Source organism: Thamnophis elegans, chromosome 1, assembly GCF_009769535.1.
Source record: "Thamnophis elegans isolate rThaEle1 chromosome 1, rThaEle1.pri, whole genome shotgun sequence".
NCBI lineage: Eukaryota > Metazoa > Chordata > Lepidosauria > Squamata > Colubridae > Thamnophis > Thamnophis elegans.
In genome coordinates, this window is record NC_045541.1 from 67,839,004 (window position 1) to 67,911,092 (window position 72,089).

Genomic DNA, 72,089 nt, shown 5'->3' on the forward strand with positions numbered 1-72,089 from the left:
TGAACCTATGGCACGTTTGCCACAGGTGGCATGAGGAACCATTTCTTAGGACACACGAGGCATTGACCTGTCAGCGCAAGCACGCATGCACGCACTGGCCAGCTGATTTTGGCCTTCATTGTTGGCCAGAAAATGGGCCATTTCCAGCCTCCAGAGGGCCTGCAGAGGGGCGGGGGAGGCCATTTTCATCCTTCCCAGGCTCCTAGAAAGCTTCTGGAGCCTGGGGTGGGTGAAAAATGGGTCCACCGTGCCATCGTGTACCAAAAGCAGGTGACGTGCGCATCACTGGGGTTTCGCACGCATGTGTGGGGAAGGGCACGCATGCACATGACTCCTCCATGCTCCCCCTTTTGGCACGCAATGGCAAAACAGTTAGCCATCACTGCTCTATAAGTTAGAACAGAGTAAGAAACAAATACCATGTAGACCTAAAGCTACTTTTCTGTTAAAGCAGCAATAGTAACAGAACCTTGCCTGTCTGGATATGCTTCCCTTCCTCCCTCTTTTATCTTCATGTGAATGGGAGTGACCTCATTTATCTGATCGTTGCCTTGGTAGGAGATTTTCCCTCTGTCCTTCATCCTCACTAAATGCAAGAACTAAGAGCACAAGGCAACCTCTAAATAGACAACTCCTATTTGGAGTTATATTAACATAAATACAGGCCGGATCATGGGAAGCCATGATCTAACTTGAATGGACCCCACTGAGAATATTTTGTGGCTTTACAGTCTAAAAAGGCCTTCAACAGCTGGAGCAAGTTCAGATAGCAAGAGAACTGATAACCAACTTCTGGTAGGAGTAAATAAGAGAGTTGGGTATGTTTAGCCTGCATAAGAGACCACTGAGGGGGAGAAATGAGAATAACCCAACCTTCAGACTTTGATTAGATTGTTTTATGGAAAAGGGAGTGAACTTGTTCCCGGTCATGCAGTGAGTTGAAACTGTGGGTAACTAGAGTAGCTATCAGGAGGAATGTACTGAAGGTCTTCCACCCAGTAGAATATATCTATCTACATCCACATTTTTTGTTGCTCATACATGCAATTCTACATTTGCTCATTAAATGGTATGTTCTTCTTTAATGGAGATCTTCAGCGGCTTATAACCATGTGTTGAAAATGTAGTGAATCTATACTAAACTGAGTAATTTTCACATTTTTGCTATGAGGCTGAAGTTACAAATCCCAATTTCTTATTCATATGAATGTGTGAATTGCTCAGTTAGTAAAGAGAAAGAGAGAGACTTGAATATACTTCAATAAAAATATTGGCCTAAATATATCATGAATAATATAGACACTGCCCACTTCAAGATCCAATAATGGTATCAACCATTTTTTTCATAATTAATTTGAATTATTACAGTTTTAACTGAAAAAATGCAGGGAGTAGGAAAATTAACCATAAATCAACATTTGTCACATAAAACATACATCCTCACTAGAATATCCTTTGCTAGAAAATCCAAAATTGTAAGTAGTCTAATAGTTCATTTTGCTCAATATATAGCTGCAAGAATGGCCAGTCTATGTAGTTGTGCATTCTGTTTCCATTCTGATTTTAGTTCCCTGTTATTATCTTGAATTTTCAGGAAAGAAAATTTTATCAATGTAAACTATAGTATATTGTCACCTGGAGCATCTTCATCTTAAATTCGATATTACCCACCTTTTACTAATATGTAGTGATCACATGGCCATTACTTTTGAGTAAATATGTTTTTTCTTGTCTTGCTGCCTTCCAGATGCAGTAGACTGTGAACCTCTTGAGGATTGTGGAAATTGAAATCCAGGACAATTGAAGTTCATCAGGTAGAGGAAGAGTGTGATAGACAGCTGTGATTCAGCCCAGTCTCCTGCAGACTGTGGATTTTTCAACTGTATGGGTCCATTATTGTGTCCATTACTTTACTTGAACTGAGATATGAAACGGAGTCAACAGATCCAATGTATTGTATTACTTGTATCACTCTATATTGTGCATGTATGTATACACCACCTGGAAAAGTGCTTCACTATCATATTTTAAGGTTGAAGATCCAGCTTTCCTAAGAAAGTATAACTTTAGCATCCCTTGTTTTCTCTAGTGAAAGTGGAATTAATGTCGTGCAGCACATTTTCCCAGGAAACCCTTAAGCCCTAACCCTTATCAATTCAGTTTTACAACATTTATTTTATTTATCTTGCAACCATGATAGCTCTGGAAAGAAATCTGCCTTGATCTTGCAATTCAGGGTTTGAAACATTTGTGTTACATTTAGAAGACACTATTACAACACGGTTCAGCTGCTTTGATCTTTTTTGCCAATTGCACTGTTTACAAAACTCCAAGAAGAAATTAACATTTTGCAACATGTGATGTGAAAACTAAACAGAACAAAGATAGAGAGATTGAATTTCAGAGCAGTGGGGAAGTAAATCAGCTATCAGGGTTGGTGGGGGGGGGGGGGTGTTAGTTTGTAATCTTACCAAACTGAAGAGTCAGCTCTTCTTGTGCATCTCAGAAAAGCTTGGCTGCAATTTGTACTTATTAAGATTTCAGAAGACAACAAAGATATGCCACCTTTTTCAGTGCAACTGGAGGCGGTGTACCTAAGACCAAATTGTTTTTTTATTTATGAACCTGGGGAAGTACAGCTGAACCAGTGGTGGGTTGCAGGAGGTACGCTCTGGTATGGGCATGCCGGAGCCTGCCCGGAGCACCGGATACCATTCCGGTATGTTGCTCCGGAGGTTCCACCTGCTTCTGTGCACGTGCACGGCGCATACAGTGCCTGCGCTCCGCTCCGCTGAGCAGCTGGCGCATCGGAGGCACTAAGATGCATGCATGTACCGGTTGGAACAGGATCAGGAAACCACCACTGAGCTGAACCATTAATCTAAGTAACACCAAGTGTAATTAAACTCAATAAAACCTGTGACTTATTCTCATCCCAACACTGATTTTAAACCTCAGACTGTAACACCTGATCTAATTTTGGGACTCTTTTTTTTTCACCACCTGCTTTTTATATCATCTTCCCAATATAGTGTTTGTGCTACTTGATTTGCCTTAATAAAACGCCATTGTCTTGTTACAGATGTTGAATTCTTTGTCATGTTCTCATACTATCTTTTAAGGTTATCCAAAAGGGATTCCACTGTATGTATAAAGTAAAGATAAAGGTTCCCCTCACACATATGTGCTAGTCGTTCCGGACTCTAGGGGGTGGTGCTCGTCTCCGTTTCAAAGCCGAAGAGCCAGCTCTGTCTGAAGATGTCTCCATGATCATGTGGCCAGTATGACTCAATGCCAAAGGTGCATGGAACACTGTTACCTTCCTATCCCTATTTTTCTACTTGCATTTTTACATGCTTTCAAACTGCTAGATTGGCAGAAGCTGGGACAGGTAACGGGAGCTCATTCCGTTACGCTACGTTAGGGATTCGAACTGCTGAACTGCCAACCTTTCTGATCAACAAGCTTAGCCACTGAGCCACCGCGTCCCTCACTGTATGTATACCAATGGATAATATTTCTCCAGCACCCTTGGCAACATTTAGCTTTTGTAAGCTTTGGTAAATAAGGATTTCCTCAAATCTCTCTTCAGCCAATATTTATGTATTCCAAACAACTGATAGCTTGCCTTCTGGGTCTTATTCAAATGTCCATCTTAGCATAGTTAAAACTAAATTGATTAGGAAATACACATTACAAGAACATATGAGACATGGCAATACATATTTAAAATAAGGAACACATCCAGGGAAAAGCTACTGGAGTGCCTCAAGATCTATTAGCCACAATAAATTCTGTCTTTCTACTTCCTTAAAAAATGTGCAATAGCCATCAAATTGTTGCCTGGTCCTCTTTAGATTGTCAGCATAACTCTTGTGACCTGAAGGAATTGTTTGTTATTTTCATTTATTCAATATCATGGTCAGATTACGATCAAGTTGAAAGAAGCCAGTGAAAGTTATCAGATCAATATCAGATTTCAGATATCTCAGAGATTCTTACCGATAGATCCTACTGAAGGAAATAGCTTCTGATAGGACTTTTCCCAAGGAAGAAACTAACCCCGCCACCACAAAAAAAATACTTCAGAGGGTTGATTTTGAGGTTGGGAAGCTTCTTTGATGTGATTTTCACTGATCCTATCCCGTGAAAGAAAGGAATAAACTTGCAAAGGAGATGAAATTAGTTTTCTTTTCTCAGCTCTACCTCCAGATTTCCCACAACCACAGTTGGCTTAACACAATCCCACCACTTAAATGAACCAGGAGGTTGGCACCTGGTTCACCATTTGTCCCTCTTAATTTTCAAAATTGTCACAGTGGGGAGACTAGAGAGAAAAGCTCATTAGGAACCTCCCAGAAAATAAAGGGACAAGACATGGTACATTTGGGTGAAACATTTATTTACTAAAAACAAAGCCTTTGGAAATCTAATAATGCAGGAATATATTTAAAGGCCAAAATCACCTAATGATTCAGACCAGTGGTGGATTGCCAATTTTTTTAATACCAGTTCAGGCACTCTCCCGCGCATGCTCACACATTCAGGTGGGTGGGCGGAACCTTCCATTGCCTCTACTACTGGTTTGCCCAATCCGGGCTGAACCAAGAGCAGCCCACCTCTGATTGAGACTATCTAAGCCTAACTTGATCCCACATTTTCTGGCAACTACCATACCTGCATAGCAGTGGTGGGATTAAAAAATGTTTACTACCAGTTCTGTGGGCATGGCTTGCTGGGGGTGGCTTGCCTTGCTGGGGGTGGCATGGTGACCATGGCGTGGTGGGCATGGCAGGGGAAAGATACTATACTGATCAGCTGAGACTCGGGAGGCAGAGAATAGATGGGGGCAGGGCCAGTCAGAGATGGTATTTACTGATTCTCCTAACTACTCAAAATTTCTGCTACTGGTTCTCCAGAACTAGTCAGAATCTGCTGAATACCACCTCTGCTGCATAGGTAGATTTTCCTGAGTTGCTCCTTTCCTGGTCTTATAACTCTGAGTTAACTTCCAAGAAGGTCTTTACTTTCACCACAAGTCCCACCCTCAATCATCTTAAAGATACCTCCTGGTCTCTGAATTTACTTTTCCTCCATGCTTCCGCAGTTATGACCAACCTCAATCCATTTCATTGCCTCCACAATACTAACCCCACCATAATCCAATGCTGCCATAAATTTGGGGTCAAACCCAACCAGATTATTTTGAAAATGAGATTAATGTGTTTGAGAAGCAAAAAAAAAATTTGAGAGTATGCTTCTATATTGCCCAGCTACAACCTTCAATGTACATGCTTTAATTGCAGCAAGAAAAGCAACCTTAAGAAAAATAAAGAGAAATGATTGGAAACAAAATAAACTTTCATAACCTCTAGACTTTATTCCTACTCAGTGTTGAGATGTGCTATCAAACCCTGTGGCCTGAATCTTTCCCAGTCTGGCTACACCTGCCTCCCGTACTGTAAATCTGGCTAAGCAGGCAGGAGACCATGCAGAGTTAGATGAATTTGTTTGTGAAAACACTAACAGAGTAGAGCAGGAATAGCTAACTTTGGACCTTTTACAATCTGTGGACTTCAACTCCCAGAATTCCTGACCCAGTATGGCTATTTCAGGTATTCTGGGAGTTGAAGTTCACAGGTCATGAAGGGGCCATAATTGCCCACCTCTGGAGTAGAGGATGTTTGCAGTCAACTTCACACACCTATCTATGTGTAATGGATGAATAGCAGGACACACATTGATAACCCTCCTCTTAGAAAAATGATAAACCTACCCCATTGCCAAACCAAAAAAATTCAACAATATTACACCAGTGTGCTTATTCTTATGGTTGTAAGCATTAGTGTCTCTTTGGGGGAAAAAATTCAAATCCATTTCTTCAAGAAAGAAAGAAATCTTCTGGAGTATTACAAAAAGGAGTTTGCATTATGACATAGTACAATATTTGTCATTTCATCTTTGACATTATAAAATTTCCTCTGTGCTTAATGATTCTTTTGGCTTCCCCATTTCCTAATCCATTCAGCCCATATGTATATATCTTTTCTGGGTATTTTCCTTATCTCATTATCCTTGATAAGATGCACAATTCAAATTTTCAGTATTAGCATATTTTCAGGATAGTTCACCTATAAAAAAATACCACTAAACATATTTTGTGCATTCACTGTATACAATTCCAATCAATCACAGAGGTTTCTTTTTTCACCTACCAAGGAATATTTATTTCAGCTAAGGACAAACATAGTTCTAACAGCTGGATTTTATATTTTTCAAATGGGGGAAGATAAACATCATTGTTTATTAGCTTCTTCTCAGCCACCCATGGAAGAATTTCAGGTACAACCTGAAAGCTGAACAGCAATGTATCTAATTTGAACATCTGCAATGTATCTCCCCTGTTTTAGCTCAGAAATAATCATGTGTACCTCTGCCTTGAACCTTAACTACATTTTTCTTCTTCATCCTCTTTATTTCCCTTTTTTCATTTTGATAAAACATTTTGGGAAATTCCAAAGCTTGCATGTTGGTTTCTAACTTTGGGGCACTAATGTGGAATCAGAATGGTTCCCTGAGTTATGTTCATGACAGGTCAATGGGCATCATAAATAGACAGGGCCTTATGAACCTGGGACATTTCTGGTATTATAACCAGTGTTGTAGAAGTGCTGACAACCCCCTCCATCTCCTTCTTCCCCTCCCAAGACTATTTCATACATGCATAATAATGTATGTCAGTTTTTCTTCTGCCTCACAGAATAGACAGGAAAGGAAGGAAAACATTCAAACCGTAATATTTTCAATAAAAACTCTTGAGGTACACGTTCATTGAGGTTTTATTTAATTCTCCAGTTAAACGCTCCATATTTCTTTTGTCCATCTTCAGATGTTAGGTGAGAGATTGTAGCTCAGTAGCAGAAGATACGTTTTGCATACAAGAGGTCCCAGTTTGAGCCTACAACATCTCCAACTAGGGCTGAAAAGAGTCACAGCTGTAATCTTTCACGGTTGCCACCACTCAAAAAGTGCAATATTGTCCTAGATGGATCCACATTCTGAATCAGTATCAGTCAATTTCCTGGGATTCACCCCAGCTGTTCTGCTCCCATCACAATTGAAAATGAAGCCCATGTATATTAATCAAAAGAATAAAAACACTACCCAGCTTTTTGTTTTGCATCATCCATATTCATACCTGTACATAAAAGAGGAGTTCAAAGACAATTATCTGACAACTCACCTCCTTCAGTGAGGACACTATACTCTCTGTTCCTACTCTGGTACTTTTAGGCCCTGTCAATAGCCATTCAGCATACTGTATAAGGAATCTCAAAATCTATCATTTTATATTATGCTGAAAGCTAAAAAAATACGGTAAGATAACCCACCCAAGGTCATTCTATATATTCAACAGAATCAAGAAGGGATTTGGGGGTTTTTTTTTGGTTGGGCTATATCACTTCTGGTTGTAGTTGCTTGCATTTAAAATCTACTATATGCCTACAAAGCTAACATGACAGGGAAAATATTTTTCTGAAATGTGATTTTCTAAATTTGGACAGGCAGTGTTTACTCTCAAGGGTATATTTAAAATTTAAACTTTCTATTTTTACCCTAAAATGGAACAGTCCAGGGCAAACTTATCTCTTCATTCTTTTACATGTATGTGTCACAGTGATGAGTAATAACATGCCCAGCCATGTTTAAGTGATAAGAATGTTTTGTTTTATCCTTTATAAAGAAAACTGGTAAATACATTATAAACATTTTAAATGTATAATTCTATCCCAGCAATTCAGATTCAGAATAAACTGTAGAATCTTTAAAAAAAACTATATATGGAATAATAATAGGATAATATGAACACTTGAATATCTTAATTGCTTATTTTTTAATTCAGAAAGAATATTTTAATGTTCAAAACCACTTTTCAATTTGAAGCACTTCCTTGCAAATTTAATTGCAACAAAACATTTTACAGTAAAAAAGATTTGATTTTTTTAAAAAAAATCATTGTTTATATAAATGTACAACTTCTTGTCCAGTTTTACATTGCCCCTTAGTTATTAATAATAAAGGATGCACCTTTAAAAGCTTTATATAAAAATTCTTAATCAGCAGATCAATTCAATGAAATCTTTAAGAGACTCAAAGCATTTTTCTGCATGACTTAAAACTTTATTCAGTACTTTTATGGCATAGAATTCAAAACTTAGAAAGAAAATGTTTTTATCAATGCAAGCATGATACTATTTCCCAATCTCTGTTAAGATTGTGTATTAAGCAGCAAGAATTTTACATTTTATTCTGGGAGAAGGGAGGGAGGGAGGGAGGGAGGGAGGGAGGGAGGGAGGGAGGGAGGGAGGGAGGAAAGAAAGACAGAAGGAAGGAAGGAAGGAAGGAAGGAAAGAAAGAATGAAAGAAAAAAGAAAGAAAGAAAAAAGAAAGAAAGAGAGAGAGAGAGAGAGAAAGAAAGAAAGAAAGAAAGAAAGAAAGAAAGAAAGAAAGAAAGAAAGAAAGAAAGAAAAGGGAGGGAGATTTTGCTGATGAACCATTCATGTATTTAAAAAAAAATAGTTTTCAATTGAGAGCCTTTACTTGACAGGACAGGCATGGAGCAAAGAACAAACTACAATTGCTATCTGTTTGAAGAAGCTGCCTTCATACATAGAAAGAAATAGGTTTGCAGACTGAAGTTTTCTGTCCATGGTGCCAGTTCTCTGTTGTGGTGAATATTAAAACTCGAAATTTCAGGGGCTGCAATAATTTCTTCCAATAGAAGAAGGGAAATCAAGGAATTAGAAGTTGCCAAGAAACCATGCTTCAAAGTGGCATGATAAGGAAAAGTAAGAAAATCTGGGGTGTAGGGTCGAAGCATAACAGGAGCTGGCTTGAAACATCAAAGCATGAATATAGACAGACTGGATATGCAGCAACCTCCCAAGTGCATTCCCTTAAAAATGAACCCCCTGATTTCATGCAACTTGTGCACAGTTCTATTGTTTCATTGAACATTTCAAAAACCTATTGCGAGTTTTCAGAACATTTCAAAGCTCAGGTCTGCAGATAACCAGCCCAAGCCTCTATGAGTCCATTTAAAAGTCCATGTAAATTTCATTAAAAGAACCACCAGCTGTGTATGCAGGATTGTGTTTTAGAACAGAAGGAAATGCCTTTTTTCCCCTTTCCTAGCATCATCCCTGTATAACATAGAAATTGCTACAGCGGATAACCAAGCAGAACACAGAAGGAAGGGATGAATATTATGTCAGTTAAAACAGACTTACCAATTTAAAAAAATTAAAAATGCAACTTTAAGAATAGAAACAGAATCCCATGGTAGAATGATGCAAGGGAAAAGAATTGAAAGGAGAAGGGGTGAGGAGAGACTCATTGTATGCAAAGTTTCTCAGGGCTTCTGGGTATTATTCCATTTTTACTCATGAAGCAAAGTCTCTTGACTGTCAGGACAGTGTTTCTCCTGCCCTGTTTCCATGTTCTTCCCTAGATGGTTCTGGCTATGACCAGACGAATAGCTGGCTGACTTTTCTCCAGCAGCTCCAGGCAAATGCCCTGACGTGCAGCAGAGGACAGCCGTACAAGCTTGTCGGAAGCGGGGATCAAAGAAGGCATAGAGAAAAGGATTGAGGCAGCTGTTGACATAGGCCAAGCAGCTGCAGTACGGGTGGAGATTGCTCAGAAAGGCATGGAAGCTGCAGGACAAGGGCATCACCTCCCAGTCCATTAGCATGTAGATGGTTTTCACCAAGTGGAAGGGGAGCCAGCAGATTGCAAAAGTGGTCACAAGGACAATGATAATGGTTAGCAGGCGCTTCCGTTTCCTCAACCCTTCACTGCGCTCCTTTCGGAAGTGACCTGCAATCGTACGGGCAATGAAGAAGTAGCAAATCAGCATGATGGCGAAGGGGATTACAAATCCCATCAGGGTAGAGGACAAGCCAAGCCCTGCTTCCCAGGCTGCCTCAGTCTTGTTGGTTGCCACACTTGAATAATCCATGAAACATGTCACTTTGTCACTCCCAAGGAATACTCCAGTCCTCCGGAAAATCATGGCTGGCAAGGCCAAGAGAGCCGCCATAGTCCAGAGCACAATGGTCATTAGAAGTCCACTAGCTTTGGACCTCAGCTTGGCATTGGCTATGGGGCGAACGATAGCCAAGTAGCGGTCAAAGCTGAGCCCTGTGAGGCAGAAGACACTGGCGTACATATTGACAAAGACCAGATAGCTGCTGAGCTTGCAGGCAAAAGAGCCAAAAGACCAATGGTAGTCCAGGACCACATAGGTGGCCCATAGTGGCAAAGTGACCACAAAAGTCAGGTCAGCTATTGCCAGGTTTGCAATGAATGTATCTGCTGAGCGTCGCTTTTCTTGTCCTCCTCGGAAAATGGTCCACAGCACCAAACCGTTGCCAGTGGTGCCCAGGAAAAAAACAAGCAAATAGATTGAAGGAATTAGGATTTTGGAAGAACTCCAGTCATCGTAGTCACATTCATAGCTGCTGGAGTTATTGTCAGTATCGTTGCCAAATTCCATTTCTGCTGGAAGAAGAAGTTCTCCCTCTTTTTTTGTTTTTTGCTCTTTGGTTTCCAGATCACTCAGCAGGATAAATCTTGGCAGAGTTCTTGTGTAGAAGGAAGACCCAAAAAAAAAAAAAATGTTGCCAGGTCTCTCAGCTCATGTGTGTCTTTCTGTTGCCTCCTTCCTTTCAAAGCTTTAGACAGATCTGGCCAGTGCCTCTCACAGTCTGGGTCATCTCTCTCACACACCCACTCATTCCTACTGTAGTAGTAGCTTCCTTTTGAGTTGTCTTAAAACCTTTGTATCCCAGCCCCCTTCCCCTCCCCCCAGTCCTCCCCTTGCTTTCACTCAACATCCTTATGTGAATTGGATGAATTGACCCCTGTGGTGCTGGGCAGCTCCATCTGCCATTTGGATCCTCCCCTTCACAAACACTCTCTACATGTGCTCTCAACCTAAGCTTCTCAGAGCAAGGAAAGGAATGTGGCTTAAGACAACCAGAGATGCTGGGTGGGTGGCATGGAGCGATAATCCAAATAGCAGGGTTCCCAGATGCCCTGCTAACCCGATCAACCCTTTGCCTAAAGACTCGGTTTCCCAATTATCAGTTCTTCTCAGTTTCAGCTGCAAAGTGATCTAAGTGCTTTTTTTTTCCCCTTCAAAACTAAGCATCCTTGACTTTAGGACATTCTGTGATCACATTAGGATAGCACATTAAGAAAAGTCTGTCAATGCAAAGGAATGGTGTGTTCATACATATATGTAAATAAGCTTTTACTAAGGAAGTTGAAAATTATTCTGCTTGGCTCCCTGAAAGGCTTTGAAAACTAAGGTGGTGGGGGCAGAGCTGGGAAGAATGAGAGACTCCCAGCAAACATCTCAGAGAGAAGCATATGAGTGGGGGGAAAAGTGTGTATGTAGGGAGGTACTTAAGTCATGCTTTGGTCTGCAGAGATCATTGGTGGTGAATAGTTCAAACTTTAGACACACGGGGCATTTCTAGAAGATCCACGTATTTGAAAAATATTTCTTGAGTTTTAAATATTTGATAAATAATTTATAACGATAATGATACAATGTATGTATACTAAAACACAGGTAGTCCTCGACTTACAACCAGAAATTATGTCACTAAGTGAGAAATTTGTTACGTGAGTTATGTCCCCTTTTATGACTTTTCTTCCCTTATTTGTTAGGTGAATCACTGCAGTTGTTAAATTAGTAACACGGTTGTTAAGTGGATTTGGCTTCCCCATTGACTCTGCTTATCAGAAGATTGCAAAAGTTGCTACATGACTGCAGGATATTTCAACCGTCATAAATATGGACCAGTTGTTAAGCATCCAAATGTAAATCACATGACCCATGGGGATACTGCAATGGTCATAAAAGGGGAAAATGGTCATAAATCACTTTTTTCAGTACCATTGTAACTCTGAATGATCACTAAATGAACTGTTGTAAGTTGAGGACTACTTGTAGATATTTTTTTTCTAAAAGGAGCAAACCTGAATTAAAGTCTATCAACTTAAAAAAAGAGAGAGAGAGAGAGAGAGATTATTAGCAATTCATTGTAACTGATCTAAACCTCTGCATTGCATCTAAAATGCTCAAATTTCAGTTTATTCCCAGTCCCAAAAGAAATGTCTTTGGGCAGTTCCCACAGAAAACACACAGCCTTTATATGAAGCACATAATAATAAGAGTAAAGTAGTTTACAAATTAAATAAGAAAAGCTTTTCAGCTATACAACGTGTAATAAGACTGCATATTCACTAATGAAAAATTGAGGCTGTCTTTATATGTTAATTTACTACTTGCGGTTTTAGGATACGATGTTTAGACAATTAAATCTGACATGGCCAAAACATCAGACACAGAAACAGTATGAAAGAACAACTTGGAACCAGGCAACATCTGATATTCTAGTCTCTCCTGGACAGGACCAGAGCATATTTGCTATCTGTCCGTAGAAGATATCTCCAGCTCCTTTGAAGTACCTGTAGTGATGGAACTGCTAGCCACCTATCTTGCCTTTTGATGGGTTTTATCTGCCTTCCCAGGAAATATCTGGCCTGCTGGATTAGAAAATGGCTTCGTGCTGACCATAGCACCACTCTTACAAGCCATTTAGGGCTTTGGTGTTCAATCTTCCCTTTGTGCTTTACTGATCAGCCTGATAATTTCCATCAGCTGTCCTGGTCATCCTCCATGTGCCTTTGTTTATAACACAAGGAGTTCTGTGTTGCACTATCATCAGAATAACAAAGCAACTAGCAAGTAATTCAGGCCTGTCCCAACTCTTTGAAATGTCAGAATTCTCCCTTGGTTAAAACTAGGAAAAACAAAACATTCCAGAACAACTTCAAAATCCCTGTGACTTGCATCCTTCAGAGGCCCCAAAAATGACCTTTATAACTCCCTCATTTAATCTATGCAACTTCCCTGTAAGGCAGATTAGGCTAAAATTAAATGACAGGCACAGTCACCCAGTGAATGAAGGGGGATTTGAACCCAGACCTTTCAAATCCAGTTAAACCCTACTCTTCTCACTGGAATTAGTTTACAAATTAAAGTAAGTATGTATGGTTTAAACCAGGTCACAATTTGCTCAAATCATACAAATATCTATTGTTAAGTAGTAAATAGCAGTTTAAATCCTTGGAGAACATATGTTCAATCAAAATTCTCAGTGGGACCAACCAAAATGTCATGTTAATCAGCAAGCTTTTTAATTTTCTAAGAGTCCTTGTCAGAATAAACAGAATGCAAAATGCTGGCCTGGAAAAAACTGGAATAGTGTAGAAGCCATAAAAACCTACTTAGGTCACCATCTTCAGATGGAGTCCAGGAAAAGGTGACAAGTTCATTGAGTTATGCTTTCCTGCCAGATGCTATGTGGGTTTCAGGTTACCAGCAGTGATGCTTGAACAAAGATACACAGTAGGTGATTTGATCACCCGTGTTGGAAAAAAAAATCTAAAACTTACCTAGATCTGTCTCAGGTCTTAAATGAAACATATAAACTGGGTTTAGACTGTTGTACAAGGTCTGGATTTCTTAACCGTAGCTTGAACCAGTCAGATTGGCTGGCTTGTTCACACATTGCACTAAACCATAAACAATGTTACAAATGGTGACTGGATTTGTCCAACCCTCTAAGGCTAAAACCAAACAGCCTAAATTGGCTTTAGAACAATATGTGAACCCGGTCAAGCTTTAAGTAACAGCCTTTTTTATTCAGCGTCACTGAACAGAAGCTGGAAAAAGCTTCTGCAGCTGCATTAATGAAGTATAGAGAGATTATATGCTTGTCTTTTGAGGTTCAAAGCACATCTTCCAAATACTTTTTCAAGAGTGCCTAGCTGTACTGTCACATTTTGGATGAATGATCTCAAATAACTATAATTTAACATTTTGATGCTGCTTTAGAATATTCAGAATATTCCACCCTTTATTTCAGTAGTCCATAACAACCATATAATGTAAATCAGTGAGCAAAATATTGAATACACAAATAGTTTTTTATAAAGCAGCCTAGTTGTCAAGAATAGGACAACACAGGCAATGACAAATCTTCAGGTTTTGGTATGCCCTGCCCCAAAGCATTTGGTATATCGCCCTGGTAGACACAGCTAAATAAATGGAATCCAGCTTTCATTTCCTCCACCGAAGAAAAACTCCCCCATATAATTCAATTTGTAATATAGCCCCCAACAGGTGAAAATGAGATCATATCTTTATTGCTGCACAAAGGGTTAGTAGGTTGATATAGTCAACTACTGCGGGGACAACTCAGTGGCTAAGCTTACCTATCAGAAAGTTCGGCAGTTTAAATCCCTAGTGCCACATAACAGAATGAGCTCCTGTTATTTGTCCCAGCTTCTGCCAACCTAGCAGTTCAAAAACAGGTAAAAATACAAGTAGAAAAATAGGAACCACTTTTGGTGGGAAGGTAACAGTGTTCCATGCACCTTCAGCATTTAGTCATGAGACGTCTTCGGACAGTGGTGGTTCTTCGGCTTTAAAACGGAGATGAGCACTGCCCCCTAGAGTCAGGAATGACTAGCACATATGTGCAAGGGGAATCTTTACCTTTACCTTATAGTCAACTACTAGATGATTTCTAATTTGTTGCTAGATTCAGAATAGCAAAGAAGAATATTTTCCTTGATTGAGCAAACAATAGTTCATCTTCATCTCATCTTTCTTTTATCCCTACCAAATAAGGGGACTGTTCACAAAGAAAAGAAAGAAAGCAAACACCAGCAAAGAAGATTTGCCTATCAATATACAAGTAGAAGGCCTGGATGGTATCACACGCTCCCATCTTCCCTTCCCTTCCCGTAATGAAATAAGAATATGTGCTGATACTGAGGAACTTACTCAAAGAAATCATCAGGGTCTACTTTAACTAGCCAAGCTATATTGATTTGATTTGCAGTTTTGTATTGATATTCCACCAAGAATCTTTGTCACATCTAAAGATTTAACTTATTTTAACAAAGGAATTTCTTATTAAAATCTTCTCGATCTTCAAGGTACCATGATTATTATGTAATTACTCTTTAACACAAGGCTGGTTAAATTCTGTAATTTTAGACTTTGGGAAGAACTAAAGCACTTTTCTTTCCTAATTTTCCTAGAGGTATGCTGAAGTTCTTGGTAGACTTTAGCCAGGTTAGAATATGTTAGCCTGACAAGGTCAGCCCATTATATTTATTTCTGGGCAATCCTTGAAAAAAAGGAGGTCCATCCCATAAATTCCATATTCTCTATTAGCAGCACCCACTAATTGTTGTTAAGCTATAGATCCCAAGATCCTTCAAACAATGGTCATATGGTCCAAGGTTTGAGTCTGTATTATGGAAAAAGCCTATGAAAAATAGGCTATGTTCATATGATTAAGCGTATAAACCAGAAAGCTTGATTAATACAGTAAGCATGCTTAACACCATTTTGAGACATGCATGTGACTTTTAAACTAAGCCTAGTAGCTTTGGGAACCAAAGATTTATTGATTCAAGAATAAGCACGTTACTTCTCAGTCAACCTTGGTGAGTGTGAGTCCTAGTTCTGATGTATAAACTGCGAGAAAGCAAGGCCGAAGTATTAAATGTGTGCAGTAATTTTATGTCTTGCATAAAAATTGCATCAAGATTGCATAAATTGCAACTCCTACTAGATGAAAAGGATACAGGGGAGGACACCTGAAAGCTCCATCAAGCCTTAATAGTCAGAATAGACTTGTTTTTAGCAAGAATTGGTACCCCAGCTGCTGTTTGTGTTGCTACAACTCCTTCAGTAGTGGAAAGTTATATCAATCCTTTAAAACTCATAAATGAGAATAGCCGTTCATTATTTTTCATATGGGGTATTTTTGTTTTTAAGATTAAAAAGGTAAAGAAAAGGCAAGGAAAAGAAGCATTGCTGATTTGAGCCAAGTAGTTTAATGGGATAAACTACTTGATGCCTTTACTGAAGAAAAGCAGTGCTGCAAATTAAGAAGACCCCAGAGATCTTTATTTATTTATTTATTTGTTAGTTTGTTTAGGCCAAAGTCATTCTTCCCTGTTCATGGAACAGCATAAAGAAGGGAAAGGCTTCTATATGAAAAGATTTGCTAGTCAGCTGAAAGTTGGTCAACATTTTTTTCACTTGGTCCATCACCTTTCTATTTCTGTCACTTTAAACTCTGTGCTGCAAATGTGCGATGTAAGAAAAAAAAAATTAACAAGAGATGGGAGTGGGGAAAGGAAATAGGATGGAGACAGGAAGGCAAGCCAGGAAAAGAAAAAAAATGGGTCTTGAGCCCAGGACATAGCAAGCAAAATATTTATAGTCTGTCTCACTGTAACAATAAAGGGATATGAATAGCAGAGAATCCCACTCTGGATGAGGATTGGCTTAGGACAGTTTTTAAAGTTTTTTTAAATGCCTGTGTCTTCATTTAAGATCTCAGTAAATTGTGATAGTTAAGACATTACATGACAAACAAGCCATAATCCAGCCATATTATTGTTTGCAGGAAGAAAAGGAAAAATATATCTCTTAGCCATCTTGCAGTGTTCATAATATGAACCCTTGCCATTGCCATGGTGGTAGAGATAACAGGAATTTAATTAAGTGCCTTTCCTCCGATTTTGTGTCAGCAATCATGGGACTCAAGATGGGCTTGATTCTGTCTCTTCACTATCCTAGTTGAACACCTTAATTACAGGTAATCCTCGATTTACAACCACAATTGAGCCCAAAATTTATGTTGTTGAGACATAAGTTGTTAAGTGAGTTTTGCCTCATTCTTACCACATTTCTTAAGTGAATCACTACAGTTGTTAAATTAGTAACACGGTTGTTAAGTGAACCTGGCTTCCCCATTGACTCTGCTTGTCAGGTGGTTGCAAAAGATGATCACATGACCCCAAGACACTGCAACCGTCATAAATATGAACCAGCTGTCAAGCATCCAAATGTAAATCATGCGCTCATTGGAATGCTGCGAGTCATAAATGTGAAAGACGGTCGTTAAGTCATTTTTTTCAGTGCCATTGTAACTTTGAACGGTCACACAATGAACTGTTGTAAGTTGAGGTCTACCTGTATTACATGACACACTAAATAGCAGGTCAACTTCATGTTAACCTATTTTACTGGGAGAACCCAGCCAATACAGTCTGTAAAACCATGACTGCCTAAGTAACTATAAGATCACCAGGCATTGGCTTTTTCCAAATGATATGGATGGCATCAACTTAAAGCTAACAGATGAATGTTCAGTATCTACCTTTGATGATGGCAGAACACTGGATGTTTTGCATTGCATATCAGAAGTGAAAAATGGATTAAACTTTTGAAATCGTCAACGGGGCACTTAACCCAACCTCATCTTCTTTCTGAGCAGCCTCTAAACCAGTGTTTCTCAACCTTGGTGACTTTACGTTCTGTGGATTTCAACTCCCAGAATTCCCCAGCCAGTGCTGGCTGGGGGATTCTGAGAGTTGAAGTCCACAGGACTTAAAGTCGCCAAGGTTAAGAAACACTGCTCTAAATATTGGCCTTTTTCAGCTTTTAATATTATGTGGCATATACCAAGACCAGCAGTTTTTATGTCAACAGCAAACCTGCATGTAATAATCCTTAATGGTTTATGAGAGTGATACTGCTACAATTCTTCACAACTATTACAGAATAAAGGAACACGCTATTTGAGCAACATGGAAATGGATTGCTGGTGTAAATTTAATTAAATTGACCCAAGAGTCACTTTCTGGCAAGCAGATCAAAAATACTGTATGTTTTAATAGTTGATGGTTTTGCATACAGTGCACACAGGCAATTTTTTCAGTGAAATTCTGCTAGTACAAAAGAATTATTCCAAAATTCATGGACAGTTAATGTATTATTAGTACTGTCAAAAACCTGCACCAGCTTGTGGAAAGAGCTCAAAAATCATTATCAACAGGAAAAGAGCTTGGCAACTTTCTCAAAATAATGCCTTCATATCCTTTTGAACACTACATAATATATGCAGTGTGTAAACCATTCCGGTGGAGCAGTGGTGGGATTCAAAAATTTTTACTACCAGTTCTGTGGCCATGGTTTGATGGGCGTGGCGTGGTTTGGCTTGGTAGGAGAGGCTTGGTGGGCATGGCAGGGGAAGGATACGGTAAAATCTCCATTCCCTCCTGATCAGCTGGGACTCGGGAAGAGAGAATAGATGGTGGCAGGGCCACTCAGAGGTAGTATTTACCAGTTCTCTGAACTACTCAAAATTTCCACTATCGGGTCTCCAGAACTGGTCAGAACCTGCTGAATGCCACCTCTGCAGTGGAGTTTCTGGAGCTTTTTCATTTATTTATGATAGCATTCTTAGTATAAATTGAATACTGTGTGTAAGGTTATGTGAATGTGTGCATAAATGGTATTATTTCACATGAAACTGCTTTAATACTAATTTGCATGTAAAAGTTATGTAGAAAAGATGCCCCTAGATGGACTAGTGTTTTCCTCTGATGAGAACAGAAATTCACTGACCCTGATGCCTAACAATATTATGCCTCCATATGGTCATATCTGTCATACATCTGTGATGCTGTTTCTCATATTTCATCTGGAAATCCCTGCAGATTCCAGCATGAACCCTGCAGGAAATTCTGTAGAGCAAAGGCACAAGTCTGAAAGCAAAAACCGTTAACTAGAACGCCGAAGTCTATACAGCATTTTTCAGAAAATGCCCCCTGGAAGGAAGAAAATAATACTGGTAGGACTTCAATGGCATTCAAAAAGCTAGTGCAACAATTATAACTCTTGTGAGATTTATTAAATTATGAGTTGAAGTGTTCAAATGGAGAAAATATTCTTTAGATAGGGAAATTGAGGCTTTGTGGGTAAGTACAACTGGTAACTATTAATATTGGTTATTGTGATAGGTGGAAATACAAGCTCAGATCATTATTGCAAATTTAAATTTGGCATAATTGCTTGGGATTTCCAGGAGCTTTACATTGAAAAATAAAGATGTAGATTCTGAAATGATTCCATATAAGAGACTACCATTCCCATCTGCCTGGACCACTCTTGTTTGGTAGGTACTGCAATTTATCACCTGGAAGCTACAGGTTCCCTGCTAACGTGTTAACAACACTTCAACTTAATTCCATTTTTAATAAGGTTGTTTTGGTGTCTGGCACAAGATGTTAAGAGAATACGTTAGCAAGTATTTTCTATTTAAACCCAGAAATTTGGGCTGTTGCCTTAGCCTTTTTTCTTTTCGAGTGGACCTTCTTTTGCTCTCACCACTAATTCGTCTGTTTGCATTCCCTAAATGCAGAGCAAGACTTATTTGCTATTAGTTTAGCAAGTACAGCAGTGGCCTCTGCTGGTTGAAATAACAGTTGCAGGTAAAACCCACCACTTAGAAATAGCATACCAAAGCAAGCAATAAGATGGATGCTGCAATATGGAACTCCACCCCACCTTCATTTAAAAATAAGGGCAAAATAGAAACAAAAGTTATCTCTCAACTATATTTCTTTTTCCTAAGTTGAACAGATGAAAAACGTTGATATACAGGAACCAAAGTTCAGTATTCTTCATTGCAGTCATCAAGCTGGTCAATTCCGAGTCAGATGTACACAGATATCATTTTAAAAACCATACATAAGAACTCAATTGGCATCCTTGCATAAGGTAGGTAGGATCAACAAAGCATGCCCTATTTCCAACAGTACTAATATTCCCAAGTTTAGGAGCTCACAAACACTAAATGTAAATGTTCCCCTCGCACATATGTGCTAGTCGTTCCCGACTCTAGGGGGCAGTGTCAATCTCCGTTTCAAAGCTGAAGAGCCAGTGCTGTCCGAAGACATCCCCAGGGTCATGTGGCCAGCATGACTAAATGCCGAAGGTGCACGGAACACTGTTACCTTCCAACCAAAGGTGGTTCCTATTTTTCTACTTGCATTTTACCTGCTTTTAAACTGCTAGGTTGGCAGAAGCTGGGGCAAGTAATGGGAGCTCACTCCGTTACACAGCATTAGGAATTTGAACTGCCGAACTGCCAACCTTTCTGATCAACAAACTCAGTGTCTTAGCCACTGAGCCACTGCGTTCCACCACACAAACACTATTTAGGGGGAAAAACAAAATTTCATAAAATGTACAAATACATTTCAAAGTCGCCTAGCATGCTTACACCAAGGATCTGGTCTCTTGTGTAATGTAATATATTGAGTCCCTGTTTATATCATGATTATGGATTTATAAAAATCCAGGAAGCACACAGGAAAGTCAGTGTTAAAAGACAGTGTTCACAAATGCACATTTTAAAAAATGTGTCTATTACATGTACTTACCAGCAATTCCTTGGCTGATTCAGCCACATGAGTTGTTCCTCACACCAGGCTACTCTTGAATCAACCACATATTGTTTATTTGTGCATCTATCCATGCATCCATCATCAGTGCTGGTTGTTTATTTAAAGCATCAAACACCTGTTCATTAAGTACTTTATTGAATAAATATTATGAATCAACGATCAGGTGCTCCATCCAAATAAAACTCAGCAAAGCTCTTCTTCGAAAAGTGGAATCCACAAGGCCAAGCTCTTTTGCAAACCTCAGCGCTGAGAAGAGTTACGCAAAGATAATGGAATTTGCAAAAAAGAAAACAACTTGCAATGTGACGTACCCCAGGGTCAGGTCATAACCAACCAGTCAGCCACACCTCCTTCCAGTATGCTCAAATCTATCTAGCCGAGTTCCTTCGATGTTAGGCTTTTTAATTTACTAAACTTTTTAGACTTCTGTAAACCCTTGGGTTTTGGGAAGACTGCTTAAATGTCCCTCCAGTGAAAGATCTTTTGGCTACCCAAGATTCTTGGAGAACGAGTTTGTTTAGCAATGAAGTGCCCCCCTTCAGTGCATCTGCATCCACTAGGCTTCCAGCCAGCACCCAAATTATTCCTCCAATCTTATTTGCAGCAAACTAGAACACACAAAGATCTTGTAGCAAACATAGATCTCAGAGTTTTATTCGAGGTGCCTTTGACCTATCAAGTTTTTTTTTTCTTCCCTAGCTGTATGAGTGGCTTTTAAATCGTAGGTGTGCATAAATGAGGATGTTGCCCGAGATAGTGTACACCATTAGTGTGGTGACTGTACCTTTGGGTCGAAATGTGCATATATGGGAGAGGGATTGGGTATGTGGATGTGTATGCACACTGACATCAGCTGACAGTGCAGGTGTTGGTGCCCCCAGGCTTCAAGAAGTGTCTTTTCCCAAGAACAGGAAACAAGTATGCAATTTGATTGAGAGTGTAACAGTTCTTTTGATGTACTTCTACATCAGTGGTGGGTTTCAAAATATTTTAGAACCTCTTCTGTAGGTGTGGCCTGCTTTGTGGGAGTGGCTTGCCAGCCATGTGACTGGGTGGGAGTAGCTTGCCGGCCATGTGACTGGGTGGGAGTGGCCAACTTAGCAACCAAAATGTTGGCTCAGAAACTCTGGCACTCGAAGCACGCAAGTCTTAAAGCTGTTAAGTTACAAGACCCTTGCACCCCAACCCTTTAGAAAAAAACCCCAGGGGTGTTCAAACTTGACAGCTTTAAGACTTGTGAACTTCAATTCCCAGAATTCCTCCTCTCGCTCTTCATCTTGATGACGTACGGATGGGTGGGGAGGGAGCTGGAACTGGTTCTAAATGGCACTGTAGATTTGTGGAACCTCTTCTATAGAAGAGGTTAGAACTGGCAGGAACCCACCCCTGTTCTACATCCTTCAAATACCTGCAAGAGGTACGTCAATCTCCTCCCAGATCAAATATTCACTATAGTGAAAACTCTTTCAGTAACTCAAAAGACATTTCTCCTAAGCTCCCAACAACCAAAACAGCCTGCCCTGTGTTTTAAGATTTATTTATTTATTCTTATTCTATCTACGCACGCACGCGCGCACACACACAGCATACCATTTCATCCACAAAAGGAAAACACCCTCCACCAGCATTTTGCTATAGCCTGCCCAGCTCTAGACTATGTTGCCAAGTAACAAGGTTGGCTCTGGAGACAGATCAGAGGATTACATTTAAGCAAATACGACAGCAGGACCTTCATAGCCATAAAACCTTTATTTGTTTCAAGTGACTGAAGGGGAAACAATCCTTTCCTCTTTGTCTGAAATGCAATATATGGCAGCAGAGAGAGCGAAAGCCTCACTTTCTTGTCTTGCCTCCCTATCTTAGTGTGAAAGAAAAGAGGCTAGTGCCAAGCATTTTGATTAAAAAAAAAATGATTTCATAAAATTATATGGAACATGAGAAAGGGGGAAAGAAAAAAAAAAGGGAAATATAATGGCAAAGAGAATTGACTGCCATATGCATGAGTGAGTGAATGAGATACAAAGTGCATAAATGTGCTTCATCCTCCCTCTTCCCACAAATCCCTTCCCTCCCCCAAATCCCTCCAAGATGTTAGATGGGAACTCCGTCTCTAACCCATAAAATGCTGACCAGAACATCTGCTCTTAAGGCCCCAGAAGTAGGACAGCACATCTGCAACAATAAAAAATGACAAGGATTACAAAAATTGGCAGGGTTGTCTGCTGAAGCACTCCATCCCACCCACACAAATTATGACAAATCATTGACTCCAGCTCATGGACAAATCATTCCTATCACCCATTTCCTCCCACTTATGATTGCAGGACTCTAACTTTGTTGCTTGTATCCTTACAATTTATATTGATATTGTTTCCTGATTGCTTATTTGTACCCTATGTCTATCATTAAGTGCTGTACCTTCTGATTCTTGATGAATGTATCTTGTCTCTTTATATACACTGAGAGCAAAGGTACCAAAGAGAAATTCCTTGTGTGCCCAATAACACTTAGCCAATACAGAACTAATTATTTTATTTCTTTCTTTCTCTCCCCCCCTTCTCTACCTACCTACCTACCTACCTACCTACCTACCTACCTACCTACCTACCTACCTACCTGTATGTTTAGCCTCCCATGTAAACCAGCACACTCTCTGGAACAAGTTAATTGTAGCATGGTGACTTTTTAAAACTCTTTTCAGTTGTGCATCATGTCAGATCCCATGGAGTACATTTGGGACTACACAAAGGATTCTGCAACAAAATCATTTAAATCAAGGGCTATTGAGAGAGACCTCCTCCTGCCGATTACCTCTCTCAGACCAATTAGATCGCACAGGTTGGGTCTCCTCTGGATTCCATCTGCCAGCCAATGTCGGCTGGCGACTCCCCGGGGGAGAGCCTTCTCTGTTGCAGCTCCGGCCCTCTGGAACGAGCTCCCTGTTGAGATCCGAACCCTTACTACCCTCCCGGCCTTCCGCAAAGCCACCAAGTCCTGGCTGTTCCAGCAGGCTGGGGGGAGCTGAGAAGCATCTACCTCCATAGAAATTGTGAATGTTGGTTTTGTTTTTAACATGTTGTCTTTGTTTTGTTCCCCCCTTTCCCTTGTCTTTTGTGAGCCGCCCGGAGTCCTCCGGGAGTGGGCGGCATACAAGACAAACAAACAAACAAACAAACAAACAAACAAATAAATAAATAAATATTGACTTTTTCAGACTGTTACCCAAAAAACCACCTCAAAATATTTTAGCACAAGACCGTGCTAACTGAAATTACTGCCATCTTGTGAGCTCCTGGCATTCTCATTCAAGATTCAGATAAAATTTGGCAATATTTTATTCCTATTATTGCTACTGTTACTACTAGTACTATTAAATGGGTGCTTTGGCAGGAACTGACTTAACTGGAAAACCCACTAGCATGACAATTCAGTCAAAAGTGAGTCAATCAAAGAAGGGCAAGTAAAATACAGGATGATTTATCAGGCCACTCTGCACTGGAAGACGTTATTCATGCATTTCCATGGTAGAGAATGATAATGTAATAGCTGCATAAACCAGCAGAATGCTGATTCTTGCAGAACTATTTTTCCAAGCACGTCTCCTTTGGGTCACATCGTATGATGAGCGCCAGGATTGTTTTTTACCGAGGCTATTCACAAAGCAAAATCGCAAAGAGGATCTGCAAATGTCACTATGGCTCAATTCTGCCAAGATATGGATACCGATATCTGGCTGCTGGTAAAAGAAAAGCGGAGGCCTGACTGCTGAGATCCCAACAAGCAAGAACAAAAATATAATGAAACCCAAGGCTAATATACCTATTTAGGATGCAGGAGTGCCATCCTAGGTACAGCTGCAATGATATGTAAAATAATTTACTAGTGCAGTCTTCTCCCATTCAAGCAATTCTAAGAAAAGAACTTGTCCTCTAGTAATTCTGGACTTCCATCAGAACAAAATGTTGAAATATATGAGAAGCCCAATCTCACAGCACTGTTTTATTAAAAGCCAAAGGAGAATACAGACAGTGCAAACTTTTGCCCAGAAAGTTATCTCTGATGAGCCCAGGGGCAGCAAAAAAAATAATAAAAAAAATAACCCAATTCACATTGCTACGTTACGTCAGAGGATGCAAATATTCCCTCAGCATCAATTCATTAAAAAAGCAAACTGCAATCTCAATTATGGAATGTTAATAACACCTTCTTGATGCTGCAAATGTATCTCAAGTCAGAATGAGATGAAGCACATGGAAGAGATAATTGAGGATTTATGAATAATAGCAATTCAGAAATCTAACAGATACTCTTATGGTTCATCCAAACATGTCAGCCATGAAGAATGTTGGAGTTTAAGTGCCTGATCTTCCTTAGGGACAGCAATTCCAGGTCTTAGAGCAGCCATAAGCATTTTGCTGTGGGAACTCTGGACAAGCTGCCAAATTCCACAAACGTTATTTGCAGCTGCAGAACCAAAATGCCCAAGTGTGCAGTATGATTCCACTGCAAAGCTGCAGAATCGAATGCCTTCTTGGGAAGACAGATTCATATCTCCTTCCGAGATACTTGCCTGAAGGTTGGTTGGATTTCAACTTTTCTTCTTTTTCAGCTTCAGAACCTGCAGCCAGTTGGGTGAGGAAGTTTCAGATCTGAAAATCAGAAAACGTTTAAAAAATAAGAACAGAAAAAAAATAAGGGCCACCATGTGAATGCAATGTTGAATTATATTATAAAAATGTAGAACCCATCCAAGAATGAAGAACTTGATTTACAATTCATGGACAGCAACTAAAAAGATAATTTTAACTTTGGTGGAAAGATTCTAGGCCCATGGTAGCGAAGCTACGGCATGTCTGATGGAAACGGCACGCAGAGCCATTCCGCATGGGATGCGCAGCCTCGCTGGCTCCTCTTCCACGTTCCTGTGCACACAGATGCGCCGGCCAGCTGGCCTTCATGTGCATGGAAGTGCTGAAATCCAGAAGAGCAGCATCTGTTGCATGCGTACACAATGGCCAGCTGTTAGTTGGGTGCCTGCTCGCACCGGAAATTTGGGTGCTGGCACATGCATGCACGATGGAACGCTGCTTTTTTGGGTTCCAGCACTCCCACGTGTGAAGCTGCATGTTCCTTGCCTCACAGGATGGGTTTGCATGCCATTTCCGGCACTCGGTAATGAAAAAGGTTAGCCATCACTGTTCTAGGCCATCCTGGATAGAGGATGCAACCTAATTAAAAGTTTTCTTAGGCTTTGTGCCTAAGGTGGGACTGGAAGTCACCATCTCCACATTTCTGGCCTAATGGCTTAACCCCTACACCAAACTGGCTCTCCCATTTGCTTTAGTTATATGTTATCTTAAATTATAATTTTTGGTATATTCCAGTTTATTTCATTTTGCTCTCTCCACTGTTCTTTGTTTTTTATTCTTCTTACTTGGTTATTATATTTTTCTCTTCTGTTATTGATGGAAAATAAAAAAATTAACAGAAAACTAATAAGTGTGGTTCTGTGGTATACAATATGAAAAATGATCTTATGGTTTGGAAGCAAGCTTGAGCATGTGTAGATTTTTCTTTTCACGCAACACAAATGCACAAATGGACCCTTCACTCCACCCTATCTCTCCTCTCTTCAGAAAATAGTTTTCAAATATTGATCTAGTAACTAAGAAGTACCTCTAGAAAGAACATTCAGTACGTCAACTATGCAGACATTCCAGTGCAGGCCGAACAAAAATATGGTAACATTTATATATATTTCTTTTCCACCCTTGTTTACTAAATCATACTGAAGGGACTTATAATAAAGCCCAGTATAATAATACAAACCATAAACAGAAATCAATAAAATAAATCAAAGCAACAACTTAATGAAAAACTTGACTTGTGAACGCTCTCTAAAGCAATCTACTTTCTGAAAGGCAGACAATGAAGAAACCAAACATGGCCTCTGAGGCCTAGTGTCCTCTGCACATTTATTTTTTGTGCCTTCAATCAGTGTTGACTCCTGGCAACTGCCTGGACAAATCCTTGAAGTTTTCTTGGCAGAGTTTTCGGAAGTGGTTTGCCATTGCCTCCCTCCTAGAGCTGAAGAGAATGACTGACCAAGGTCACAGAGCTGGCTCTGTGCCCAAGACAGGCCTAGAACTTACCATCTCCTGGTTTCTAAACTAGTATCTTAACCACTACACCAAACTGGCTCTGCACATTAGCAGCCCACCAACCATTTCTCAAGAACAGGAACAAACCAAATCAACCTCAATCCAGCCCCAGCTCTCCATAAAGGCAAACACTGCTTGTCTTGTCTTTCTCTGCATCAAAAGGATGTGGAATATAGAACAGCTCTCTTCTCACCTGCCTCTCTTGCCCCGTGCATGAGAAGCAGGGCAAGGGAAAGAGAAGGAGGCAGAGAAGAATGGATCCTCTGCTCTCCGTGTTGTGATCACAGTATGGGATTACTCTGTGAGGTTGGAGAACCGTCAGTGAAAGCACAAGCCTCTTCTGCTAATAACCCAGATAAAAGGAAATGTTCCTCCCTATTTCCCTCTGGGCTTTCTTTTTTTGTTGCCGAGGCAGCAAAGGAATTGGCAGTGCTCTTTAAGCTGGCAGCTTTCTGCCAGCACCCATACTGGATAGTGGCAGTTAGTGAGAAATGCTCCTAGGCAGGAAGACACAGTCTATCTTCTCTGTGCTCCCCGACAACCAAAGAATACTGAGAGGACCTCTGTGGTAAAAGAGAAAGTCTGAGAAAGTTCAGGTAGAGAATGTTGTTCTAAAAGTGCATCTAATGTTCCATTCAGTTTCAGCACTTTCATCACAAACTATCACAGAATTTTTTGTCCAAGAACAAGCAATTGCAGAATTTATGCAGATTTAAAAAGAAGAAACCTACATGAAGCTACTGGATATAACTACCCATCTATGCCACACACTCTAATATGGAAGGGCAACCTTTTTCCCCCCCTCATGTGAAGGTCATGTTCCCTTAAGAAAAAGCCCTATAATGGGCAGGACCAAAATCTAAATCAGCACACACAAGCATACACGAAATACACTTATTCAATTAAACATTAATAAACTTGAACATGCTCAAATGGGACTATCTGAGCTTCAGACAGCTTTTGAACACTTGAAACTAAGCAATAATAGGTACACAGTGCATTTGGATTGGACAATTGTTTCAAACGAGGAATACTCTAACTCAGCATTCCAGGGATTTCATTACAGTTCAAGCAGCTCAATCACCCCTTTTCCCACCTGACATTTGGAAAGGTTGAGGCTAGCTGTCCTAGAATACTGAAGGCAAATTTATTTCTGTAGCCTCCAGGATTCCTTTACCTGCAATTCTCCAGCCCCTCCTCCTGTACAACCATACGTACCCTGAGGATTTATCTGGCTTAGGTGGCAGCACCAGAGGCTTCCCACTAGTGCTGCCAATCTTGCATGATTTAGAACGCTGTACAGGAGCCTCCTTTACTTCACCTTGTGGTTCCCCTTCCTCAGTGGAGCGGTTTCTCCCTCGCAATTTAGCCTATGATCAAGAGCAAAAGAGTTACAAGCAGGCCCCAGCAAAGCTCCTAAACTTTGTTAACAAGCTTTCCCATACTTCTTCTCCCAGTTCTTCATTATTATCCTCTTACTTTCATTACACCATAACAGATTTAGGAGATCAGATGCTTGGATCCCTTTTATACCTTAATCTCCTAATCCCGCAAGCAAAATTGATATCAATTTGGAATGATCTTAAAAATCCAGTTTCTAGAAATCTATCTGACAATGTATTCTAATTTCTTCTGTTTTGTCCTCACTTCCCTTTACACCTTACCTTCAAAGCTGAAGGACTGAGGCCTGGGAAGAGGGCTACCTTTACCCCCTTGGACAATGGAGAGCTTCGTGACTTCTTGCTCTTTGACTCCTCATGGACTTCTTCATCAGAGACTGTAGAAACTAACTGGGGCTCTGGGGAAGGGTGAAGAGAGAAATATCCATAAAAATTAATGCACAATGAAGCATACTCCCTAAAACCAAAACAATGCCAGACAACTTGGTAAAATTTTGGAGCCTATAATAAAGGTTCAAAGCACATCTGAAACCATGATTACTTAAAAAATGTATCCCTTTGCCTCCAATTCTCCTCTATTTTTAGATTGCTTTATTTTTTTTTTATTTTTAGACTATTCTAGATCATTAGAGAAGAGACATGTCTGCATGGACTCCTTCAAATATCAAGTACAAGGATGGCATTAGAAAAGAACAGATTTCAGAACTTCAGTAAATTATTAATAATGAACTATGATTGATAAGTTGTAACAGGACAAAGCGTAGGTAGTGCCTTCCTTTGGAAACAGATAGGTCCATAACTAACAGTTAACTACCATATTTTTCGGAGTATAAGACGCATCAAGATTTTGTAGAGGCAAATTTTTAAAAAAAGGTTTTGCAAACTGCAGACCTCCCAAAAACGGGCCTGTTTTGTGTCAAAAAAAAAAAAGGACATGCATAGCCTTTAGGAGGGTTGTAGTGTGCTCCTGGGGGCTGGGGGGGGGAATGGACAAAAAACAGCCAATTTTTTGCTCATTTGTTCCCTCCCCAGCCCCCAGGAGCACTCTGGAAGCCTCCTAAAGGCTATACATGGCCATTTTTGCAAAGGCCAAAAATGCTGTATTCAGTGTATAAGATTTTGACCCTCCTTTTTGAGGGAAAAAAGTGTGTCTTATGCTCAGAAAAAAGTGCATCTTATACTCCGAAAAATATGGTAATAGTTAACTAATGGTATGTGAGAACATTCTTGGGAGACAGGAGGAAGAGCTGCACACTTGGCAAAGGTCATATAACAAGTAGTCAAGTCCACAGAAGGAATGGGGTTGTGGGAAACACCTCAGAAAGGATCTCTCTAGTTTCTTAAACTGTAAAAGCAAGGGGGAGGGGGGCAAAGAGATGTACTTTCAGACTTGCACGATTATGTTAATGAAACCTTTAAATAAAGATAGGGCCAGTATTCCTTGATGTGTTTCTTTTCTGGATTATCTCACAAAACTGACATTAACATACGCAACAGCTTCAAAAGAACACGTTGCACACAAATGACAGAATGAAGCAAAACATATAGACACAACACAAAACACTGATAACAAAAATCAGTAATTCATCCCCTAATGGAATGTTACCTGTAGAATCTTTGAACATCCAGCTGTTCCTGTCATTCTCTAACGCAGTACCTCCTGCTCGAGTGATTGGGGCTCGATGACCCCGCTTACGGCCCAAATTTGCACGGTCTCGATGTGCACTATTATCAAGAATCTCCGTATCCTGAAAGCATACAGAAGTCAAAACATGATGTATTCATAAGATGGTGTTATTTGGGATTTAATTACTAAATTACTGGTACTACCATAACTCCCACATTGCTCCACCAATGTTATCATAGAGCAGTGTTGGTGGACCTTTTCGGCACCAAGTGCTGAAACAGGACCGCAGGTGTGCATGGGAGCACTGGAAACCAGAAGAGCTGTTCCCCAGTGTGCATATGCATGCCAGGAAGCTGAGATTCTGGTTTCCTGCATGCGCAAGTGTGCCAGTCACCTGGTCTTGTTTTCTGGTGCGCATACGTGCATAAAAATCAGCTGGCCAGCACACATCGGAAACCAGAAGCTCAGCTTCCCGACACATGCATGTGTGCCAGGGAGCTGCTCTTCGGTTTCCAGCGCTCCCGTGCACACAAAGACTAGCTCCCACACACGCGAAGAGCAATGGGCGACGGCTGGCGTGACCGGAGAGATGGCTCTGTATGCCACTTCCAGCACATGTGCCATAGGTTCACCATCACAACCATAGAGCCTTTTTATTTTATAAGTAGCCACCTCTGGTAATACTTGCCTCCAAGAAAGTGAATTTTTTTCTTGTTACTGCTTCAGCTCCTTCCGAAGCACAATCATCCTGGGAAATAGATTGTGTGGCTTGACTTTCACTTTGCCTTTCTGGTGGCTGGCTCCCATTTCCACTATCCAGCTGGCTGATGTCACCATCCGTGTCAGATAAAACCTCTCCTACATCCTCCAATGGGAATGGAGATGGCCTGATCTTTTCAGCTGCTGACACCATCTCACTGGGCAAGTTATTCAGCTTCCTCTCTTCTTCCGAATGGCAGCTATGGAAGGAGGCAGGCCTCTTCTGCTGAACCTCTGGTCTGTTGGCACACCTGGACACCATTCCTTCCAGCAGGCAGCTGGGACTGGACAGGCGCTGACTATGGCATTTTCTGCTTCAGTTTGAGATGACGAGACAAAATAGAATGCTTAACAAGGTTTCATTTTAATAGTTTGCTCTACTTGCTTCTCTGCCATCAATGTACCCCAAGTTCAATTGCTCTCTTTTTTAAAAAAATGTTTTCTGACTGTAAGAGAGTAATGAAAATGTATTTATGACGAAGCTGCATAGTCAAAGGGAGAAGAAGGACTTTCCAGATATAATAAAGAGATATATTGAAGTGGACAAGAGAGGATTCAAACATATACTTATCAATAAAAAAGCAGTATAACGATATTGAATACGAATCATTACCAAAATTGTGAATCTTTTATGAGGCTGTACCACTTCAAAAATACAGGTAAGATTCAAAAAAATCCAAGACTACACAGAAAGCAGAAGAAAAGAAAAATGTATATTTGGAGGGGAGGAGCTGACGTCGCAATGACACGACGTCCGATCTTGGAGCTCAAAGATTGCAGTTGATACTTTTGCCGCTGGATGGTCCTTTTGGACCTAAACCATCCCGAAGAGACGGTGACAGGGAAGAGTACGTCCTGCTGATCTCAGGGACACCGCAAAGTCCCTGATTGATCCAGGAAAATCTCTTTTTGCCAATGACAGAAGTGCAGTCATTGAAGCTGCTGAAGTTGGGACAGCTCCGGAACAGGAGGAAAACGGAAAGAGAAAGTGTGTCCATTTGGTGAGGAAATATTATTATTATAAGAGACTACCCCCCCAAAAAAAATTAAAGCTAAATTAAATTTGAAAACAAACAGAATAAGCAGTGAAATTAAGCTACATTAGACAGTGTGTTATCCTTTTTTTAAAAAAATTATTTTACAGATGGAACTTTTGCAAATGTTTCCTATTCCTTAAATTGAACAGATTAGTTTTTCTTCTACTACTTTTTACATTCTTTTTTTTATACCTATGGATTAAAATATTTTTCCTTATTTTTATAATGCTGGATTGGATGGGGTTTTTTTTTCTCCATTTAAGAATTTTGTTTTCTTTAAGCCTGGAATATAAAGGATATAAAAGGAATACAAAGAGGGCTGTAATAACAGAGGGAAAGGAAGTAATACTGCCACTTGGAGGCTGGAGGCTTGGAAAGCTTGGAAATATTGTCTATTTTTTTCTCTTTGATCATTTGACTTTGCATTTCAAGGTTCCTCAGCTTGTTTACAGAGAGTGATAGTGAGAAGAGCATGGTTGTTTATACAGGTGCTTTTCAGGAGCTTTTTTGGCAGCTAGAGTGGAGTGAAAAAAAAGCCTTGTCTTGAAAGATTGTAAATGAACTTGCTTTAAACTTAATAAAAAAATTTGAATGCCAGAGTGGCAGTGTTTATAAGTTGGAAGAATGGCACAACATGAAAAAGAAACCTTAACATTGCAAAAGATTATGTTTTAAATTCAAAAATTATTAGAAGTAACAGAGTAAATTGAGAAGAGATTGGAGAACATAGATCATAGAACAGTAAAATTTGATGAAAAAATTGAGGATGTTCATCAAATAAAGAAAGTGGATGTCAGAGTTCTAAAAACTGAAGGAAAAAATAAACAAAGAGACAAGAAAATTGTTGATACTGACAGTGAACTAAGCGTGGTTGGAAATGGAAAGAGTGGGATATGGAAAGGGGAGATAGATGGACTGGAGCTTTACCCCAGATTTCAAAGTATAGAAGAAGAAAAGAGAGAAGAATTGATGGAACTAAGGAGAGAAATTTTGTCAGAAGCACTAGTGATAACCAAAGATAAGCTGATCGAAGAAGCAGATGGAGGGTTTCGAGCTTATACAAGATATGCAATAAGTTGCGAAGAGAAGTCCATACAAAACCTACTAAGGAAATAACCAGAATACTAAAGCCACAAATGGCAAGAGACATAAAACTGCACTATTACTGGAAAGACACAGGTTGATGTAATGAAAGCTTATGATAAAAAAATTAAGACAAATTTAGTTAAATTTAGAGCATTATGTATAAAATGAAGTGATAATGGATAGTTAATTGATAATGATAATAACGCATATATATATGTGTGTATGTGTATATGTGTATGTATATGTGTGTGTGTGTATGTGTGTGTGTATGTGTATCTATATCTATATCTATCTATCTATCTATCATATATATATATATATATATGATCATAGATTTTATATATTATATATATGTTCATAGATTTTCATGGGTACAGATATCCAGGTTTTGGCGTATTCAGGTCTTTTCCCATGTAAGATTGAGGGTATCTTGGCGCTGTTTCGACGAAGTCCCACTCATCATCTTCAGGCTGGTCATCGCACAGGCACGAAGCCGAAGGCAACATATTGGTTTGATAAGAGGAAATTTGATACAAATTGCAAATGGTGACTACAAAAGGTTTAGAAACTCTGTTATTAAATATAACCAACTTTTATTTAGAACATGTTATAAAGATGTAATGTTACTAGATGATATTGGGAAGAGCTAATGAAATGCCATTATGTGGTTTTGCTTTAAATCTGGAATATTTTATATAAAAGGACATAAAAACAATTAGTCAAATGAAGGTTGAGGTATGATGATAGTAATATATATAAATATACTTGATTTAAAATATATGATTTGATATGAATTGTAGGTGATGACTGTGGAAGGGATGCACAGATGTTTTTGTAACCAATCGACACACTTTCTACAATTTGTAATGGAAGATGGTTTTGTGGGGGGGGGGGTTGTATGTTTTGTCTGTTTGCGTTTATTCAAAAATAGAAAAAAATCTTTAAAAAGAAAGAAAGTGATGGATAAGGTACAAATATGGTGTATGGAGAGCAGAGGAACCAATAATTGTTTAATTGTTTTTAGGAGTTGATGGTAAGATGAATTGATGTAAACATTTAATAATACAATATGATGTTGGCTATATAATAGTATACCTGTGATTATATGTTATGAAAATGAAAAAATAAAAATAAAAACTTTATAATTAAAAAAAGAAAAGAAAAATGTATACTTCATCTTACCCTCAAGTGAAATATAATAGTGACTTTATAAGTGTGATTTCCATAGTGAACTATAACTACTACATCAACCGCCTTTCTGTGTAGTTTGTAACTCATAAGCTTGCAAGATCCTGGTTTAAAACCTTCTTCACCTGTTTTCCCAGAACAGCCAAACAATAGATACCAATACTGTGTATCAAGCATAGAATTGTTAAATCCCCATTCTATTCAATGGGGCTGCAATCCTAAAGTTTTCAACTTTACTGGACTCCCAAATGGCCACTTCTTATAAGAACCATTGGTCTAATGGTGATAGCATACAATATTCAGGCCCATTCTAGGTTAGGAGCAAGTGAAAATAACAATGATTAGGGAACGCTGTATTGAAACAAAAGGCAGAATTCAGTAAAGCCTTAATTAAAGACTTAGAATAAAGTTTGAAATGCAGATATATTCCTACACTTTATGTTGTCTATAAAGTTTAGAATTTTTTTAGTCAGATTCTTTAATATGGGAAATGGAAGACAGAGTGCACAAATCTTAAAGATGAAGAAAAATGAAAAACAAGGACTTTTTTCCCCAGAGAATTTTTTTATGTTGAATAAATTACTATCACCTTTAATCATGAAAGGTTTCTGAAGACTCTGAGGGTTTAAAAGGTTCAAATACCAAGAAAGAAATTTTCAACACTTACAGCAATGTATACCACTGTCCACCTAGCAGTTTGAAAGCATGCAAATGCGAGTAGATAAATAGGTACCATTTTGGTGGGAAGGTAACAGCGTTCCATGCACCTTTGGCCTAGAGTCACAGGACCACGGAAATTGTCTTCTGACAATGCTGGGTCAAAGCTGGACATGACTGACAGGGAAACCTTTACCTTTTACCTTTAACTAACACTACAATTCTGTATCAGAAGTTGTATTCTCTACTTATGAAAGATATTTTTTTGTGTGTCTTGTGCTTGTAAGACATTTTATGAAAAGAATCTTACAATATAAGAGGCAGGAACCCACATGTTTTGTCAGCCGCTCAGAGTTATTTAAGATGGGCAGCCATCTTTTAAATAAATTAAATAAAAATAAAAATAAATGCATCCATTGTCTGATGGCTAATTGATTCCATTTTTATATAGCATTTTCCATAACACTCCTCTAACCACAGGTCTAATAACTGAAAGCCCATCTTATTTCACATATGCAACACTAAATTTGGCATAACGTGTAAAGTAGCAGTTGAGGATTATCTTTCTAAAGGTTATTATGCTTTTAATCTGATTACATGAAGTTGGACATCACTCTCCTACGAAGTCTCAGGGATAGGGAAAACTCTTTTGGGGGGGGCAAATTAGAATTAAATCTTTTTCTTCCCCCTTACTCACTCCATTATTTTATTCTGAAAATAATTTCCTCCTGAGCAGCTTTCCTTTAACTGTTACGATTGTATTATGTATATGCAACACTATACACAACCTATTAATGTGACAGGAAAAACTAGTTATGATTTCTCGGAATTACAATCCGTAGGGTGATTAAGAGGGGAGGACTGACATAATCAATGCAGAGTGAACCTTGACAATTGTTTACATTAAGCTGCCAAAATATACCTCTCAATATAAGGTTATTGCACAATTTGAAAACATCCTACAAATCCAGATTTTGAGTTGGAAAGAGAAGCAGGATGACCTGAACATTATTTAGAAGACTTCCTCTTCCCTATCTATTCAAACCAACTCAGCCAGTACTTCTGCTGAATAAGAGCTGTTATTCAACTTTAAAACTGTATGTATATATGTCCATGATGGTCATGTTTTGTATCTCCTTGACCCCTTTACAGAAACCAAGTGGATATCTTTAAGCATCTTTTAGCATCATAAGCCTCATGAACTACATGATGGCAATTTTGAATTATTTAAAATTGATTAAACTCCTCATATAAATAGCTGTCAGGCGCTTCCTGAGTTGTTCTGTTATTAGTGTTGTCTAGTTAATAAAACATCCTGTTAAAAACCATGCTGTCATTTCTTTATTGGCTTGTTAGAACGAAGCACTTTTCCTCTTCAATATCTAGAGATAGATACATGGAGAACATAATTTGATGACATCAAGAATGTGCTGCATTTTTACTGCTAAGTAGGACCTATAGATTTCTTTATAAAATTATGTAGAAGCAGTTTATCATATGCTGTTCCATTCATAATAATGTCAAGCAGCAAGGGCATTATCGAAGAATGAGCCAAGAAACTATATGCCTTGTTCCATGCAGTGAGATGGATTTCTCTAGCAGTAGAATACAGGGAAAAATTGATTATAAGCCACAGAAAATGAGGTATAAACCTGAATGGTGCATACATTATGCAAGCTGAAAATGGGCCCAATGTCAGTGCAAGACTGAGAAAAAGAGAATGACAGAGTAAGAATAGCAGACTATAATTCTGCATTCCTGTCACGTTAACTTGTTTTCAAAAATGTTATTTTTTTAGTGAAAGCAATAGTCATAGTTCCAGAATTGAGAATCTCCATGGGGTAGTTCTGTTCCACTACTTTGGCAAGGGAGAAAATTGTTCCATATTTTTTACCACCCAGATTATTTTTCCCTTTGGATGTGTTACCTCATAGCAATCTACTAAATATAAAATAAACACCACCTCCTCAGGATAGGTGGGGAATTCCTGCTGCAACATTACTCCACACAGCTGCTCTAAATCTTCAGCCACACATAACCTCCATCAAGGGCCAGGGGTTCAACAGGAAAGATATATTAAGGTCATGTCAGGATACAGTTCAGTGAGCATTTACATTAGCTAGGAGACCTTGCAATGCACTGCTTGTTGACATCAGTCTTGCAACATTACATTACACTTTTTTTTAACTGGAAGCTGTGTCATATTTCATGCAGAGTAGTATAAGTTGCAGTAGATCAAACTGGAATGTGAGGAAGGGTGCTAATGAAAGTTATAATTGAGAAGCTGTCATATAAGAAGATCCATGATCAGGAAAATAGGAAAGTCAATGATAGTCAAAATATATATATTAAAAAGAAATAATCTCATTATCTACTTAAGAAAATGGATTCTAAAGGTCCATGGTGTTACTAATACTTTATATATTTTGAGAATTTATGCACTTGCTAGTAGAATGCAGAAGAAATTTGACACTATTAGCCAGACATTACTGACTAATATTGCTTTTTAACTATCATCTATCAAGCTTTCAGAACCAAAATTCAAGCATTGTAGAAAATCTCAGCAAGGCCAAGATGAGATGTGGGTCTTATTGTAGGTAAAATATGCTGAGAGATAAAAACAAACAAGAATACATTATAGGAAAAAGAATAATGGATATTATCTTGCATTTACCTCAGAGAATACAATAACGAGACAGGAAAGATTACCTTAGAGAGAAAGAGTTGACGGATATTGTGCAAAAAAAAACCCTAGAATCTGCAGATATAGACAGCTGAATGGAATTTAGGAAAGATAAGTCCCCCTACCATCCCTTCTGCAGAACATGGCATCTACCCAATACAAAACAGTACACTGGATGAACTATTAATCATACAACAGCAAATGGAAAAGACTAACTTTACACATTTGATCATTTGGAACAAGTCAAACTGACATCTGTGTATTCATTTTGCAGCAATGTTGGTATCTTGCTACATTTTCCCAAGGAAAAAATCAGAGCAGTGTTAACTGTAACTACTAAGGTCTACAATTGGGGCTTTTGGCCAGATTAGATAGAGTGCCAGAAAGCACAGCTTCAATACTCATTAGATAACATTATTTCTTTATGCCTGCCTCTCTCAGCAGTAACAAAGAGCATATATATTTGCTTTCCACTTGTGGCTATCCAGTCACTATTACATCTTCCCTGTCTTATTATTTAATGGACAATTTATGGATATATATGTTTTTAAGCATCAGTTCCCAATACTAGCAATTGTACTTTAGCAACAAGTGAAAAGTACAAGTTATTTCCCATTTGGCTTAAAACAGCATTCCTCAGCCTACGAATTAATCAGAGATGTGACATTCAATTTCTAGAATTTCAATTCATCATAGCCTTACTGAGAATTCTGGAAATTAAAATCACACATCTTTGTGTCCAGTTGGGATAGGCTGTTTTAAACAAGAATAAAATTGACATAGAACCATCTTAATTGTGAACTGAATTGTATTTCCACAGAACTGCAATATGAGCATTGCAGATTTGGGCTCTTCCAATGCTGTCTGACTTTCAGAGGAAGTTGCAACTTATTTCATCAAGTCTATATTACAAAGAACTATATAGCACTGTGTACACTAATAACTGGTTACTGCGGTAATGAAAGGAATCACACCCAAGTACATAAGATATCAACAATTGCTCATTCACCATAGTTGATTAATAAACCAATGCAAGAACAAAAATTAATTGCTACTTTTAATTCCTTGTGTTAGTCTATTCCTTCCTTCCTTGCATCTCAACTATCAAATAATTGTAACAGCTTTTACCTCTCTCCACATACTGGTGTTGCTCCTTGATGCTGCATCACATCATCTTCCAAAACAATACCCCCCAAATGACGGCTCTCATCCCTATATGCCACTTCAGCCCCATCCAAAGCCTTGGGTCTCAAATCAGATACATCTGTCTTTGCGCTGTCAGATACTTCCATATTGTTAATTAAATCTGCTTGTCCAACATCAGGTTCTCTGCCTTCTTCTGCATTCACTGATCTTGTATTTGATGAGGCAGATGAAGTGTCCATGCCAAAAGGAAGATGCTTCTCTGCAGGTTTTTTATCAGCTTTTAAGCTCTCAACATTTAAGTCACCAGAGATAGTCAATTCTTCAGTGTTAAGATGTAGAGTCCATTCAGATTCACCTTCTGCGATTCCTCGGGATTCGTCCATGGCCAAATTTGTTAAATTCCCAGCCTGATGCATTAGGTTGTCTGTTGATTCCTCTAAATTGACTGTGAATTTTTGATCAGACAAATCTAATGAGCCAAATCCAGCTATTAGATCCCGTCCTGTAGTATCATTATGTTCACTTTCTGAAAATTCAGAGTCTTTGATCCAATCTCCTCTACCAGTAGTATCCTCTCGTGGTTCAAATTTACCCAAGCAGTATTCATCAGACCAGATTGGTCTTAGGGCATAAAATTCTTGATTATCCACCTCCATTTGAGAGTTATTGCTTTTGATGCCACCATCTATTTCAATTCTACAACCTATTTCACCATCGTATTCTTCGGCTCCATCAGATTTACCAGCAATAAACTCATCATCTTGGCTTTGGGCAATCTCTGTATCACACTTACTAGGCGAGTCAGACTGTTTGACATTCAGTTTAGACTCTGGATAACTGTCATCATCAAAGCCAGATGTATCTAGTCCCGAGTCCTGCTGAAAACTAAGCTGAACTTCTGGACAGTTCTGAGGTTCACTAGATAGTTCCACCTGATGGGCAGTGAACTCTCTTTGTAATTGACTAGTACCGCTGCCAGAACCAGATTCACTAGGCCAGCCTAAATGGCTGGCACTGAACACAGAAACTGGGGTGCTGTCATCTGAATGTTTAACACTGAACTTTGTTTCTAGTTGACTCTCAATAGTGTACTCACTAGGCACCTTTGCCAATTCGGGGCTGACATCTGATTCTGGACAACTGACATTTTCCATATGATATTTGGACCAGTCAGTTGTTTCAGCAGCAGCATCTTGATATTGGCTGCTCCAATCTGTTTTCTCAACTGCAACAAACTCACTGCTCTGTTGATCACTGCCAGCTTGGCAGAGACTAGGCCAGCCAGGCTTCCTCACATAGGGTTCTGCGTGCTGATCCTCAGCAGTACTGATGTTGTATGTGCTGCTCCAATTGGATTCCTCAGTTGGATGATCAGCACCATGGCTACCATAAGAAGCAAGCCACTCTTCTTGCACTGGACTGGAACTGCCCAGTAACGGCGATCCTCTAGCCCATTCTTGCTGGCCGGTACCAAATTCCATATCCTGACTTTTGGGATTACCAACAGTGTATGAGTTTGGCCAGTCCTGTGAGCCAGTGCCAAACTCACGATCCTGTTCTGTTTCTCCCAGCCATTTAACTTTGGACACATCGGCAGTCCAATCCAAGCGAAAGGTATCAGAATGATCAGCACCTACGATGCCAAACTCGCTATGAAGGTCCTTCCGTGACCATCCCAGAAGATCCTAAAAAATAAGAAGAAAAGGAAAAAAACAAGGCAAAGGGGAAAATTGTATGAGATTCTTACGTGCAAAGGATTGGGATAATAAATTAGAGGGATGTCAATCACAAAATGTGCAAATTATATAAAGCAAAGAAAAATAATCTAGCAATCTTGTCAGGTCTCAAAAGGGGATCACATGATCCCACAACACTGCAACCATCATAAATAAGAACCAGTTGCCAAGCGTCTGAATATTGATGTGACCATTGGGATGCTGCAACGGTCGTGTGAAAACTGGTCAAATCACTTTGTTCAGTGCTGTTGTAAACTGTGAATGGTCACTAAACGACCAGTTGAGAACTACTTGGAGCTGGGAAAGGCATTTGACAGCAATTTTTAAATCATTTAGATACTAAGAGGTAAAAATGCATGGGTCTCCAAAAATTGCTGAACTATAATTTGCAGCAATTTCATAATAGGCAATGTTACTGGAGCTGTTAGAAGTTACAGTTCAGTATAGTGAGAACTACAAATTCCCCACCTTGTGTATGGACCACCACCTTTCAACTGATGAGTCAGGATCAACAACTAGGACAGTCTATCATATAAATGTTTGGTGAAACCTTCAACATTTGATCCAAAAGTCAAGATTAATTAATTAAGATTAAAAATAAAAATTAGCCCCAGTTGTGAAAAGTCTAAAGTACTTGATGAGACAATACTGAACTAGATGGACAGAAGGGATCTGACTTTTCACAGTAGCTTTCTACATTCCCAAGCTACACGAGCTGTTTGTTAATGGAAGCCACTTCCCCCAGTAAGACACTACTATCTCTACCTGTAATTCATGTATTACGATCCAATTTATAGTTACACATGTATCAATAGGTTTTAAAGATACATCCAATCATACATAATTGCAGTAGATTACAAATACCAAAGACACAAATAATTCACATGTTCTGAGGTAGAAAAGCAGCACAAGCTGTAAAGATGAAATATGCCAATAAAAATAAGCAATCATTTTTAAGGAATAATTAAGATATTTTGGCAAGAAAGATGGGGAAAGTATAGAGAAGTTTATATGGCCCAATTGGAACAGAGTAGTGAGTTTGTTGCAGTTGTGAAGAGAGATTGGAGCAGCTAATATCATGAATTTCCAGTCAAATTTCAAAATTAATTTCCAATGGAAATTAATCATCCTAAACCTATCAGCCCACTTGATTTTTTTAAGCTTTCAGGACTACATCAATGGAATAAAATGTATATAACTTAAGTCCTTCTTAACTAAAAACAACTACGTTCACTTTTGGACAAGACTGTAATGGATCCAAATTATAACTTCTTAATAACGAAGAAGTTCAAGAAATCAAGCGTATCTTCAATGCACAAAGAGAACTGGATCTGGGAAGAGGAAAATTAACTTCTCCCAGATGACTAGAGGATTATCTCATATGGCAGCACCTTTTGACTCAGCCTCTGCTCTTGTACATTCTGCAGCCACCCAACCAGTTTAACTACTTTGTAGCTAACTCAAAAAAGGCAGCCTACTGTTCTTAAAGACAAGCCCTGGCTCAGTCATCTAACTGGGCAGGAATGTTTACTCATCTAAACATGCTTGTGTCCATTAAACACTTTCTATGCCACGTCCTTACGCGCTGAGGAGTTTGATGCCAGTAAGATCTTTTAGTCACAATTCTTTTTAAATAGAAGACTGCCTTCCATAAAATTATTACCGAGTACAATGTTTTTACCTGTGGTCCTGTGGGGTCTTCTACCTTGGATGTACTTCTTTTCTTTGCATCATCAGTGCTAGGTGGAGGAGATGCCAGAAGCTCATCTAGCCAATGTGAACTAGGACCAGGTTCAACTCCACCCAGTAGGTCAGAGTTCCCCATCTTGGCTTCCTGTGCCATTCCCAGGGCATCACATTCTTCCTGACAGGTATCGGCTGTCTGCACCTGGGCACTTTCTGAGAACAAGATGCAAGGCTCTGCAGGAGGAGCAGTTTCCTCTACACTTGGTAATGGCTCCATTGCTCGTAGAGCCTCTTCCTCAAAGTTTGGGGAAAATTGGAGGAAATCATGATCCTCTTGAAAAGTAACCTCTTCAGCCACCACTGGGCCCTTTAGATTAGGGCCACCAATCTTTCTCTGAACAGAAGGACCACCAGGTGCTGACAACTCAAGAGTAGATTGGACTTCTAGCTGCCCCTCAATCTTCTTCCAGTTACTTTCAGATTCCTTACTGGCACTGTGCTCACTAGCCTCAGTCTCCTCCTCTTTCCCGATTTGTCTCTCTGAACCTGCCTCTTGATATGATCCTTGAATGGGAGGGATCTCTCCATCCAATTCTGCTTCCGAAAGGTTGTCATCATCGTGTTCCTGAATGGGAGAGTTGGGAGGAGATACTAGTCTCTTCCCACACAACTCCAGTCCCTGATTAGAGAATGACCATTCAAATGACTGTGACAGACTCCAACTAGACTCTCCCCCTAAATTATGCTCTACAGGTGGGTCCTTCTCTCTTGGCAGTGCAGCTAAAGAACCTCCTAGTTCTTCCCTGACCATTTTTTTACCCTGTGGTTGCACCACTCCCTCTGAAGCACGACGCTGATTTAGCAGGGGAGCCTTCTCCTCAAGAGGACGAATTTGATTTTTGAGATAATCTTTTCCCCTGTTGAGTAGGGTGTCTGGTATGCATGAAGGGGACCCTGGAGGCTGATCGGAACAAACATGGCACTTTGAAAGAATGCTAGGGGAGCCAGGGGATTCTGAGACTCCTGTAAGACATTGGTGAGACTGCAGATTATATTCAATGGGCGGATGGCTCAAACTGGCAGTATGCTCAGGGAGAAGAGGGACTTCAGGGTATCTTGCAGAAACATCTGCCACGTCTGAAAGCAAGGACTGTCCTAGAGAAGTCTTAATAGGGGATCCTGGAGGCCAGGGATCTGCAATTGTTACAGGGGGATCTGCAAACTGAATGTGACTGACAGAGTCTACCAGAGGACTTCTGGAGGATTTAGCAGTTCCGTCAGGGGAACCTGGTGGAAGCAAAGCTTCACTACGTGGGACATCTGTTGGAAGGTACGGAGCACCAGGGGGTTGGGTTGTTTCAGAAGGGGCATCAGGAGATCCGGGTGTGACTCTGGAAGAGAACTTGGTCTGGGGGAAAGAGACACACAGGAAGAACAAATTAAATTACTTTCTTTCTTATTATTTAGAATATACTGCAATACTATCTGGCTCAGTTATATCCCTTTTCCTTGAATCACTAAATGTGCAGCATCTTCCTGCTTTTACACATCAAAAACTACCTTGAAAGCCTCTCTCCAAAGTATCACCCCTATATTGTTAAAGCCAGAAGATAATGAAATGCAAAGAGTGGAGCACGAAAGGGAAAAAAGAAGCTGAAAAAATCAGTCAACATTGTGCAGTAACAAACAAAAATGCATGCCCCACCCACCTCAGCCTTTGCCTTCTCTTTGATTAGATTTATAAAGAGAGAGACAGAGAGAGAGAGAGAGCAACACAAAGCAGAGCTAAATAAAACACACCCAATGAGCTTATGGCTCTCTTTCCTGAAGTAAAGCAAATGGAGTTAATCATTACCTTCATTACCAATTCAGAGCAACCAGCAAGAGGCTGCTGTGCCTTCTCTACTAGTGAATTTGGCTACAGGCCGAGCAGTGGGAACTGTTTCATACATACCTGGCAGGTTGTTGAACTACATACTCTGAGTCACAACTGCTCCCTTCCCTCTGGCCATGGCCCCATAAAGTTGTATTAGCTTTGGTTCTCTGTGTAGTTAGCTTGGGCTTTTTTTTTTTAAGATCTGAAGAAACACTGCTCTATTCTTCTTTGCTTGGACATGAAGTGGTTAGTTTAAAAAAAACAACTATCTAGATTCTCATAATCTACTAACCAGCATAGCTAAGATTTTTGCACTCCGGGGAAGGCCATTCAGGATGGGAAAATATAAATTACAGGTGATAACATCTAACACAGCTAGCAGAGCTGAATATTTCACTTTGAAACATCAAGCACCTGGACACATCGGCAGGTTTGTTTCTTTGTTTACAATGCCATAACCTATGCCCCAAAGAGCAACAAGTTTGGGCTAAGATAACCAATATTGATGCATGAAAATTTCCCTGCTAGTGTTACTTCTTCTTGAAGAGAAGCATTAGTAGAGAAAGGAGACACGCACCCTACAGGGAGGGAGCCTGGAAGGAGAGAGGTGGCAGATACCCCTGAGACAGAAGAGAGCCTGGAAGGACAGAGACCAATGGAAGAATTGCCGAGTTGCAGATAACTCACACCAGGAGAAGACAGTGGACTGCTGGATTCAAGCTGGTCTCCTTCACAGCCCGTGCTGGGCTGGCTGGAGCTGCTAACAGAAAGATGTATTATCATTACAGAACAGAATCACCTTCTATGATTCTATTAGTACAAAGGCAGGATGAATGCCAAGTAAATCAACAACCACAAAAACCAGAAATAAGGATCCTGAATCTAAAGCATATATAGCCAATCTGGAACCCTCAAAGGTCTTTCAGAGGACCACTGCTTACCTTAAACTCTTTGGATTGTGAGTTTCTACCATAGCCGTTATACTAAAGAAATGGGCATGTGAAGATGACACTCCTAAGTTGTTACACAAGCTTCCAAAAACTGAGAAGAATCATCCTTCTTCCTCACCATCTTCATAGATATAGTGGAGTGACTTAAAGTTCCTCCAATTTAAACTATCATGAGTATCACATTTTTTTTCCATTTCTAGTACTAGTGGGAAACAGCCACTTCATTTACATTTTCTTGCTGCTCCAGGCACAAGATGTCCAAAGGCTAGTTCTCAAAGCCCATAAAAATGGGACTATCCCTATTTTAAGGGCATTGTGCCTATCACAGGTATAATCTACTTAACAATGGAAAAGCTATTTGTGGCTTAATCTAAATAAATGGATTATACTGTTAAATGCAAAAATTAAAGGCATGATGCCAAACACACGTGCAATCTACATAAGAATGAGGAAGCTCCATGACTGATCTAAATGAATTGATTATAGTGTTAAAAGCAAAAATTATGGAAATTTTAAGTCTTGCTGAATATTCCAAGCATCTTCCATTTCACCAGTTGTCATCTCCTCTACCTTATCAACAAATCACTTAGATCGGAGACCTAATACCCTATATTCCTTATATGTGCGATTTGGCAACCCTATATTCTTTATATCTGCGATTTGGCAAAAATGGAGCTATGAGAAATATGCTCAATTCCAGACATGATTAGTCAGAGAAAAGTCACATCAAATTGACTGAGACTGATCCGTGTGTGTGTGTGTGTGTGTGTGTGTGTGTGTGTAAGAGGGCTGGAATCTTAAAAATGTAGCAACCTATTCTTTTATTCTTAGATTAAAGAAAGCATTTGCCCCCGCTAATGCCAAATGTAAAAGTACAAAAAAAGAAACTGTCGGATACATTTGGTGCATTAATTTCATTTTTTTTGGAACATTAGCACTAGAACACCTACTAATCTATAATCAATCTCTGTTCTCAGAATGCACTTGATGACTCACCCAGCAAAGCTGAACTTTCAAGGTTACTTCGAATGGTCCACTGTGATTATATGATCCTTACCTGTCTGTAGGAAGGAAAATCTCATTTGTTTCGACCTCTGCCTCTGGCTGTTGAGATTCAGACACATGCTGCTCATTTACGCTCCTGTTTTCTTCCTTTAATTCCTTGATCCTTGATAAACTCCTCTCCTTAATTTCACAGGAGACTCGGTAAGCAGACCCTTCTGGATCAGTTCCTACTCCTTCTCCACTGGAACTTCTCTGAAAGGCAACATAACCCTTAGGCCCTAGGTGAATAGTTGAACTACCATCTTGGCTGAAGAAAGAGCGTACTAGCCGAGGCAAGTCAGAGCTGGGTGAACTGGGTTTTTCCATTTTGGCCAAGATTTCCTCCACTGTGGTCCCAGGAAAACGTTCTGGCTTAGTTGCTACTGGCACCGGTTTCACTTTGAAGGGGAGTGTGCATTTGGCTACACTAGACGATTCTCTACATTCCTCCTCAGAAGCTCTTTCAATAGCACTGGATTTTTTGGCGGGCTCAGCCTCTTCTTTATCTTCAGATGACTTGCCTCCAATGGAGAAAGGAGATGGAACCTCTTTCCCATTGGTAACTTCTCTTGGAGAGCACTTCAAGTTAAAGGAAAGGCGCTTTACAGCACTGCCAGCTCCACTGCTATATGGCTTAGGCCCAGCCAACAAATTGATCTTTTCTGCAGAAGGCACCTCAGAAAGCGTCTGGCGCAGTCCAGGAATAGGCTTCACTAGCACAGCTGGCTTAGGAAGAACACAAGGCTTAGGTTTCACAGGTGGCTTTGGACGGGCATCCCCTGAGAGAAGGATTTAATAAGAAATGGTTAACATGTGGCCATTAAATTATAATGCTCCAATACAAGAATTCATAACGTAAATTACTGTTACTAAAGCCTTTATGCTTAATTTCCCAATTTTCAGGGAATATTATTGAATCTATGCTCTAGACCAGAGATAGCGAACCTTTTCAGCACTGAGTGCCGAAAATGGAGCATGCACATGCGCGCTCATCTGGGTTAGAGGAGCTGCCCAGGGTGCATGCACATGCCCAAAAGTAAACTTACGGTTTCAGGTGCACGCATGTACACTGGCCAGCTAGTCTTCCAGTTACTGGCATGCATGCACGTGCGATGATTAGCTGGCTGGCGCACATGCTCACGCAGGAAAACAGAAGATCAGCTGTTCCAGTTTCCGGCACTGCCACATGCACAAAGGTCAGCTGATCGTCGTGTGTGCATGTGCACCACAAACCCGGAAGCGGAATGGGCGATGCTGCACATGTCATGCAACATGGCTCCATGTGCCACTTTGGGTATGCGTGTCATGGGTTTGCCGTGACGGTTCTAGGCTGAGGAAAGGTTTAATGGTCCACTGTCTTCCTGGCAAGCCTAGAGTAGCTTCCTTCTGAAAAGATTTAAGTCGTCTCATCCTTTTAGCCGTGGAAGCTTGTTCAGAGATTACAAGAATCTATGATTAAACAAGTGCAATAACATGCATGTATTTCAAATGTCATTGTTTTTCTCTAATAAAAAGCTGTATGCAATGTTGAGCTGAGAATGGAGTGATAGTAATGGGAAGAGGGGAATAAAATGGGCATAATTTTTTTAACATTTTCCATGAAGACTGTATGTAACCGGGGATCCAGGTCATACTGAACAGCTTACCAAGCTTGCAAATCCCAGGTAACAAAGAAAAATACAGCATAGCCCGTGAAAGACCCTATGGACTGCATTTTAAGGTGAAAGAGTCTCAGGCTAAAAAGTAAGATCAATCCTTGATAGGACCACCAAATTCACATGGTTAAAGCTCATGACGGTTTCTATCATTTTAGACCAGCAATTCCCTTTTTTCCCTTCATTATCCAAAACCATTTATCTGAAAGTGCTGTTTACCTAATGTAGGCAAAACATTTTAAACCAATTTAAATGTTTTTATTGTGATTGGATAACAACACATCTTACCCAAAGAAAAATACATTTTTATCCATTTTAATATGGATAATTAATTAATTTACTCAGATTTAGTTTAGACTATAGGAGGAGTGAACTGTTAAGAATCCTAGTTTGTGTCCTGAAAGAAGTAACAACAACAAAAATCCTCCTGAACCTACAACATGGAATTAAAATGTCCCTTTAATTTAGGGTTTAATATTTCAGAGGTGGAAAGGAGAATTATGCATAAGAATACATCAGAAAATATCTTCACATATGTGCAATTTGCAATAGCACAGAAAGAGCTATTCATATCACATTCAGCACTTAATTCTTAGGAGAACCACTCCCTTATTATCAATAGAAAACCTGGCCAGTTGCCATGTGGTAAGGAACCTATTTTTGCTTTCCTTTGGATATACCTATATCAGAGCTGCTTGACGGTGGTTTAGAGTCTTTACGGCCATTGGCAGCGGTAATGGAAAATGAAGAACACAGCGGTTGAGGCTTAGAATCCATCACATCAGGCAGCGACTCCGAAGTCAGCATAAAGGCCAGCCCCTAGGACATACACACAGGCACAAAAAGGTTAGGCAATTTGCAAAATCCTCTCAAGAGATAACCAAGGCTTCTTATCAGATGGCACAGCTCAGATATTAAATCATCAAAATGAAATTTCCCCAATACTTTGCTTACTATTTTTAGCTAGGTTTTAGCTTTAAAAGAGGTACCATTCCTCGTCTTTCTCTGAGAGGGAGGGAGGGAGGGAGAGGGAGAGAAAGAGGGAGGGAGGGAGAAAAAGAGAGAGAATGAGAATATATCATCTTAGGCTACTCCCAGGGCAGGCTGGAACAAGGATGAAGGGAGCACAAGCAACCAGCCCATGACTCACACTGAAAGTAGAAAACCTCAAATGCATCAGGGTTTAGGTTGCCTAACCTATGCTACTGCCCTGTTCAGCACAATACTTGCACCACCTTCGTCGCACCCTCTCCTCCTCTGCCAATTTGCTATTCTCTCCATTTAATGCTGAATTTTCCTCTTCCATCCCTCTGCTGATCTTTCTTTCTTTCTGCTGTCAGTTCTTGTCATTTCGCCACAGCACTCCCATTTGGCTGCTTTTCTAATCTGAGCCATTCTCCTCCTTCCAAGTTCCTTTCAGCTCCCCACCCCCACCCCACTAATGGGAGAAATTCAGCTCAGCGCCATCCCAGCTGTACATATTCCCAACCAGACTGTGCAGGGCAAGGAGTAAACATCTGGAGTGCTGCCCCTTTCCTGATTTCTCAATCACTTGGCAGAGCCACTGGAATTCAATGAGGTAAAGCTGGGGCCTGCTCCCATCACTACAGCAACGACCTCCCACTAGATTTCAACAATGGGCCAAACTCTCTCTAAGAAGGGAAACAGCATTACGAAGAGTGTGTGTAGCAGAAACTGTTCCAATTGGCTGTATTCGAAACAGAAGTGGACCCAGAATGAGGCCACAGAAGGGCTCATGAAGAGCTCCCCTTTAGTCAGATGGGGGGGGGGGAACTGTCACAGTGGACAACGGGAGAACAAGGTATCCTTGAAAGACCGTACAGATGCCCCCATTCTCAGTCTGCCTCTTGGGGACCAGCAAGCCACTTCTTCCATGCTTGAATGAAGTAGACAGAAGAACAGACTAACAACACCCTGCTTGCTGCTTAGCCCCTCACCTTATCCCTTAGTATCTACAAGCCAACCTCTTCTGCGGATAACATGAACTGAAGATGAATCTTTGTATTGCCCACATACAGGTAGTCCTTGTTTAGCAACCAGAATTGGGACCAGAAACTCGATCATTAAACGAAGCAGTTGCTACGTGAAACCTCACAGTACTTATGTTCTTATTTCAGCTTTCCTTGGCCTTACAAAACATGCAAAGATTGTATATGCGAGGACTGGTTATGAAGTTACTTTTTTATCACCACTGTAACTACATACATTCATTAAACAAGGAAGTAGCTAGACGAGAACTTATCTATACTGCTGCTTTCTAGCCTTTTCTCTCTTAATATTAATTCCAATTATGCAAAGACTTAGATATTGAAGTACCATCCTTTACATACTATTCAATCTGTTTTGATCTATAAAGACAAACAATAGTTATGATGGTTGGAATTTCTGGGTTGCAGTCCCAACCTATCTACAGAATCAGGTTGCAGAAAACATTCATCAACCAGGATAAAATTGGCAAACATTTCAGTGTGCAAAATGTAAGCTAATGTAGCGGCATTTTATCAAGCAGGCCAGCCAGCACACACATAAGGTTAATCAACATAAATGTTACTTGTCTCTGAAAAGTGATGTATTTGGAGAAAGAGAGAAATGTATTCATGTTATTAGATTATTTATTTTCTCCCTGCACAGAAAAGAATGTTATCCATATAAAATAAGTATGAAGTAACTTTCAAAGAGGAAGTACATACTTTAGGAAAATATGCACAATGAGTAAACAAAGAACCAGGAAAAAAAACTCTGTTTGGCTGAGAATATCACATGCTGAAAAGAATTTATTGAGTTTGTGAATAGGAAGAAATTATCACAGCAAAATTCTTTTCCTCAGAGTTTTTCATGTTGCAAGAACCGTGGAGGTGGGAGTTGAGGGATGAAAGGAGGCTTTTTTTCATACCTCTTCTACATTTTGGCTTGAAAGCCTTTAAAATCTAACCTTAACCCCAACTTTTCTATGCAGGTAGTCCTCAATGTACAACCTTTTGCATAATGAGCATTCAAAATTACAACAGCACTGAAAAAAGTGACTTATGACCAGTTCTCACAGTTATGACAATTGCAGCATCCCTACAGTCACATGATCAAACTTTAGGTGCTGGGCAACCAGCATGTATTTACAATGTATGTAGCATCCTGGGGTCCTGGAATTGTCATCTGCAACCTTCTTAGGGAACATGTGACAAACAAGGTCAATAAGAGAAGCCAGATTTACTTAGAGCCGTGGTGGCGCAGTGGTTAGAGTACAGTACTGCAGGCTACTTCTGCTGACTGACTGCAATTTGGCAGTTCAAATCTCACCAGGCTCAAGGTTGACTCAGCCTTCCAACCTTCCGAGGTGGATAAAATGAGGACCCAGATTGTTGGAGGCAAGAGGTTGACTTTGTAAACCACTTGGAGAGGGCTGTAAAAACACTCTAAAGCGGTATATAAGTCTATGTGCTATTGCTATTACTAATGACCCCTTGATTCACTCAACAACTTTAGCAATTCGCTTAACAATCATAGCAAAAAAGGATTATAAAATGAGACATGACTCACTTAGCAACTGTATTGCTTAGCAATGGAAATTTGGGGTTCAATTGTGGTCTTAAGTTGAAGACTACCTGTAAATACTTTCCCACAGAAAAAATGTTGGGGAGGGGTTTAAAAGTATTTGTAACACATCTTCAAATAAAGTTTTTGGGCAAGGAAATACATTGTATTATCCAAATGAGCCTTGGGGCTACAGTGACGAACAGTTGATATGCAGAAAATAAATGTGTAGAATTATAGTAAGCTACAAGGACCTAAGAAAGATAGGAAGATTCAGTGTGCAAAGAAAAAAAAAGTTGTTTCTAAAGCAGAGTAATTATTGCATTCTCTATAGAAATGTTCATTATACTTCCTTAGAATTTGGTGATGTAAGACAAAATTAGTTCCCTCTGTTTAGGAAACTAAAAGAAAGCGACAGTGATTTAGCCAAGGCAGATAAATTAAGTAATAGCTAAGCACAAATTTCAACTGATGCATCTAAATCCGTCAGAGAAAGAAGAGTTTCCTAGAACTTGAATCAGAATCAACTGCAACTTGAGACACTGCAACTTTAAATTACACAAGAACCCTTCCCCCCTCCCATTGGGATTATAATAAGGATCTGGTTGAGGAAATCCTGGGGAACAAGCAAAGAGCAGAGAAAATATGGAATGAAGAAACCTGAGACACAGAGACAACAAAAGGTATAGTAAGAAGGCAGCAAGTACCAAAACTGAACTAAGAAATTGAAATGACAAAATCCCCAAAGGGCACTGTTAAATATCTACATAAACTCCTGTTGTAAAACATTCATACCTTCAAGATACTCAATAAAACATCTCCTACAGAAAAATCCAGAGAAGACATAGCTTGTAAGCCTTCTCTAGACTACTGGTGGATTAAGCATCCATGACTATCATCATGATTATCCCCATATAACCTGTGATCAGCTGGTTCCAAACCATTTTTTCTTGAGCAGTGATGGGGACATTTGGCCTACAGATAGTTTAGATGTCAACTCTCAATGTCCTAAATCAGCAGAGGCAATGAGCATGATAAAATGTGATAATGCAGCAATATTTACAAGGCTAAATTTTCTTCCTTCTTAACTAAGAGGGCCACTGACACAGACAGTTCAATACGCTTCTTATACTAGTTGCCTTCTCCAACACACCAAGTCTTGTTGTTTACTTGTTCCCAGAAATTTAAACAAATTTCCCTGAATTATTGCATTCTAATTTTTTTCTAAACTATTTAAAAATGCTGATCAACAATAATTGATATATCTATTATAATATAGAAATAAAGCTTCTATTGCAATATATGTTTCTTACATATATTGCAATAGAAGCTTTATTCCTATATTATAATAGATATATGATTATTTCTTACAAGCTTGTACTGAACGAACCTAGTCATTCCATTTGCTTGAAAATGTGACTCATAATGTTTAAACTCTACTTCTTACGTACCACTCTAAGGAGTGTCCCTGCACTCTGTTCTAAATGCAATCTAGCCAGAATTTGAAGCTATAACAAAGACAAAAAAAATGGGTAAAATTAACAAGCACCTATTCATTTCAGGTATATTTACCTCCAAAACCACAACTGAGATTTTTCCACTGTACTTTAAAAAAATCAGAACTCTTATCATTTATTTATATAAGCATTCTTCAAGATGGACATAGAAAGGTAAGCTTACTAAACATTTTCCCCAATTTCAGCAATTCTATGCCAAAAGGAAAAAATAGATAAAAGTAGAAACTCTTGCCAAAAACAAAGCTAAAATTGAATTCTTCTTCCCTAGAATGTTAGCAGCCACATGGGAAGCCTTATAGGGAAAGGGCTGAGTGGCTTGTAGTTCCCTCCACAGTAGTGATAGGTACTCCAGATTTGGAGAATAAGTGATATTTTCTCACAACTCTCTCTTCTGAAAGTGTTTCATTATGTGGGAACTCATCTTGTGCAATTGGTACTCAACCAGGCTACCAGTTGTATAGCTCATCATCTGAAAGTATTCCTCCTTTGGTCACATTTTTCATAAAGGAATGAGACAATGAGGTTACTTCTTCATTGAAAGAAAGTAATGACAATGGTCCCCTCTTCTAAAGAGGTACATCTGGTGGGACCCAGAAGAAAGGTCTTCCTCATGGTAGCTCCCTCCCTTTGGAATATCATCTCCACAGAAATTAGACTGCCTTCCACTTTGATACTCTTTTACAAGGTCCTGAAGATCTGGTTTTGTCAATGGGGAACCAAGAGTGAGAGGGAATCCACCAAGTAGTTTGATTAATTGCTGTCATGGGGAGGGGTGTGTGTGTAATATTTTTACTGTTTGTAAATTGGGTTTTTACTTTTTATAAGCTGCCCAGAGAAACTGAGAGTGAATGAGTGGCTATATAAATTCTCTAAGTCAATCAATAAATAAAAAGAATAAAAAGAGAAATAAAAGTTATTACCATGTCTTTCAACAGCCCCCCCCCCCCAATATGCAATAGAGTCTGAACTGTATTTTACATTCAAGTAAATCCCTTGCCATTTATGGATTTTTGTTTTACATATTATCCTATTTATAAAACATTGGCAGATAGGGCATTGATCTCTATTATATGGGTGAAAAGTTTACAGGTAAAAGCAGCCTTCCTGAACTAGGGAAATTTCCAGATGTGTGTACATCAACTCTCAGACTTTTCCACTCAGAATAAAAAATCTAACGGGAATTGAAGCCCATACACCTGGATGAAGCCCATGGTGAGAGAAGACTGCAAAAGTATCTTAGCACGACCACAGTGCACACGCAATTGTTAGAAGAACAAGGATTAAAAGCTCTTGTGGGATGGTTAACCAAGAGGGGCCTCCTTAGGGAAAGGACAGCTGCAGAAAAGTAGAGAATAATAAGTAGGTGCAGATTGACTTTTTTTAAAATGGCAAGAATAGAGGTTTTCGATGAAACCAGACTGGCTTAATAAAAACCGAAGCATAAATTTTACGCTAAAAGACAGGCTTATTTTAATATCACTTTTCATAAAACTCTCTTCCAAAGCCATTTACATTCGCCAAAAGAGAAAGGCCCTGCCCACTAGTTCACAATCCAAAAAGACACACACAAGAGACAGGGAGTGGAAAGGAAGAGCAATATGTTGGCACAGATGTCTAATTTAAACTGGGCTGATCTTGGCTTCCAGAAGTTCTCCCTTGCAAAGCAATATGTGCCTCTTGTTCCTTCAGCTGAAAGGAACACCAAAGTGTTACCCTTCCAGCCTCCAGATAACTGTCCTTAGAATCCGATGTTCCTTCTGGTTGGTGGAGAAGCCAGTCTCTTGAGCCACTCCCCCCTTGTTGTGGTTTTTTTTTTCTCCCCCTCCTGGGAAGGAACAGTTTGTGGCTCTTTTAGTTCAAAAAGATTTCTGAGATCCAAATAAAAGCAGGGCAGATGTAGGTTATCCTAAGATTTTGGAAGCAAAGTGAAAAAAGCAGCCTAAAGATCAAAGGATGCAATTCTGTTAAGCAGATAAGAAGATGGTTTTAAAAGCTGGAAGGGGTGGAGGATTCTCTAGTTTGCCTACTCAAGAAGACAAAGAGAATAGATTATTCCTATCAGAGAAGGAACTGCATTATAAACAACAGGTCCCACACAAAAGGCCGAAATAATGATGCCAAAGGGCCATTTGAAGAATTATCCTTGGCTGGCTTCAAACCACTCTTCTCCCAAGAAAGGCAGGGACTGGGGAAGAACGTGTTTCAAGAACAGGTCAGAGGGTGTATTTTAGGGTCACACAGCCTGTCTGCCTTGATTGCTATTCAGTAAGTTTTAAAAGGAGGTGTGTGTAACCTGGAACCTCAGCCAAGAGAGGGAGTGGTTGGAGAGAGGTAGCGTTGCAAAGTACTCCAGGCAATAAGAGGAGAGGGAGAACCCAGCTACAGGAAAACGAGGCACCATAAGGGTCCAAATCTCGGTGAAAAATCAGGGCAAGAAATAGGCGCCCGGAGTCCAGGCGACACACAAAGTAGCGCAGCCCCGCACCATATGGCACCAACCTCACTGGCCTTCCCGCTGCAGCCAGTCCGCCATCCTTGCTCTGAGCCGGTCAGGTCTCCAGACCAGGCCTTTTACAAACCCTTGCAGCAACTGCGTACTAGGATCTCCAAAACAGAACGCCGCCGTGGTGGCTCGACTCTCCTCCCTCCTAACCCTCCCGGTCCTGTTTTAAAGACCCCAACACTTAACATTTGAAATGGTATTCTCGCCCCCCCTTCCCCCCACATGCGTTCACTGTATCTTCGGGCTCTTTCCCCCTTTCTTGCACCCCTTATCCCCTCGCCGGCCTCCACCCCTTCCCCCCCCCTACCTCTCCCGCTCAGAGCCTCCGGCACCCCGCCACTTTCTGCAAGGCGAAATTTCCCCGAGCGGGATGAGTGAAGAGCCACGCGGCTCCCCACCTTCTCATGGGGGGGGGGGGCGTTCGCGAACTGCTCCTTACCAAGCTTCGCGATCCGGGGCCCAACGGAGGCTCCGGCGATCCTCGCACTCTTTGCATATTCATGACGTTCCCTATCAAGGCCCAGGCTTGCTCCGCCCGTTCTAATTCATATTCATGACCGCGGAGACACCCAGCCTCACGTGTCACAGCCAGGAGGCCAGAGTGGTGAAAGGAAAGGCCGGTCTAGCGAAGGGAGGTTCAACTTACGTTGGACGAGAACCCGTTGCCTACCGCCTTATTAAGGAAAAAACTGGTCTCCGAGAACGGTTGAAGGGTGGGGCTGTGCGGATGCGCCTCCCTTTTGTAACCTGAAGCATTTGTGCAACGAGCTCCCCGCCCGCTAAAAGCATGGATGCTAACGAGCCTGTGATTTGCATTATTGCATATGCGCAATAAATACGCGATGCTCCTCCTGGCTGGTTGCGCTCTCCTGTAGTTATGACTAATGAGCAAAACTTTGAAAGCAAGTCCCTGCCCGCGCAAGTCTCCAACCCACGCATATTTTCCTATTCGATTGTGTGTGTGTGTGTGTGTGTGTGTGTGTGTACGCGCACACACATATACTGGTATGTGTCGAATAAGAAAAGCCATGTCATTTGGAGGCTACACACACATATCAACTGCGTTATTAATTGCCACACTCCGCTACAAGAGGGGCGGGCGACATCTAACAGGCACCACACCCACCCCAAAAGGAAGGCGGTCCCTTGTTCCTTAAAGCCCCGCCCAGATACCGATGGTCGCAACTCTATGGGGTGAGGCTGCTGCTGTGGGATCTCAGACGGGAAGGTTTCGCACTGAAGAATGTAATTAGTAATAGTCTGCCCAGCCAAATATTTTGGGACAGAGACTGGCTGGGACGTCACGCTTTCATATTTTTTCTCTTTTAGGCTATAGTCTGTAAAATGAGTTAGTAATAGGAACGGTGCTTTACAGCCCTCTCTAGAGTCAGCATATCACGCTCCCACCCCCCCAACAATCTGGAACCTCAGTTTACCGACCTCGGAAGGATTTATCAACCTTGAGCCCATGGGACTCAAATTGCCTGCAGTCAGCAGAAATAGCCTGCAGTACTGCGTTCTAACCACTGTGCCAACACAGCTCTTACTTTTGTGTTGCTTTTGAGAAAGCCCATATGCAGTACATGTGAGCTGTTAACTTACTCCCTTATTATTAGCAGGAACTGCTGAACCACATTAACCCCCGTTGCGTTTTAGCACTGTGTTGCATAAACGCAGCCTCTGTTAGTTAATCTTGGCAGTAGCCAGTTTGTTGTGTGCCATCAGTTGCAATTTATGGCTGTGAAAGTTGGACCATAAGAAAGGCTGAGCACCAAATAATTGAGGCCTTTGAACTATGGTGCTGGAAAAGACTCCTGTGAGTCCCTTGGACTGCAAGGCAATCTGGTCAGTTCTAGAGGAGATAAATCCTGACTGCTTTTTAGAAGGCCAGATCCTGAAGAGGAAACACAAATACTTTGGCCACTAATGAGAAGGAAGGACTCACTGGAGAAGAGCCTCATGCTGGGAAAGATTGAGGGCAAAAAAGAAGGGACGACAGAGAATGAGGTGGCTGGATGGAATCACTGAAGCACTAGGCGTGAGCTTAAATGGACTCCAGACGATGGCAGAGGACAGGAAGGCCTGGAGGAACGTTGTCCATGGGGACATGATGGGTCAGACACGACTTCGCAACTAACAACAACAACAACCAGTAGCCAGATTATCTCTGATTATATCTGTCCCCAACCTGGCCCTACAGGTTTATCAATGATAGATCCATCAGTCTTATACAGTAACTCAGTGTATCCATCTGCTGGTGGTATCCCAGGTTTATAGTTAGATCTTTATATAATGTGTCCAAAATGGGATAACTTGAGTCTGATCATTTATGCCTTGAGAGTTTTGAATTGATTTGTTCTATGAACCATTTGTTTATTTTCATAATTTTCCATGGCGTTCTCATGAGTTTTCTGCAACACCGAAGTTCAAAAACATTTAATATTCTTTCTCTCCCATTTGTTCAAAAGCCAACATGGGATATCATTGAATCTGAATAGTTTCCTCAAGGCCTTCATTGCTACTCTTAGTCTGTGGCATATCTCTGGACTGCTAGTTCCTTTACTGTTCTTAGTCCAAGAAAATTACAAAATGCTTGTTTCCTTCATTTGTCTCAATGTTTAGACAGCCAAAGTCAATCTAGATTTCCTTTCTCCCTAAATGCTGTGGGGAGCACATTGTCTATGTTTTCCTTGTTTTCAGTCATTTTTATATTTGATTCTTTCAGACATTTCTTCCATAAAATCTGTATATCTGCTGACAGGTACATTTGCAGTTTGTGGATTTGCAATTTACGTTCTTCCCTTTGTATTCACCTGAATTGCTCAAAATGCTGATGTCCCAATTATCTGTATCAAAATTCAAGGCAATGCCTCCTTCTTCATTGCTTTGCTTTGCTAGCTTTCCAACTCCAACTGATTTTCTTCTACCAGAGAATTTATAATCCTTTGGAGAATCCACTCTGAAAAGGCCAAAATCCCTTTCTTACTTGTTCTTGAGCAACTTCTATCAGCAAATTCAACCTGAAGGTCCTTCTGGACCACATAACTCATGCCTAGTAAAATGGAGTCCAGATTTAGGGAGTTCAGTACATACTCCACACCAGTGGTGAAATTCATTTTTTTTAACTACCGGTTCTGTGGGCGTGGCTTGGTGGGCATGGCAGGGGAAGGATACTGCAAACTCTCCATTCCCACCCCACTCCTGGGGGAAGGATATTGCAAAATCCAGAGAGAGAGAGAGGGAGAGGGAGAGGGAGAACGAACTGGTAGTAAAAAAGTTTTAATCCCACCCCTGGTGTGCCTCCCTTTTAGGGGAAATATTCTGCCCTTTTAACATTTCCTAACATATCTCACTTTCAAAGGAGAGGGGAGGGTGCTAACTTCCTACAAAATCTTTATTTTTAAACATTGGAACAGTTGCTCCACTATCCTGCTTGTTTACCTAGATAGAATTCAGTTGGCTACCCTCTTTGGAGGCTCTAGCAGTAAAACATCTGAGGAAGGGCATCCCCTACTTCATGCCAGCAGGCGTCATTTCTTGTCTTTTAGGGCGTTGGCCTTGTATTCTCCATCTTGTCTATTTTTCCTTCCTTTAAGAGGATAAGCCTCCCTCTTGACTAATTCTCCCTCATTTGCATCTCTGAAGGACTGGTGGGGGCCTTTGCTTGCTTGGGTTCAAAATTCTTTCAAATGTGATCTCTGTTTGCAGACCAGGCAGAATTTTTCTCTAGCCTAGAAATTAGAGGCTTCGGAGAATATCTTTGTTTCTGCTAGGTATTCCTGCTCGTGTATTTTGGATATTATAATCTTGATTATTGCTTGTTTCAGTACATTAAAACACAGAGGCAGACACATCTGAACAAAAGTATCTAAACTTCATCACCATTTTTAAAATAATGTTGATTGCAGATTTTAATTACAACAATAAAAGCAACTGCAAGCTAAACTCAGAGAGAAAGAAAAATAGAATAAAAAGTGTAAAGAATGAAAAAGGAAAAGAAGATAAAAAAGAAAGAAAAGAAAGAAAGAAATGACTTCCCACCCGCATCACAAGAAATATAAACAAATTGCATGTGATGGACTATAGTCTGGATTCCCAGGAGGGAGGGATTGCACTCCAGAGGGCCAAAAGACAGTCAAGGGCAGACAGTTTGATTGAGTGTTAAAAGGCTCCTCCCTAGCAATTCTCAAAGTATATCTTTAACTATGCAAGTAGTTGCTTTATCTTGGCAAGATTTCTGTGTATAGATGAAGAATAGTAAAGCAAATTGCTCAGAAGTAATTATACATATCTTTCTTGGTTCTTGAGGACTGACATTTGATACCTTTTCACTACCTATAAGGCTACAAACAAATCTCTCCTCTTCCCATAATCCATCACTTACAGGGGTGAATTCTAGCGTGAATTCTGGTGTTACTACTGGTTCACTTGTGTCAACTCGGCACTGGATACTTGCATGCTGTATGTGCGCTGCATGTGCATGTACAGTTCAATGGAAATTGTTCTGTGCATGCGCAAAACTCAAAAAAAAGATTCCAGGGATAGCGGCGACCAGGAACCAGTTCGTGGATGTGGCCAGCCTGGGTTGCTGCCGGTTCTGCGACCCAGGCTGGCATACCGGTAGGAACCCACCTCTGATCACTTACCTATATGCAAATCCATAAATCATTAGCTTTTCAGTCCTGGTGTCAGAAAAAGTCCATACATTTTATTAGACATAGAAATACGTCTTATATTCTAGATTGAACTTAGCTTCTTCTTACTGAACTAACTTTTAACAGTTTAAATCATTTCTGATCTTAAGCATAGGCTAACTGGAATTTCTTAGTCCCGTATTTATTTTGTATATACTCAATCCATTTTTTCCAGTCTCGTTTATATCTCTCATTTGAATGATCTTTGAGATATGCCGATATTTTAGCCATTTCAGCTAAGTTTGTTACTTTCAATGTCCATTCTTGGATTGTAGGCAAGTCTTCCTTCTTCCAATATTGCGCCACCAACAGTCTTGCTGCAGTTATCAGGTGCAGAATCAAATTGGTCTCTACCACTGTAAAATCAGTACATATACCTAGTAAAAATAACTGAGGACTAAACTTTATCCTTTTTTTAAAAACATTTTGCATGACCCACCATATTTTTATCCAAAATGCCTTAACCTTTTGGCAGGTCCACCATATATGATAATATGTAGCATCGAGAGAACCACACCTCCAACATTTAGGCTGTACATTCGGATACATAGAAGCCAACTTTTTAGGATCTAAATGCCATCTATAAAACATCTTGTAAAAATTTTCTCTCAGATTTTGAGCTTGTGTAAATTTCACATTTCTTACCCAAATTCTTTCCCATGTATCCAACATTATTGGTTCCTCAATATTTTGAGCCCATTTTATCATACAATCTTTAACTAATTCTGTTTCCGAATCCATCTGTATTAATACATTATATATCCTCTTTATATGCATTAAGCTTTGATCTCTTATTTGTTTAAACAAATTATCCTCAACTTGAATAAAGCCAATTTTTTGATCTATTTTCCACCTAGCCTGTAATTGCCCATACTGGAACCATGTTTGAACTACCTTCTCCTCTTTTAATACCTCTAAAGATTTTAATTGTAATACCCCCCTTTCCAAGGTAAGAAGCTGTCTGTAAGTAAATCTATCCTGTTTTTGTGCTGTATTCATATTTTCAATTGCATGTCTAGGAATTGCCCACATGGGTATCTTGTCATTTAATTTATATTGGTATTTCTTCCAAACCCGCAATAAAGCATTTCTCAAAATATGACTTTTAAAGTTCTTATCCAATTTTTTGTTGAATAACAGGTAAGCATGCCAACCAAATACCAGATCGTGTCCCTCAATGTTCAATATTCTATCATTGGTTAAATGAATCCAATCACTAATTACAGATAATGCCACTGCATCATAATATAGTTTTAAATTAGGTAGTTTCAATCCTCCTCTCTCGCGTACATCTTGCATTATTTTCATCTTTACCCTCGGCTTCTTTCCTGCCCACACAAATTTGTTGATACCCTTCTGCCATTCTAAAAGGTTCGCATCTTTTTTAAGTATAGGTAACATTTGGAAAAGAAATAAAAATTTTGGTAAAATGTTCATTTTCACTGCCGCTATCCTGCCCAGCAAAGATAAGTGCAATTTCTCCCATTTTTTCATCTCTGTCTGTATGCTATGCCAAAGTGGTTCATAATTATGCTTATATAATTTCCCATTTGAAGTTAAAATGTTAACTCCAAGATATTTGACTTTTTTAACTACCTCACATCCCAGCATCACTCCTAATTCTTCCTTTTGTTTAATATTCATATTTATAGCTAATATTTTGGTTTTTCCTAAGTTTATTTTAAAGCCAGACACTTGACCATATTGATTAATCGTATTCATTAAAACCATACTGGATTCCTGCGGTTGTTCCAATATTATGACCAAATCATCCGCAAAAGCGCGGACTCTATATTCTTGCTGCCTAATCTTGATCCCTTTTAAACCATCCAAGCCCCGTATTTTATTCAACAATACTTCCAAAGTTATAATAAACAATAATGGGGACAAAGGACAACCCTGTCTTGTACCTTTTCCAATTTGAAAAGAGTCTGTTAAACTTCCATTGACTATGATTTGTGCTGTTTGCTGTTGGTATATTGCTTTAATTGACTGTAAAAAATTATCTCCTATCTGCATTTTTTGCAATATCTTCAGCAAAAATTGCCAGTTAACTCGATCAAAGGCCTTCTCAGCATCCAAAAATATAAACGCAGCAGGGATCTGGTTGTTCTTTCCCAAATATTCTAATGCATTAATAATTAATCTGACATTACTTTTCATCTGTCTCCCTTGTATAAAACCTGTTTGGTCCGTATGTATCAATTGTTGAATGACCAACATTAACCTATTTGCTAATATTTTAGTAAAAATTTTATAATCTACATTCAGTAATGAAATGGGTCTATAATTTTTGGGTTGAGTAGTATCTTGATCTTCTTTGGGTATCAAAGATATAAACGCTGTCTTCCAAGATGGAGGGACTTTACCTTCCGTTTGAATCATATTAAATAATTCTCTAAGAGGTTCTACCATTTCTAACTGTAAGTTTTTGTAGTAAACCGCTGTCAAGCCATCTGTACCTGGTGCTTTCCCTGGCTTTAATTGCTTAATTACCTGCAGGATTTCCCCCGAGGTTATTGGTTGATTCAATTTTTGCCTGTGTTCTTCTCTAACTGAAGGTATTTTCTCCTTGTCTAAATATTTGTCTATGTCTAAACCATTAATTTTATCCCCTTTATACAGTTCTGTAAAAAATTCCCAGAAAGCCTTTTGAATCTCTTCCTGTTGGAACACCTCCTTCCCTCTGTAAATCAGTTTAGATATATTTCGAGTTTTCCTTTTTTTCCTAATCTGATAAGCTAACCATCTGCCAGGTTTGTTTGCATTACAAAAAGTATTGTGTTTTGCATATAATAAATTAGTAGCTACCTGGTCAGAGATCAACATGTCAAATTGAGATTTTAATATGTTAATAGCTTCCTTAACCTTTGTATCGTCTGGTTTCCTTGTTAACTCCAGCTCTTTTCTCTTAATTTCCTCTTCCAGTTCTGTTCGTTTTAGCCCTTGCTTATTTCTATGTGTTTTATTTATATTCATCAAAACTCCTCTCATATACGCTTTGCTTGCATCCCATACAAATTCCATAGATGTACCCTTATTCATATTCAAAACAAAATATTCAGATAGTAATTTTTTACAATCATTAATATAGTTTTCATATCTAAATAAATTTTCATTCAGTCTCCAAAACCTTCTTGCCTGCACTACCCTTCCCAACTCCATCCAAACTGGGTTATGGTCCGAAAGGACTCTAGCTGCAATCTTTGTTTTCTTGACCCTAGAAAGCAAATCATTAGTGGTTAGAATAAAATCGATCCTTGAAAGGGATTGATGCCTGTCCGAGAAGAAAGTGAAGTCATATTCCTCTGCATTTCTTTCTCGCCAGATATCTCTCAATTCAAAATCATCCATAATGTCAAAGAAAGATTTGGGTAACTTTGCTCGCATATTGGTATTTAGGCGGGAAATCTTCTTATCTCTCTTAGTGTCTATCACTCCATTCCAGTCACCCAATAGTATACAGGAACTATAGTCCCACTGTACTAATTTAGCATGAAGATTTCTATAGAATCTATCTTGCTGTTGATTGGGAGCATAAATTCCCAAAAGTAATGTCTTTTTCCCTTCTAAGATTAAGTCTAAAGCAATATATCTTCCGAAGGGATCTGCTTCTATTAATTCAGCTTTCATATCTTTTCTTAAGTATACAACTATACCATTCTTCTTTTCCATAGCAGAAGCTGCAAAATGTTGACCAAGTTTTGAGTTGATCAAATATTTTTGATCAGTTGACTTGATATGAGTTTCTTGCAAACAAATTACATCGTTCTTAAACTGTTTAAGATAATGAAATATTTTCTTCCTCTTCTGTGGAGAGTTCAGTCCGTTGACATTCCATGTTAAAATCTTAGTTGTCATCTTTGGTTGGTTGAAGCATTTTTAGAGCTTCCTGCACGGCCTGTTTAACCTTAGGTCTAGCTCCTCCCACTGCTTCCAGATTTGTTGTTGTAGTTCCTTGATCGATGGCCGATGATTGTTGATGCTGTTGCCTCTTAGCTTGTTTCTCCATACGTCTAGTAGTCATGCGGCTAGGTCTTGGTTCCATAGCACCTTGCACTTCTAGAGAAGAGAGATGCTCCATCTTGTCTGGTGGTTGTGTAGTTTGCTGTCTATCCTGTCCTTCTTGTGGTCTTTCTCTAGGTCCAGATGGTGCAGGGTGTCCGGCCTTCAATATATTATAATAAAAATCTCGGGCTTTCCATACAGAGTTGAGGCGGTACCTTTGCTTATCAAATGTAAATATGATGCCAAATGGTGCATCCCATCTATACTGTATCTGACGATTTCTGAGTTCTTCGACCAAAAAAGCGTAGTCTCTTCTGGCTCTTAACATTTGAGGTGGTATCTCTTTCAAAACAGCCAGGTCTTGACCGCCAATTTGAAGCTTAGTGTTATAAGACGCTTGCAGTACCATATTTCTGAACTCTCTTGTAGTAAAATATATAACGATGTCTCGAGGAAGCTGCTTCTGCTTTGCCAGCCAGGAGTTAACGCGGTAAGCTTTGTCAATTTGCCAGCCTTGGTTGGTCCCTGGTCTTCCCATCAGGCGGTCAAAAGCTTCCGATAGGATCTGTTTCAGGTTCTCCTGTTTCTCCTCACGCAGCCCCCTTACTCTTAATGCGAACTCCATTTGTCGGTACTGTATCATAATAATTTCTTTTTCAGCATTTTCCACTTTTTGTTCCACCACCTCTGTTTTCAATGTCAAGTTAGCATTGGCATCATTAAGAACCTCTAGAGTATCTTCCACTCCAGAAATATGTTCTGTTAATACAGTTACAAGACTCAGCATGTCGTCTCTAATTTTATCAACCTTAGCCTCAAATTTCTCATACAACTCCTGTTTAAGTCCTTTTATTTCACTTTTAATTTCACTTTTAATTTCTTCTTTCATTTCTTTTATTTCCTCTTTTCTCTCCTCTCTATTATCTCTAAATTTATCTTCCATTTTAATTGTCTGTGCATTAAGAGCCTCGCTTAGATTACTCAGAAAAAATTCTTTCGTTAACACATCCCCAGCAGGGGGCGTAGGAAGCGGAGGCTGCAGCTTTGTACCAGGCACTGAGGATATGCCCCTGGAAGTAGAGGGTGACGACTTCAAGTTAATATTTGGTTTTGAGGCCATTTCAAAATTTGTCTGCCTGCAGTTAATAAAACTCTATTGCCTAAATATGCAGCTTTAAGTAAAGAGGCTTTTATTTTGAAGTTTAAGGCTTGGCAAATCCAATGAAAAATCATTGTCTAAATCATTCTCTTAGTTTACAGCCTGCTCAGTTCAGAGATTTGGCTCTTAATCTGAGGAGATGCTTGCATTCTTAAACAGCTCATCCTTTCAGTCGGATACACAGTGGAGCTGATAATCTTTGTATGGTAAGCTTTCTTGAATCTGACTTAAACCACTCTCATATTTCTCCATACTCTCACATTGCTACTTAGATATCCAGAGTTATGCAGATAGGCTTTCCCATTTTTGCTTCATCAGGCTTGTTGCTTCTCACCTGCAGAAATGCTTTGCATTTCCAGGACTTGCCATAATCCAAGAATTTTCAAAAATATCACATAATAAACCTACTCTGCCCAAATCTAACCTATGAAGATAAAAAGGATCTGGGATGTGTTGTCTTTTTGAACCTGTTTCTTTGCCCCTTGCAGAATAGGATAGGGCAGGGTAGGGTAGGGTACAGTAGGACAGGGCAATCCATTAAACTAAAACAATCTTAGCTGCCTGTCTTTCTACTCCATGCTTACTCTGCCTAACCAGGGATACTTACACTCTTTTCTGTAATTCTTTACTCTGGATTATTTTGCAGGTTGCAGCTTGGAAGCTATTATGGGCCTGTAACAATGCGAGAGATTTTGAATTCATTGGAAGCCATTGTTAGAGAAGTGCTCCTGAATCCAAGCAGAGTACTAAAAGAATACTGGAGTAATTAAGCAGCAGAACTTCCATAAAAAGAATTAAGTTCATAGTATGGTTGTCTTGGATTTTATCCTATCATTGGATGCTAATAAATGTTCATTATCTTTGCAGTAAAATGGTAGAAAAGCCATACTTCGATCTCAGCTATACTTTGAAGAGGAAGAAGAGTGAATCCTTTGTTTCTTAAACCCAAGAGATTCATTTCACTAACAATAGGTGAGTAAAAAGCACAGGGACAAAAATGATAATAAAAATGGCAGTGGTTGACATGGGCTGATAATAATAGATAAGAGTTTCAAATCCTTATCTATTATTATCAGCCCATATCAAACTACTGCAAGATCATAGTTATTTCACTGAGATTATGAACTGTAATTGGCCACGCCAGTTCAATGCACATTGGTAGGTAGATGTTTTTGAATCTATGGCAGTGACTGGCCCAAAGACACCCAGTTAATTTCTATGCTTCAGGAAATTCTGGCATCTGGGTCTTCATCACCCAAGGGTCTTCATCACCTGGGTCTTTCATCACTATGCCACAGTTGCTCTCTCCTCTTATCTATGTCTTGCTGTTTGCTTCAGTTGACAAAATGGCTCACCGATGCAAAAGATAAAACAATCCCCAACACCACCTCTATGGTGTTATATTTTTCTAGGGTTAAAACATTAGTTATTCATATTTTCAGGACAGTGCTGTAGAAACAGGTGGGGAAATGTCTCATTTAGTTTACTTGTGTGCTTATTTCTAGCTATGTTTGTATACAATCATAGCCTTAATTATTGTATTGGGAAAGTAATACATTCCATCATTCTCCCACACTGCACATGCTGGCAGGTGCTACTCTTGGTAGAACAACAGCTGCTAGAGCAAATTACCTTCGCTGAAACAATTTTTTTAAATGTCATTATTTTCTTGTATTTCTGTTTTGTTGTTGTGTAAATTAGTTACAAAAGATACTGAAAGAGACCTAAGAAGCAGAAATCTACTGCTCTTTCATTCACATTTCTGAAACCAATCATTGCTTGGCCTTCAGTCTTATTCTGCCTGTAAAATACGGTTTATCTGTTGTTGTTGAGAATAACTTTTTCCCTTTCTTTTCCTTGTCATGTATACTTATCAGCGTATTGTTCCCTCTGGAAGAGTACAAAAAATTAGGACTGAGCAACACTTCAAATTCAGGGGGAGAAATAGATTGGAGTTCCCACGATTGCACATATAGTATCTGTCTGCAGCTGTTTAAACCAAGTACATTTTTCCTGGTATTGTATTGTAGCTGCGGAAAACAGTCTTTGCAAGCAGGAAAAGGTTACAGCTTCTTTAAGGAGCTATTGACAAGTGACACCCTGCTATATCACAGCATCTCTGATGTAGACAGCCCCAAATGTGACTCTTAAGTCACATTTATGGCCATATTTCAGTATTCTTATTGAGGTTACTATAATGCACATTTAGGATTCCATGGGCTTTACCTACATTATTTCAGAAATACTCATTAACTCATGAAGCAAACAATCATCGACAGCTGGACCTTGGATTTGGATGTTGGAGAGAGTTGGACATCCCTCCAAACTGTGAGGGACTATATGTAGGAAACTACTGGTATTTGGAAATTAAATCAAGTATAATAAAAATATCTGGAGAATTTACCTATTAGATGTTTGCAAAGATTATGATTTTAGACATTTATTATTTAATCACCGTATTTTTTGGACTATAAGATGCACCGGAGTATAAGACGCACCAAGATTTTGAAGAGGCAAATTTTTAAAAAAAGTGTTTGCACTCTGCAGGCCTCCCAAACCCTCTGCCCGCCTCACTTTTGTGAAAAACAGGGCATGAAGAGAGTTTGAGAGGCCTGCAAAATGTTCCTGGGGACTGGAGGAGGCAAAAATGAGCAAAAAACAAAACAAAAACAAAACCAGGGCATCCATAGGCTTTGGGAGGCTTGTAGAGTGCTCCTGGGGGCACAAAAAAGAGGGAAAAAAAAGACCAGTTTTTCGCTCATTTTTACCCTCCCCAGCCCCCAGGAGCACTTTGCAGGCCTCCCAAACCCTCTGCATGTGTATTTTTGTGCAGGGGGGTGGGGTTTCAGGAGGCCAAAAATGCTGTATTCAGTGCATAAGACACACCCAGATTTTCACCCCTTTTGGGGGGGGGGGAGGAGTGTCTTATACTCTGAAAAATAGGGTATTTTATTTATTTAATTTGTCAACCATGTACAAGATAACAGGTATAAGTATAAACATGGACATGAACAAAGGAAATGAGTACAAATAAATGGGGACAGTGGGACAAGAATGGTAGGCATGTTAGTGCGCTTATGCACGCCCCCTTTATGGACCTCTTAGGAACGGGGTAAGGTCCATGGTAGACAGTAAACATGCACTACAGTTGTGAAGTGTTATTACATAGGGCAGAAACTGGCAGCCATATTTTCAAAATATGCTGTAAATAGCAGGAAAAAACACATGGCTAATTGTCTTCTCCTTTTTATATGCAATACGAAGATACTGTATATTCAAGAAGCCATAAATACTATATAAATGTGGCCACCAGATGGAGACTTAGCATCTTAAAATGGGTTTTTAAACTTTTTCAGACCACAGATGCTATTAGTTGGGGGGAGGTTGGAATTCCTGGAAACCCTAGTCAAGAGGCCAAGTTCTAGTGATGGAAAATTGGCTGGGTCTTTGTAAATTATTATTATTATTTTCTCTGAGTCTCTCTCTCTCTCTCAAAGAATCCCGTTAAGTTCTCACAGAACCCATTTGGAGGAACCCTTCCTTAAAGGAGTGCTTCCACCAGGCTCTGTATTCTTGGTGATTTTGTGGACAGATGTGTCTGTGACATTTTCTTGACATGGCCTTGGTTCCCTTATTAAAATCAGCTGGAAATGACTATCTAACAGGAATCCCTCTGTTATAAGATTTTGATAATTACACTCCTTATCATCAGCACAGCCATTTGTTTAGTCTTGCTTTCTTCATCATCCCTGCCAACTGTCCTCCCTTCTCTTTTCCCCATAAATACAAATGCTTTCGCTGCTAACAAACACAAGATGAAGAAAACTATCAGCAAAAAGCAGGGTAAGCACTTCTGTCAAACAGAAGGGCATCTTTGTATTCTGTTGAATGTGAATTCTCTGATGCCTGACAATGCCTCCCAGGTGGAACCTAAAAGTAATTCACAAAGGGAGGAGGGCGAGATTTATTTATTTGCAATATTTATAACCTATCCTAATTCTAAAGAATTGCGGGTCTTGTATAGCGAATATAATCACAAAGGGAGGGGGGGAATGACAGCAAATTCCTCTACTCAACAAACATATGATAATTATCCCCTGCCAGCCCTTTGAGATAAGCCAGGTCAGGAAACAGACACTACTAAGATTCATCTTATTGTTACAGGGTACAGTAACAATATCTTGAAATCCTGCCAGAGTTTCCCTCTGCCCTTTCTTATCCCAACAGAATCAAAGTCGGGTTATTTTGAGCTACTTTCTCATGCTCCCTCCTTTCCCAGGAGCTGAAAGGTTATTTACTGTCTCTTATTTAGCTAACATCTCTTGCATACTTCAATTTCATGTCTGTTTTCCTCTACACTTGCAATCAAATCAGCTGGGGCAAAAGTTTTATTGAAATAGCATTGCCTTTACTTATTTGTAGAAGCTAAGAAGGATCCAGGGATGGCTGCTGATGGTTTGCAGGGGTTCGGGAGAACCTCTAGCTAAGATTCTGTGCAGTTTGGAGAACCCCCAAATCCCACTCCTGGTTAGCCCTGCCCCACCCGTTCCGCCCCACCCCTCCCCACGTAATCCATTTTGGATGCAGGTAAGTGCAGGGTGCGTGCAGAGGCTCGGGGAGAGCAACAAACAGGCCTACTGGAAGTTTGAGAAGGCCAGAAATGGGCCTGTTTCTGACCTCCAGATGGCCTCCGGAGCCTCGGGAGGCCGTTTTCACCCTCCTGGAGGCTTGAACTGGAGGCGGCAGGAAGGCAGGGGTCAAGGCTACGCCCCCGTAACGATGAAAAAAAGAATATTCCGCCATCCTGGAATATTCCACACAAGGTAAGGGAAACAGGTTCCCTCCCTCTTCAGAGAGCCCATGTGGGGAGAGAGGAGGCAGCCTGGTTTGAATGTGGGGGAGCAGGAGGTTTAGTGGCCAGTTCCTCCTCCGCTTGTTCGGGTGGGTGGAGAAAGAAAGGAGGTGCGCGATAGCCAAGGGTGAAGGACCTCCCCTTGGTGGTGGTGGGGAGGGCTTTATTGCGTGCCTCCTTTCTTTCTCCACCTGCCTAAACAAGCGAAAATGGTGCTGGCCGCAAACTGCCCACTCGCCCGCGTTCAAACCAGGCCGAAGCACAATCCCAGAAGGGAGAGCCGGAATTGACTGTGTGGGATTGTGTTTTGGCCACCGGTCCCTTTTATTGCGCACCTCCTTTCTCCGCCTACCCGAACAAGTGAAGGAGGCAGGCAGAGAAAGAAAAGAGGTGCACCCGTCACCAAGGGTGATAAAGTACCCCTGCCACCAGGGGCAAAGGGGAGCACCTTCGTTCTTGGTGGCGGGGATGCTTTATCGTGTGCCTCCTTTCTTTCTCCACCTGCCCGAACGAAGCGAAGGAGGCACCAGCCCCAAACTGCCCACTCACCCGTGTTCAAACCAGGGTGAAGCACAATCCCAGAAGGGAGAGCCAGAACTGACTGCCCGGGATTGTGCTTCGGCTGCCGCTCCCCTTTATTGCATGCCTCCTTTCTTTCTCTGCCTACCCGAACTAGTGAAGGAGGCACTCACTGGTCACTAAACTGCACGCTTGCCCACATTCAAACCAGCCCGCTTCCTCACTCCTGGCATGGGCTTTCTGGAGGGGAAGGGAAGGTCCCTCCCAAGGACTTGCTTGTCCTGGAAGCACCCCGGCGATAGCAGCTGAGCGAGGAAAGGCGGAATTCTGGGAGTTGAAGTCCACAAATCTTAAAGCTGTCGAGTTTGAACATTCCCTGGGATTTTTTTGTAAAATGTTAGGGGTGCAAGGGTCTTGTAACTTGACAGGTTTAAGACTTGCACACTTCAAATGCCAGAGTTCCTCAGCCAACATGACTGGAGGATGAATTCTGGGAGTTGAAGTCCACAAGTCTTAAAGCTGTCAAGTTTGAACACCTCTGGAGGTTTTTTTTCTAAAGGGTTAGGGGTGCAAGAGTCTTATAACTTGACAGCTTTAAAACTTGCATGCTTCAAATACCAGAGTTTCTGAACCAACATTTTGGTTGCTAAGCAAGAGTGTTGTTAAGTGAGTTTCACCACATTTTACAGTTGACCACGCCCACCCAGTCACATGACTGCAAAGCCACTCCCACCCAGTCACATGGCCGTCAAGCCACTCCCACCCAGTCACATGACCACCAAACCACTCTTACCCGGTCACATGACCACCAAGCCACTCTCACAAACAGGCTACACCTACAGAATATGTTCTAAAATTTTTGAAACCCACCACTGATCCAAAATAACTTCTAGAGCCAGTGATCTACAGGTTTACTGATGCAATTTTGTCTTCTTAATTCAAACTTGTTTTAGTCCAATCAATCCCTGCAGCCTTCAACACAGGTTCAGGACTTTTATAGCATCTTCAGTTTTTCCTGCAGTGTCAAAGTATGTAGGAATGAAATAATGAATGAAATTTCTATACAAACCAGGGGTTTGTATAGAAATTGAGCAGCATGGGTGGAGCCCAGAGCCCTATGGGATTCTATATTGGTATTCCCATTGGGTCAAGCTCTTTCCTTTTCATGACCACTGACTGGAATTAACTATTTAACAAGAGCAGAACTGCAATAAAATGCAGATAGTCCTCAACTTTCAATCACAATTGAGCCCAAAATTTCAGTTGTTAAATGAGATATTTGTTAAGTGACTTTTTCCCTATGTTACAACCTTCCTTGCCACAGTTGTTATGTGAATCACTGCAGTGGATACATTAGTAACACGGTTGTTATTTGAATCTGGCTTCTCCATTGATTTTGCTTGCCGAAAGGTTGTGAAAGGGAATTAAATGACCTTGGGACACAGCAACGGTCATAAGTATGAACCAGTTGCCAAGCATCTGAATTTTGATCACGTCATCATGGGGATGCTACAAAGGTATCATAAGTGGAGGAAATGGTTGTAAGTCACTTTTTTCAGTACTGCTTTAACTTTGAATGGTCACTAAATGAATGGTTGTAAGCCGAGGACTACTTGTAGTACTCCTGACTCCCAAACCTTGTAGTCTATCCAGGATTCCACAACTGATGTGAAAAGAGCCAACACATCTGGGAAAAGAAACTCTAACAATCTGGCCCAGAAGGCAGCATTGGCAAACTACTTTTATATTGTCATCAAGAAAAATACATGGGCATAAACTTGATTAATGCTGTGATTTATTACATTTGTTTTTGTAGTGTATATTTTTGATTACTCTATGAGTGTAACACTGAGATGTGTTTGGATACCAGATGTTGAGACACCACCCACCACTACCCCAAGTAGGAAAGACACTCCTCCAGTATTTGGGAAGATCTGGAGATAATAATGTAGCCAGACTACAGACACAGAATAATCTGTTTACTGATGGTACCAATAATGAAAAGTTCTCATTTTGCAAAGACTTCATTATATCTGTGAAGAAATCTAATAAGTACATCATGTTGCTATAGAGGCATTGAGAAAAATACTGAATTAAAGCAGATGTTTTACAGTGACCTAAATTTGAGATGTTCTGGGAAGAAATTATTGCACATTACAAAAATGCTATTTGCAGA

At 40.0% G+C, this 72,089-nt stretch overlaps 2 protein-coding genes across 6 annotated transcripts; both read right to left on the reverse strand.

Moving 5' to 3' along the window:
• Positions 1-8,512: 8,512 nt before the first annotated feature.
• Positions 8,513-10,790, reverse strand: APLNR (apelin receptor). The gene has a single exon (XM_032237739.1). The coding sequence runs from the start codon at positions 10,556-10,558 to the stop codon at positions 9,440-9,442; it is 1,119 nt and encodes a 372-aa protein (XP_032093630.1). The 5' UTR covers positions 10,559-10,790; the 3' UTR covers positions 8,513-9,439.
• Positions 10,791-22,151: 11,361 nt separating this feature from the next.
• On the reverse strand, positions 22,152-55,286 carry TNKS1BP1 (tankyrase 1 binding protein 1). 5 transcript variants are annotated; one of them, XM_032218940.1, is made up of 12 exons: positions 55,121-55,286; positions 47,793-47,931; positions 45,471-46,236; positions 44,151-44,220; positions 41,583-42,995; positions 38,148-39,850; positions 30,298-30,682; positions 29,589-29,730; positions 28,247-28,380; positions 27,801-27,952; positions 24,992-25,070; positions 22,152-22,593 (listed from the first exon to the last, which is right to left on the reverse strand). In XM_032218940.1, exons 1-11 carry the CDS (start codon positions 55,181-55,183, stop codon positions 25,010-25,012), a joined length of 5,028 nt encoding a protein of 1,675 aa, XP_032074831.1. In that variant the 5' UTR covers positions 55,184-55,286; the 3' UTR covers positions 22,152-22,593; positions 24,992-25,009. The 5 variants fall into 5 exon arrangements, with proteins under 5 accessions (XP_032074831.1, XP_032074838.1, XP_032074822.1 ...); XM_032218947.1 differs by having other exon boundaries at positions 30,298-30,679; positions 44,151-44,223; XM_032218931.1 differs by having other exon boundaries at positions 44,151-44,223.
• Positions 55,287-72,089: the final 16,803 nt, after the last annotated feature.

What these genes read in the sequence shown, in the direction of transcription:
- APLNR (XM_032237739.1), bottom strand. Translation starts at nt 10,558, where the DNA reads ATGGAATTTGGCAACGATACTGACAATAACTCCAGCAGCTATGAATGT.
- TNKS1BP1 (XM_032218931.1), bottom strand. Translation starts at nt 55,183, where the DNA reads ATGAATATGCAAAGAGTGCGAGGATCGCCGGAGCCTCCGTTGGGCCCC. An exon ending in GCCCCGGATCGCGAAGCTTG is followed by an intron (nt 47,932 to 55,120) that starts GTAAGGAGCAGT and finishes TGTATGTCCTAG; the next exon opens with GGGCTGGCCTTTATGCTGAC. An exon ending in ACACCAGTATGTGGAGAGAG is followed by an intron (nt 30,683 to 38,147) that starts GTAAAAGCTGTT and finishes CTCAAACTGAAG; the next exon opens with CAGAAAATGCCATAGTCAGC.